The sequence below is a fragment of the Zea mays genome, chromosome 10, assembly GCF_902167145.1.
Source record: "Zea mays cultivar B73 chromosome 10, Zm-B73-REFERENCE-NAM-5.0, whole genome shotgun sequence".
Lineage (NCBI taxonomy): Eukaryota > Viridiplantae > Streptophyta > Magnoliopsida > Poales > Poaceae > Zea > Zea mays.
In genome coordinates this window covers 31,657,531-31,729,619 of record NC_050105.1, presented here as the reverse complement: position 1 = coordinate 31,729,619, position 72,089 = coordinate 31,657,531, and the positions used below count along the sequence as shown (strand labels likewise).

The following is a 72,089-nucleotide window of genomic DNA, read 5'->3' as shown; positions in this document are numbered from 1 at the left end:
GGTGGTCAAGAAGCTTGGCTTGACCACACGATAGCATCCCCACCCTTATCACATTCAATGGTTTAACAACAGCAGTAAGTTCAAGGTAACAAAAACAGCAAGGGTGTATTTTTGTATTGGCTCTTACCATGACTTTGCTGATTTCGATGTGGTGAGTATGGATGCTTGCTCTCTTTTACTGGGACGTCCTTGGGAGTTTGATACTGATGCTATTCACCATGGTAGATCTAATAAATATACTTTCATGCATAAGGGAAATAAAATTGTGATGCTTCCTATGACTCCCAATGAAATGGTCCACTTAGAACATGAGAAATACATTAATGCTAAGCAAAAAGGTGTTTTGAACTCTGAAAATCAGCAACCTATTAAGTTAAAAACTCCTACTTTGCTAGCCACTAAATCTGATCTTGATGAGTTACATGCCTCTGTTGGACTTTTCAATGCCTTAGTGTGCAAAAATGTTTTCTATTCCATTAATGATACGTCTATTGCTTTGACACCGGCTATTGCTAACCTTTTGCATGAGTATATGGATGTGTTTCCCTCTGAGATACCCCCTGGATTACCACCTGAGTTGCCTCCAGATTTTTGGGTTAGTTCCACCTTTAACATTTCAGATTTGAAGCCATATATGGGTGGCGAAGATGAGATCGAGTCGAGGACGACTCCAATTCAAGAGGAGGAGGATGATGAGGACATCACTTCTATACATACAATGAATGGACCGATAACACGATCTCGTGCACGACAGCTAAATCTCTAGGTACGTTCTACCCTAGTCAATTGTGTTTCAGAGCTTACGCTTGGGGCCATGGATGTTTTGATGATTAGGTACCTTGGAGAGGACCAGCAAGGACTTGGAAACGGTCAAGTTGTTGAGGAGGAGCAGCAAGGGCGTCCACAACAGGAAGGAGATCAAGTCCAAGTCGACTGCGACTCCATCTCGGGTTCCAGGACTAATCTGCACTAAAATGGATGCCCAAGATGCATCCGGACTCCGATTGCGACAGACTGGATATGGTTGGAAAGATAACGAGATTATCTAACCAACCAACTGGTTCCACCCTAAAATGCATCCGGAGTCAACGGGAATCGTCGAAACAAGTCAACATTCAGATTCTATTTTGGTGCTGCGACACCGTCTGTTGGGCCGTTGGGCCATGTATCGCGTCGGAGCCCATTAGGGGCGAGTCTAGGGGTCACACACGCCCTAATACTCTATTTATTCAGCAGCCGCCACCACATTTAGGTTTGGGTTTTGCTTAGAGCAATTCTGTCATCGAACAGTGTCGTCGTCATCGGTTTGTGAGACCCCACTCCATAATCAATACAACTTTGGTTGCGTTTCTTTCCTATTCTTGCTTGTGTTCTTAATTGCGCTTGCAGGGATAAGCCTTTGTGGCGAGGTCACTCGTGTGTCACGGGTGATAACCAACGGAGCCATGGTGTAGTGATTGCGAGGAATCATTCGCTCGGAGCCTTGGATCATCAACGTCGAGATCTCCACTCAATCAAATTATCATATCTCACGGAAGATCGGGCCGCGTCTTCTATCATTGTGCACATCAGGCAAGACTAAGATAGACGTTGTAGTCAACTTCTCTTTCAGCGCTTCAAAGGCCTCTTGGCACTTCTGGGTCCACTTGAACTCAACTTTGTTGGCTAGCAAAGCTGTCGTCGGTCTCGCAATCTTTGAAAATCCTTCAATGAATCGCCGATAATATCCGGCCATTCCAATGAAGCTCTTGATTCCTCGAGCATCTGTTGGCGCTTTCTAGTTAGAATGTCTGCCACTTTCTTTGGATCCACAGACAACGCATTTTTGTTTATTATGTGACCTAAGAACAGGACTTCATCAATCCAGAACTCACACTTGCTCAACTTTGCATACAACTGGTGCTCTCGCAATCTCTGCAATACCATCTTCAAATGATCCACATGCTCCTCCTCACTTTGAGAATATATGAGAATGTCATCAATAAATACCACCACAAACTTGTCGAGATAATCCATGAATACACTGTTCATCAGATTCATGAAGAAGGGTGGTGCATTCATTAGGCCAAAAGACATAACGATGAACTCATACAACCCATACTTGGTAATAAATGCTGTCTTCGAGATGTCCAAAGGTCGGATCCTGAGCTGATGATAACCTGACCTCAGATCTATCTTTGAAAACACGTTGGCTCCTCTCAGTTGGTTGAACAGATCTTCTATTCTGGGCAAGGGGTACCTGTTCTTGATTGTGACCTCGTTCAGAGCTCGGTAATCGATGCACATCCTCCTAGTGCCATCCTTCTTCTCCACGAATAGGACAGGGGCGTCCCAAGGTGTGGTACTTGGTCTGATATAGCCTTTCTCTGATAGCTCATCTATTTGCTTCTTGAGCTCAACCAACTCTGGTCTAGATACCCTGTAAGCTCTTTAGATATGGGGGTGGTGCCAGGAATAAGCTCTATGGCAAACTCAACTTTCCGCTCAGGTGACATACCTGATAAATCTTTCGGGAACACATCCAGAAATTCTGACACAACCTTGATAGTCTCGAGTGGATTTGCCTCCTTGCTATCAATAGCCATCTGGTGATAACCTCCTTTCCTTGGCTCGGGCGAGACTAGCTTAGTCACCACTTCTTCTCCTAGTGGGGACACCAACTTAATTGTCCTCTAATCACAACTGATAACTGCTTGGTACTTATATAGCCAATTTATCCCTAGGATAACATCTATTCCCTGAGTACCCATTACTATGAGGTTAGTGGGAAACTCTATCCCCTTATTTCCACACTTACATTCAAGCAAACACTATCGTCTCGAACTTTACCACAGGCTAAATCGATTTGAATTGGTGTTGACATGGTGGTTATTGGAAGATTATGAGCTTCTACCCATGATGCAGTAATAAATGAATGCGTTGCTCCAGTATCAAATAACACTTCTACAACGTGGGATTTGACTGGAAACATACCTACTATCATGCCTGGTGTTTCCTGGACTGCTTTAGCCTCCAAATGGTTCAATCTCCCATGGTTGTAACGTGTCTGGGCGCGATTGTCTCCTCCTGGCTGATACACATTCTGCTTTGCAGGGGCACTAGGGCCTGACTGCTGTTGGGCTACCTTCTTTGGACAATGCGTCACCCAATGGCCTTGCTTTCCACAATGGAAACATGCTCTGCCTCCGCCTTACACTAGGGCTGCTTGACTGCTCTGGTTAGTTGCTAGGGCAGGAAGATGAGGTGCCGGCTGGTTCTACCTCTGGGACTGACTTTCTCCTGACTGACTGTTCTAGCGATTTTGCTGCTGATGCTAAGGGTACTGCCTCTGAAACTGCTGCTGAGGCGGGCACTGATTCTGCTTGAACTGCTGAGGTGGGTTTCCTGAGAAACGGGGGCGATTGCTGCTCCCAGGCTGAGGTCCACCAATCTTGCGCTTGCGATCCTCCATCTCCTTGCGCTTCTTCTCTGTCATGATTGCTCTATCGATCAGGTGCTAAAATGTGGGGAAGGTATGGTTCATCAGCTGATAATGCAGGGGATCGACTAAGCCTCTCAAGAAACGATATTGCCTCTTGGCATCCATGTTGACATCTTCAGGAGCATAGCGGGACAACTGCAAAAACCTGTCTCGGTACTCACTGACGGACATGGGCCCTTGCTTGAGCGCCAGAAATTCCCCTTTCTTCACTGTCATCAGACCTGCTGGAACATGATACTGACGAAAATTATCTCTGAATTCCTCCCAAGTGATGGTGTCAGGATTGGCGTGGGTGGCGAGGTAGGACTCCCACGAAGACTGAGCTGCTCCCCTCAACAAATGGGGGCCATACAGAACCTTCTCTCTATCATCACACTAAGCGGTGTGCAACTCCCGCTCCATGGTACACAGCCAATCTTCAGCATCAATGGGGTCAGCAGAGTGATCGAACACTGGGGGATGACCTCTCATGAATTCAACACGCTTGTCTCTAGGCATCTGAGGCATCTACACTTGCATATGAGGTTGAGGTGGGGGCTGTTGCTGCTGCATGGCGGCTGGAGTCTGACAAATAGCTTGGACTGCCTGAGTCTGCATCAGAAACATCTGCTCTATTGTCATCGGGTGCGGTGGGGGGAAATGCTGCTAAGGTGCCTCATCTTGTGGTGCTTGCTACTCCTGCTGAGCACACCTCCCTCCTTTGCGCCTGTTGTCTGACATCTGCGGAATATAATCACACATCAGAACCGATCCTGCAAATCTTGCAGCATAAGAAAAGAGTATAGAATTCTTCCACAATGCTGAACAGAATAGCATCTTCACTGACTCCCAACACAAGCAAACACAGCTTCTCAGATTAAGAGGAAAGTAGAATAAAAGGCTTCCTAGCTAGATAACTAATTTTATTAACATTAATAGGTAAACCAAAGTGCAGGGGGTATCCACACTCTAGCGACAGTCATTACAAAGATCCAGATTCATCATAGTTCATCATGACAAACATAAAAAAAACACATGATAAGCAAATTACCCTGCCTAACTAAGGCTAACTGAGAATAAGACTAAGGCTAAGACTTCAATTTTAAACATTAATTACAAGATCCAACGCTGACAATCTATGGTCCTAAATTTATCCTGGTCCTGCACTCGGGGTTGCCTTAGGCATGGTGTCCACACTGAGGTGAGCGGTACGGGTGCTGAGTCCCGACGAGGGCGGGGGAGCCATCCTCCAGGTGACGGCGCTCCACACGCTCAGCCCGCAACTGGGCAATCTCAGCACGAGCCCTACTCAGCTCATCTAAAGCATGGTCCAGATCCGTGTTTAGCATGACTACTAGGTTGACTGTGCTGCTCAACCTAGGATTGTCCTCACCAACAGGTGAGACAATCATGCCTCTTGTGCTGCCAGGTTGCCGACGGGGGTAATACCTCAGGTCAAGACCATCGGCAACCCCACTGAACACTGAGTAGTAGTGCGAAAGCGCACGCCGTGTGGCATCTTGTATGGCTGCCTCAGCCGGGTCCCGCTTAGAGATAGGATAATGCTCTGAGCAGACCTTCGCACCCTAGAGACTACCCTTCGGACAACGAACCAAACAAGTCGCCTCCCAGCGGTCGGGGTAAGCCCCGCGACTGTGCTGGAAGACTACACAATGATACTCGATGGACCAAGTGCGCCGGTCGAGTGCCTGGCGCAGCAAGGTGTCGAGCGCATCATGGAAGTGACCCCGCAAGCGGCGTCACGAGTGATGGGTCGAGCAACCCATCCATCCGGCTCCTGCTCCTCTGAAAGGTCGGTGCTGTAGCTCGAGCTGCTGTCGTCGCCTCCGTCGTCGGGGTCTCCTCCAACAGCTACTCCAGCGGCCGGGACGCCCAGTGGTGGTGCAGGGGGCGCCTCCAGCAGGGGCACAGAAGAGCAGCGCCTCACAGACTCAACCTCCTGCTGAGGCGAGGAAGAAGAGCCCTGTTGCTCCAACTCCTGTCGCCGACGCTCCTGCTCCTCGTGCAGGAGGTGGTGCAGCCTCTCCAAATGGCTAGACTGACCAGTCACCGGACGACAAAGCGGACGCTTCGCGAGACGAGAAGGAAAGAAAGGAATGACTGACTTCCGTGCGGTGTGTCTAAGACGAGCCATCTACAAAAGACACCATAAGCATAAGAGTGAGAACGGAACTAGTATGACCAGCAAGTAGACCATAAGAAATTAGGAAATAGAATAAAACAAAATTTTCAGCAAGGTATAATATATATAATAAAACATAGAATTGGTCTATATGACCAACTTTCGAAGGGACACCAAGGTTAAGGTGAGAATAGGGGTCTATAATCCTTAGAACGACCATTCTACTCTAGGTTAGCGGTCCTACAGTCAGCACGATTTTGATACCACTTATGTCACACCCGGTTTTAGAAGGCAAACCGAATGCGAACCATGTACGTGCTAGGATCAACAATTCACGTACACAACAGTTACATAACCGGACATCATTACACAATGCTCAAATAATAACATAAAAGAGAGTAATAGTTGATTACATCATGATGTCCGAGACATCCACATAGTCATTAGCAATTATCAAAGTGCAAAAAAGAAACGTAGATAAACACGGACTTCACAGGTAGCCGACTAGGGGTTTGGTGTGTAAAGCAAGGGTGAGTACACATCAACATACTCAACAATTGTCCCGTTTGGCTGTAGTGGACTAGCTTTATGTGGGGTTAAAGTCAAGCAGTTGCTTTTAGTTGGTCAGGTTATTATTACTAGTAGAGAGCCAGGTTTTAGCATTAACCCAAGTTGTTAACCCAAAAGTACCCTTTCCAAACGGAAAGAATACTAGAAACCATAACCATAATCATAATCACAACAGAAACCAACATTATCCTCATCATCACCTGTGAACAAAGCATCTTTGATCAATGTGTCTCTAATCAATGGAGCTCCCAAGGTCGCTCATAACCGCGAGCATGACTGATATATCAGTTTCATAACACTCTGCAAAGGTTGCACACTTTACCCACAAGCCGTGATTCCCTTTTGCCTCGGGCCGATCAACCCTTAAACACTACCAAGGTGAATAGGCAGGGTTTCACTACGTAGCCTTTACAAAGATTCCCTGAGGCTGTAGCCACCTGTTAGGTTTCCTAAAAGTACCGCACTCCTCCCCAAGGGGCAAACCACCCTCAGTAGAGCGAGCCGCATACACCGAGCCCCATTAACGGCACGACGACGAAGCAAAGTACACCCTAGTTTCTCTAATTATTCAGCTAAGGGCGTCCCATACCAGTCCTTACGGAGAGGCACTCGAGAAACCGCTCAAGTCCCATTGAATGTTACAATATCATCACCATAATCAAGAAGGAAAACAACATATCATAAATAATCTCATTATGTTCATTGATTAGTGTGAAGCACTAGCATAAAGCTAAACCAAAATAACCCAACCCACATAGGTAAACAAGGGAATGATAAACAAAGGTAGTCAATCCTTAGGTATAAATAGTGTAAATGCGGGGAGTGAATTATAAAATGAGTAGGACATAGATAGGTCAAGGGACACTTGCCTTCACTAACCAGCTGCTGCTCAGGGTCTTCACCTGCAACTCCTTCGGACTCCGCCAACTGACCGTTATCTATACAAGTTCAAACATACATTCCACGATTTTAATACAAAAGAACAATACACCACACAATAGAATATAACAAATAAGCTGACGCTTGGCGCATGGCTCGCACCTACGACTAAGCGAGAAAGAGAAAACAACGGCCGAGGCTACGGTCGAAAGGCGATTATGTTAAGCAGTTATGGATTAAAGTACTTTTCTAAACATAACCATATTAATTTGACAATCACACTATGCATAAAATAAAGTTACGCTACGCGTTTAATTATTTAAACAATTCAAGGTAAAATTAAAAGGGTTGTCGCGCGGCGAAACGCACGATGGCACACACGAACTAAACTGAAAATTGGGACAAGTTGTCGCGCGATGGGGCGCGCGACAGCACACACGAACTAAGCTGAAAATAAAAGGAGTCGTCGCGCGGCGAAACGCGCGACACAACACTTAGTCTAAACTGAAATTAAACGAATCGTCATGCGACGAAGCGCGCAACGAGACACTTGAATTAAATATAAAAATAACGTAAAGCGTCGCGCGACGAAGCACTCGACGACATATGCCACTTGAACTGAATTTAAAACAAATCGTCGCACGATTAAACACACGACACAACACATTAAATAATTTGAAATTAAAATGAATTGTCGCGCGACGAAGCGTGCGACGTAGTACACTAATAAATCTGAATTTAAAATAAATCGTCGCACGGCGAAGCATGTGACGCAACACATAAATTAAACTAAATTTAAAACTAGTCAAACTGGATTTAAATGTCGCACACGCTAGGGCTGCGCGCGTACGCCGGTGGCGCGGGAAGGGAGGGAGAGAGAGAGGAGGGGGAGGGGAAGCTCACCTTGGGATCCGACGATCGGCGGCAACCGTCCAGCGGATCACACCCAGGGCAAAGGAGGTGGAAGAGAGGGAGAAGAAGTTGCTGCGCGGGAAAAGAAAACCAAAACTGCACGCACGACCAATCAATCGAGATGGTTCGGCATGATGGGAGGTGGGGGTGCCAGGGGGCGCATGGTGGGAGGTGGGGGTGCCAGGGGCCGGGCCGAAAACCCACTGCACGCACGACCACCAATCGAGATCAAATCGTGAATCAGAAACCAAAACAAGACGGACGCGCGATCAGAGACAACATCAGACAAATAAATATGGTTCGGCATGATGCAACATCCATGTCAACTTAGGTTTTTGTTTACACGCGATATGGACACCAGTGACTATACTGCTTTGAAAATTGGAAGAAGGAGCGAAACAGGAAGAGAAAAGAGAGTAACGCCTGAATTTGGTGAGTATCAGAGAAGAAAAATTATACCCCTCAAATTCAGGGCGTTACAGTGATGGCCAGGCCTCTCGGTGACGGTGACATAGTCCTCATGTGACGGCGACATCGACGGTTCCCAGCGTTGTGGTTTTGGTCGAGGCCTCTTTGTTGGCTAGAGGCTGGATCTTGTGCCTCTCTGGCCAGATCCATCTCTTCTCCCATCCGGTCGGTGGGTGACTTGATCTGTGTGATGAGAGGTCCCCTTATGATGGCCTTGCTCGCTAGCGGTCGAGCGGCGGTGGTGCCTACAGGCGCCGCCCCAGTCAGGCTATGGGGTGCTCGTGCCTGACGTCTGCTAGCTTTAATGGCCGCATTTGATGGGGTTGACGACATCTACTGGCTTCAGCTCTAGCACGTGGCAGTGTGGCGCACGTGGCAAGGTGTTGCCTGGCTCCGTGGGCCCTACCAGAGGTGGTGGCAGTCGACACAACTTTGCGGCTGTTGTGGCAGTCGACGCGTTGGTGCCCCTCTGGATGGGTTTGTGGGGGTTGTCAGGGTAGCGATGACTATGGAGGTAGCTTGCTTTGACCTAGGGTCCTGGCCCGACTGTAAGAAAAATAGACCCCGACCCATTTGCTTAAGAAATTTTGGTGTTTGTTTAACAACATAACTTGTGAACTAATGATGTCCAAGTGTTTGTGTTTTGTAGTTCACAGGATACAAATATGTTTTGGACTTAGGCTCTGAGGATGCAACACCTAGAAAGAAGACATTATGAACACCATTATTGAAGATGTACAAGTATCAAGCGAAGTCCAAAACATGGAGGAAGTACAACCACAGGCGGACGACCTGCTCTCTCTAGGCGGACAGCCCGGTAGCTCACCGGACCGTCCGGTGCCACACCCTGGACCGTCCGGTGCCACACCCTAGACCGTCTAGTGCACCAGCGACTAGTCATTGATGGATTATGGGGAGGCTATGCTAGCGCAAAAAAAATTGACCCCATAAACCAAAAACTACTATGGTTATAGGTCATAGAATTACCACTAGACGCGCAGGGCAGCGGAAGACGTCTCGATGTAGACGAACGCGTCGAGCAGTGTCGTGCAGTCGTCGGTGTCCTTCACACCTTCGCGAGGTTCGTCCTAGTGCTTCAGATGCAGCACCTCCGAGGTATCCACACATACATGGAGGAAGCGTCGCGTACCGAACTTCTAGGTTCGCGACGACGGCTAGGCGAGGGCTCGGGGCAGGCAGCTGGTCGTTTACTGGTGGCGAATTAGGGTTCTCTTAACCGTGCCCCTACTATAATACCCAATTTCTAGGCAATAAGAAAGTAGAGTTAATATGTGTAGATAGCGGGTGCTCTTCCTTTATGATCATAAGCAAAGTAAAATATATAAATGCATAGCATGCTGGTGTTCTTTTTGTAAGAGGTGCATAATAATGGGAATCTGAAGATTTAAACCCAACTTGAATTCAAAATTCAAAGGAAGAAATGGGAAGATTAAAATTTAGGATGAAAATTCTAATTAAGTTAAATGTTTCTTCTATAATGAAACAATAGGAAGGAAAATAAATATTTAGTGCCAACAATAGGAGTTATATCCACATTAGGACTGTATTGGATATTTGGAAGTCTGAAATTCAAAACAGGAAATTAAACTAGTTTGAATATTTGAATTTGGAAAATAGACCTGAAATAATAAAAGAAAAAGAAGAACTCACCTTACCTGCGTCTTGGGTCAGAACCCCCACGCGCTGGCCCAACTCGTCCTCAAATCAGCCCACCTGCGCGCTCCGCACCCGCGCCTGGCGCCCACTGACAGGCGGGGCCCACTCGTCTGTTGAATATGCCGCCCGCGTTTCCAACTCACGATGCTGGCATGTGGGTCCGAGATCGCCAGTCTCACTCCCTCGCGCGCTCTAAACCTGCTGCTGTCGTTGACCATGGGGGCCCGCGTGTTGAAGTCTTAAACCCCCACTGTATATCTTCCTTGTCGACCGCGTAACAACCCGCGCGGGAAACCTCGCTAGCTCGCCAAGATCCGAGGGGTGCGTGCACCTATAAAGCTCCAGTGATTCCACTGCCATAGCCATAAACCTATTGCAGAAATTAACAGGGAGAGAGAGTGAGGGAGGAGGGCGAATAGGGGAGACTCACCGCGCGGACTACTCTTGCGTTCGTCGTCGACCTCGCGTTGTGAACCGATCCGAGCCACATAAGGCGTGCCCAGGAGGGCTGCTTTGGGTGGTTTTAGCCCCGTGGTCGTCGTTCAACCTTCGCCAACCTGCACAAAAGTTGTGGTGTCGCCCTCGCCAAGGACAATCCCATTATGTTCTTCTCTACCTTTGGTAAGTCGCCCAAATCATCTGCCACCCCTACGGGATGGAATAGGACCGTCAGGATTAGGAATTGTGGATCGAATCGTGAACTAATTACCCATCGGAGTTTGAATTTGCCACCGAATCCTCCTCACCGTGCCTAGAGCCAAACTCAACCCCATCGGCGAAAATAACCCCTCCCTGTAGTTTGCCATTGTTCCCTTACCCTGAATCGACTTGCTGTGAAGAGAATAAGGGAGTCTGGGGTGCTGGACTGTAACTTCCGGCCATGGCGCCGCCGCAGCCGCGGGCGCTGCTGTTGGTCTTTGTTCTCAAATGCTATACATCAAGAACAAAGCAACACAATTGTTAACGATTAAATACCTTCATCCTTCGAAGAATTATCTCCCTTTGGGTATAATGATCTTCAGACGAAGGCCATGAAGGACATATCTTCATCATCTCAGTAAATAAATAGAAATAAGGGTATATGAAATACAAGAAAATATAAATAATAATTATATACTAGTAACTTCTCATTCTATAAACATAAGTTAACATCCATAATATTTATATTATATTGATACCTTCGGCTTGCCGGGAGGTAAGGATGCGAGAGTGACGTCAGAGTGATTACAATCCAGCATGAACAGTACGGGGTACTGTTCATATATTTATAGGTGCGGGACGTAGCCCAGACACAATTACATTTACATCTCTGACATTTACATGCAATTATAATGTGAGTGATCAAGGACTAAACAATCTTTTTTCCCTTGAGTCGGTGATGACCTTCGGCTTCGTCACAATACTAAGCCGAAGCTTCTTCAGTCATAGCTTCGGCTTCCATCTGTGTCATCATGTCGCATATGCCTTTGTATTATCTTGCCGAAGGTGTTTTTGCCTTAAGGACCTTCGTGGGGGAAGAAGACCCCCAACAGTAGCCCCTTCACGGTGCTGGATCGTTTTACGTAACGAGCTCGATCCGTGAAAAACACAAAGGCTTCGGATTGCTGAAGGTCCGAAAAACACCTTCCCTGAGCTCATTGGCGGGAAACGATTAAAGTATTCCGATCGTCGGTCGGTCCACCGCTTAGCCAATGTAAGCGGTGTGGCGGTTCTCCTTCTCCTGCAGCACTATATAAACAGATGGGTTGGTGAGAAGTTACCACAACATTCATTGCTATCGCGCTGTTGTGCTGTTGAATTTTTTTTAACCATAGCCGAAGCTTCCTGCGTTGCATTTTCAAACAAGCGCTTCGTCACCTAAGATCAGCTTCGGCTCGAAGAACTTAAAAACACAAATGGCCAGGGTGATATCCACTGCTAGGGTAGCTCATGAAGGAGAGGAGACCGAAACCGCCGAGACAGCACCAATTTCAGAAGTGATGAAGCGATCAGGTCTAGTTGTGTCAGAGGAAGCTGCTGCCGAAGGTGCCTCCAATACCGAAGCTGAACATGTTGTAGCTGGAGGCGAAAGTGACTATGAGAGTGAAGAATATAACAGTATTCTGAGCCCAACAAAGCCCAGCCACATCGAGTTTGGGAAATCTACTGTAACAGAGGATGACATGGTTATGATGAGGAAACTTGGTTATTTCAGGAAGGATGAAAGCAAGCTTGTCCGGTTTGCTGGAGAGGAGATTATTGTGGAACCAAAAGAGGACGAAGTGGTCATTTTCAAGAGCTTCTTCAGAGCAGGACTTCGGTTCCCCTTAAATGACATAATAGGGGAAGTTTTGAAGAACTTTGAGATATACCTTTATCAACTGACACCCAATGCTATTGTTAGGCTTAGTGTTTTTATATGGGCTCTCCGAAGCCAGGGTATGGAAGCTAATGCCGAAGCTTTTTGCCGGGTACATGAACTGCACTATTAGACGAAGGCCAGAGCAGATGGTCTTCATAAGAACTTCGGCTACTACAACTTTGCATATAGAAAAGATACAAAGGCTCCAGTAATTGGATATCGTACCAAGTGGCCAACCGGGTGGACAAATGAATGGTTTTATGTGAAAGCAGACGAGAAGAGAAGGGAGAAGCTGATGACTTTGGTCATGAAGCCTATGAAACTAAGCTTCGAGATGACCAGGGTCTTGTGCCATATGCAACTTGGCTCTCCATATCAGGTAGCCGAAGTTGAGTTTAGGGTGGTAGCTGCCGAAATTAGTACTAGGGATCTAGTACAAGAATACTTGGCGAACAAGACATTTCCAACTTCCAGCGGTTGGGGAATGCCGAAGAAGAAAGAAGGGGGCAAAAAGCATGAGCTTGTACGGCTCCCCTATTGTTTTAAATTTGAGAAACAATTCAAGAAACCTTGCAATGAATGGCTGGAGATGATTGAGACCATGTGCAATGAAATACTTGGTAATTATACCAAAAAAGAAGATCAATTGATGACTGCCACCTTCGGCACCCGACCAAAATGAAGGCCAAACCGTGTTATGGATGCCTTAAACTTCGATTATCTTGACTATGAGAAGCTCGACGGAGGAGCCGAAGGGATAAAAAAGAAAAAGAATAGTCAGCATTCTGAATAGGCAAGCTGCCCCATCGATAAAGGGAGATGAAAAAGATTTGAAGAAACCAAGAACAACTTAAGAGCCAAAGATAGCAATTTCTAAGAAGCGAAAGCTTAACATAGTGCCTTCTTCTGAGCCAGAGGCAGAGAAAGAAAGTCCTTCGACGCCCTCTACTGCCGAAGTAGCTGAAATTCTGAAGGTAATGACTGACTCCCCACCCTTCAAGTTGCTAGGTCCACTGGGATCAGAACTGACACAATTTTTATAAAAGAAAGGATGACCTTCGGCTGCAAAGGAGAAAGTGAAAGAACCAAAGAAACGACGAATAGTAAATGTGATGCAATCCATTGAATAGACACCGCCTTCAGCTTCGACAGTTAAGACCGTGACTGCTACGGGTGCCGAAGCTAAAGCTGCTGCTGCTATCGAAGCCAAGGACGCCGGTGAAGCCGAAGCTACAATGTCGGATATTGACAAAATTATATCAGAGGTAGTTAAAGATGTTACTGCGGAGGAGGATGTGGCCACAGCGCCAGATAGAGAAAGGGGAATTGATTCTAGTCCTTCGGGCGAAGAAGATTTCGACCTTCGACACCTAGGCGGTCAGGAGCTTTCAGAAGAAGAAAAATTGGAGCTAAAAGAATTTGCCATGTCGTGCGGATACCAACCGGGAGCTTTGGTGTTCGGCGGGGTTGATGAGGAGATCTTGGGATGTATCCATGACCGTGCCGGGGCAAAGATAGTCGGCACTTTATCGAAGAGTGTTGGCTTTTCGAATCTAGAGACTGATATCAGCGGCTACCGACGGCAACATATTGTTGGTAGCTTATTCTATTCCAACTTCAAGGTGAGATTTGACTAAGTTATTATTATTATCCTTGTGATGAATTGAATGTTCTGACTATAACTTGTTGTTGCAGAGCATGCTCCTCTAGAAAATGCAGCAGGATAACGAAGATAGAATAAACGAAATTATAATTGAAGGCTTAGAAAATAAGATAAAAGATCTTGAAGCTTCTCTAGAGTAGAAAGATTTCCTGCTGCAAGCAGTCGAAGGCTCCCTCGCGGAAGCACAATATCAAAACACTAAATTAAGCGAGGAACTTGACAATGTTCAAACAATTTTAAATAAAAAATCAGAGTGCTTCGAACAAGAAACAAAAGAACTTCGAGCAAAGGCTGAAGCTGAGGCTGAGAAAAATACGAAGCTGCATGAGTCTTTGAAAGACCTTCGGAACAAGTGCGCGGATTTTGCCACCCGGTGTGTAAACCGACTAAAGGGAATTTTCAACTCAGTTGGAGCTACTGCCAAAGAGATCACCCCTTCAGCCGAAGACATCCCAGGGCCTTCGAACATATTGAAAACGAAGTTGACGCCCTTGACGAAGTTATAAGCGGACATGGAGATTTCTGTGCCTTGGTAGCTTCTCGCAGGACGACTGCTGCGTTTATGAAGGTGGGATGTACTCACGCCAAGGTGGTTAACAAGCCAACTTTTAATCTTTCGGCGTCAGATATAATTAATATCCCACCGAAGCTCGAAGCATAGGGAACAGATTTATTACTCAGATTTGGGCTAAGGGCGAGTGCGAGCTGGCTAGGGATGAAGCTCGAAAGTTGCTTGATTTGGTATGAGACTTTTACCTGTCTTTTACCTTTGTTTTTCTTTATTTTTGATTACCTTATACTTTCATTTGTGTGTAGGATGGTTGCACCGAAGCTTGTTGAGCCGAAGCTTGTTCCAAAGGGCTGAAGACTCTTGTAGCTTAGCTTTTATAATTACCTATAAAAAACTTAGGATCTCTTTGCATTATTTGGCAAAAGATTGTAATTATTAGTTGAACAAAACACCGTACATTTTTGTCCATACCTTGTAATATAACTTTACCTCTTCGTCCATGTGTGAATTGCTTTGCTGTGGACGAAACCCACACTTTCAATGTTTTGAGCCGAAGGCGAAAAACACCTTCCCTTATTTTCGTTCACATCGAAGCATTTTTTCATTAAGAACGAAGTGCCTCCACACATCATGAAGTTTTATCTGAGACGAAGCATCCTGGTATTCAATGAAGCATTTTGCCACCATAGACAAACATCTTTTTCTTTTCCTGTTAACGCTTGTGCTTCATGTCATGATAATGATGATGATGATTCTACGAATGTCTAATGAGTGTTTGTATGAATGCAAAAATGATGTGATGGAATATGCAAATGTATGTCCCAAATGCATACAAAACCACACCCAGACTCTGCATCCCCTTAGGAACGACTTTGGAGTCTCTTCACCTTTTACTTAGGTGGTATTTCAGCTCTGCATTCCCTTAGGAACGACTTTGGAGCTAAGCTCTGCATCCCCTTAGAAACAACTTTGGAGCTTCTTCACCGTTTACTTAGGTGGTATTTAAGCTCTGCATCCCCTAAGGAACGACTTTGGATCTTCTTCACCTTTTATTTTGGTGGTATCTTGGCTCTGCATTCCCTAAGGAACGACTTTTGAGCTTCGGAACTTACTCTGCGCTCCCTTAGGAATGACTTTGTAGCTTCGTCACCTCTTAGGTGACATTTTAGCTCCACATCCCCTTAGGGATGACTTTTGAGCTTCTCCATATGGTGCGGTTCCTGGTGTTACATTTTACATGTGGGGGAATTTGGCCCTTGTATTACATAGGGCTAAACAAGAAAGATTGAAAATTACAACCTATGGCCCCATTAAAAACCTTTCCCCCCTCGTGAAAGGAAAAGGGTGCCATAGGAAAAATAAGAAAATTACATCAATTACACATAATATCGCCGAAGCTCATCCACATTCCAAGACCTGGGTATGTCGTTGCCGTTCATATCCTTCAGCTTGTAAGAACCGGGTTTTGACGAAGATACTACCAAGAAGGGGCCTTCCCATTTGAGCTGAAGCTTTCCTATTGTATCGGGATTAGCCACCCTTCGAAGCACTAAATGACCTGGCTTGATGTTTTTCAATCTAACTTTTCTGTCATGCCACTTTATTGTTTCAGCCAGGTATTTGTTGATGTGCTCTATGGCTTGAAGCCTGGTCCCTTCTATGGTATCTTTTGTTACTTGGCAGTCACTTTCATCTTCTGTCGAAGCTACAGTTCTTATTGAACCCGTTCTTGCTTCTTCCGGTGTTATTGCTTCGTCACCGAACAGAATCTTGAACGAAGTAAACCCTGTTGACCTTGATACAACAGTGTTGTGGCTCCAAACCACCTTTATTAATTCATTTAACCACTTTCCTTTAGGCTGATTGAAAATTGACTTCATTATTCCTGTCATTATGATTCCATTTACCCTTTCTACCAACCCATTTGACTCAGGATGCCTCACTGATGCAAAGTGCATTTTTGTGCCAATTTGGCTACAAAAAGTTTTGAAAGTTTCAGCATCGAACTAAGTTCCGTTATCAATGGTGATAGCCTTTGGCACTCCGAATCGACAATCGTTACTTTGCCAGAAGAATTTTTGTACTATAGCCGAAGTTATTGTAGCCAGAGGCTTTGCCACAATCCACTTGCAAAAGTATTCCACCGCCACCACAACATAATTTAGGTTGCCTTGTGCTGGTGGTAGCGGTCCTAACAAATCTAAACCCCATCTTTGCAGTGGCCAAGTTGGTTGTATTAGTTGAGTCAAAGGCGAAGGTTGCTTCTGATCTCTGGCGCATCTTTGGCAATTTTCACACTTCTATACTAATTCTACTGCATCCGAAGCTGCCTTCGGTCAGTAGAAGCCTTGTCTGAAAACCTTCCCCAACAGAGGTCTAGACCCTATGTGAGCCCCATATAGTCCTGCATGTATCTCTTTCATTAATTCTTGTCCTTCGGTTCTGGATAAACACTTGAGCAATGGAGAGCAAACTCCATGCTTGTATAATTCCCCTTCTATTATTACATATGGTCTTGTCCTTGCCTCCATTCTTTTATTGTAACCTTCGTCGTCCGAAAGACAGTTGCCCTAGAGGAAGGATACAATTTCAGTCCTCCAATCTTCACTATGTACTGGTGAAATTGTGAGTACTGCTTTTTCCATGAGATCAACCAAAGGTTCTTTTATTGTTTCGAAAAATACTTCCGAAAGTAAAGTGAGCCCCTGTGTCGCTAATTTAGCTAATAAGTCTGCATGCTCGTTCTCTCCCCTTGGGATATTTTTTTTATAGAAAATCCTTCAAAAGAGGCTTCCAACCTTCAGACTGCATCTAGATACTTTTCAAGCTTCGGGTCTCTTGCCTTACAACTTTTATCCACATGGCCCGAGATAACTTGTGAATCAGTCTTGAGGATTGCCCTTCCTATTCCCATTGCCTTTAGCTTCCGAAGCCCCAAGAGAAGAGCTTCGTACTCGGCAATATTATTTGTATAGCTGAAGTCCAATTTTATTGCATAACATGTTCTGACTTTGGAGGGTGCAACCAGAACAGCAGCTGCCCCTGCACCGAAGGTTACCCACTACCCATCGCAAAATATCGTCCAAGCTTCGTCATCCTTCATTGTTTCTTCATCCTGAGCCCCTGGTGTCCAATCAGCAATGAAGTCTGCTAATGCCTGAGATTGTATTGAAGATATATGAAAATAATCAATGGTGAATTCATTGAGTTCTACGGCCCATTTTCTGACCCTTCCTGTTGCTTCTCTGTTCCTCATTATGTCCTTTAAGGGTTGTGATGAAGGCACTCTTATATGATATGCTTGAAAGTAATGCCGAAGCTTCCTGGAGGCCATCAATACAGCATACAGTACCTTCTCCAATTCTATGTAATTTTTCTTTGATGGGCTGAGTACTTCAGAGACAAAGTATATCGGTGCTTGGCTTTTTATTTGGCCATCTTGTTTCTCCTGTACAAGCGCTGCACTAACCGCAGCATGGAAAGCGGCCACATATAGGAGTAACGGTGTCCCTGATGAAGGTGGGGTTAGAGTTGTTAAATCTATTAAGTACTGCTTCAGCTCCTCGAAGGTTTTCTGCTGAGTCAGGCCCCATTGTAAGACTTCGGCTGATTTTAATATTTCAAAGAAAGGTAGATTCTTTTCTGCTGATCTTGAAATGAATCTGTTTAACGATGCTAGCCTTCCTGCTAACCGTTGAGCCCCCTTTTTTGAAGTTGGCGGCTCCATCCGAAGGATAGCTTCGATTTTTCTCGGGTTAGCTTCGATGCCCTTTGTTGATACCAGGCAACCAAGAAACTTGCCCTTCTTCACTCCGAAGACATATTTTTCTAGGTTCAACTTGAGACCAGCTTGTCTGAAATTGGCAAATGTTTCTTGCAAATTAGCAACATGATTTTCTTGCTTTGTGCTTTTTACTATAATATCGTCAACATATGTCAGCACATTTCTGCCAATTTGGGAGTGGAGAACTTTAGCAGTCATTCTGCTGAAGCTTCCTCCAGCATTCTTGAGCCCCTCAGGCATCCGAAGGTAACAATAGGTACCACTAGGAGTTATGAAGCTTGTCTTCGGCTCATCCTCCTTTTTCATCTAGATTTGGTGATAGCCTGAGTAGCAATCCAATAAGCTCATGAGTTCCAAAGTAGCTGCTGCATCTACAAGGGAGTCTATTCTTGGTTGTGGGAATTCATCCTTCGGACATGCCTTGTTGAGATCTGTAAAGTAAATACACATCCTCCATTTTCCATTGGCTGTCTTTACCATGATTGTGTTAGCCAACCACTCTGGGTATGTTACCTCTCTAATAACACCGGCACTTAGAAGTCTTTTCACTTCATTTCATGCACCTTCGGCCTTGTCATCAGACATTTTCCGAAGTCTCTACTTCCTTGGTCTGAAGGACGAGTCTACATTGAGTGAGTGCTCGATAATGTCCCTATTAACACCACAAAGATCATTGGTTGTCCAAGCAAAAACATCTTTGTTGTTAAACAAGAACCTTAGCAAAGTCTTTTCCTGCTCATCAGATAACTGAGACCCCAACATCACTTTTTGCTCTGCTATGTCTTCGCACAAAAGCATAGACTTTGGCTGATCTGCCGAAGCAACTTTTTCTCTTTTATGCTTATACTGCTGATAAGCTTCGGTTTCATCTATGTTATGAATAGCCTTTGAATCTATCCAACTTCCTTTGGCTCTCCTAGCAGATTCTTGACTCCCATGCACAGCAATTGGTCCTTGTTCCGATGGTATCTTCATGCAAAGGTATGCTGGGTGGAGTATAGCTTCGAAGGAATTGAGCGTCCCTCGACCAATGATTGCATTGTATGGATACTCCATATCAACAATATCAAAGACAACTTGCTTTGTCCTTATGTTATGAATGTAGCCGAAGGTGCCTAACATTGTTATCTTGCCAAGTGCCACTATCTGTCTCCCTCCGAAGCCACATAGAGGATGCGTTGCATCATGTATCTTGTCATCTGGCTCTTGCATTTGCCTGAAAGCCTTTGCAAAGATGATATCCGCTGCACTGCCTGTGTCCACTAGGACATTGTGGACCAGAAATCCCTTGATAACACAAGATATGACCATTGCATCGTTGTGAGGATAATCCTTAAGCTGAAGGTCTTCCTGAGAGAAGGTGATTGGAATAAGAGACCATTTGGACATGATGAAGGGTCCTTGCACCCCAACATGTTGTACCCTTCTCTGTGCTTCTTTCTTCTGCCTCTTGTTATCTGGTTTAGAAGTTGAACCGCCTGTGATCGGGAGCACTAGCTTTGTAACCGAAGGTTGGTTCCTTTGCAGAGCCATCGTCACAGTTGTGGAAGTGAGTACACCGGACGTGGGCGCCAATGTTGGTCTTTGTTCTCAAATGCTATACATCAAGAACAAAGCAACACAATTGTTAATGATTAAAGACCTTCGTCATTCAAAGCATTATCTCCCTTTGGGTATAATGATCTTCAGACGAAGGTCATGAAGGACATACCTTCATCATCTCAGTAAATAAATATAAATAAGGGTATATGAAATACAAGAAAATATAAATAATAATTATATACTAGTAACTTCTCATTCTATAAACATAAGTTAGCATCCATAATATTTATATTATATTGATATCTTTGGCTTGCCGTGAGGTAAGGATGCGAGAGTGACGTCAGAGTGATTACAATCCAGCGTGAACAGTACAGAGGTACTGTTCATCTATTTATAGGCGTGGGACGCAGCCCGGACACAATTACATTTATATCCCCGACATTTACATGCAATCATAATGCGAGTGATCATGGACTAAATAGTCTTTTTCCCTTGAGTCGGTGACGACCTTTGGCTTCGTCACATTACTAAGCCAAAGCTTCTTCAGTCATAGCTTCGGCTTCCATCCATGTCATCATGTCGCGTATGCCTTTGTATTATCTTGCCGAAGGTGTTTTTGCCTTGAGAACCTTCGGCAGGGAAGAAGACCCCCAACAACCGCCGTGTTTGCGATCGGGGAGGAAGAAGTGCCTTGGCCGTCAGATTTAAAACCTATGGCTGGGATTATAAGTCGCATACCCCCTTCATCGTGCTGGGTCAATGCCAATCGATCCAAATCCAATGGGTGGAACTGAGTCCCTGGTATTTAATGCCACACCGTTGATCTCTGATCCTGTGCGCAGTATCACGTACCGGTTCAGGGAGGGTCCGATCTAATCTGCGCTTTCCACTTTTGATCAAACGGCCTGGACTGTTTACCGGGTTGGGGTGTGGCGGATCTAATCTGGGCCATCGGCCTTTGATCGGGCGGCCGAGACTTAAAGTTACCTCTTCGGTGGGGCGGTTTTCTAAAAGAGCTCCTGGACTTCAGCTGAACTAACCCCCAGTCCAGTGCGTTGTTAAGATCATTGCGTTGGGGTCCTAAAATTTACTTGTGACCCGCTGAGCTTCTGATAAATTGTGGCTGTAGCCCAGTAGGTGAATAAAAGGGATAAAATAATTCAGAAAATGTTTTCTAGTATAAAAATAATTCTAAGAACTTGTTTAAATCATATTTAATTCATTTAAACTTCTTTTTGATCTATTCCAGTTGCATTAGGTTCATATTAATATTGTTTATCATCTGGTAACCTTAGTTTGTTATGAAACCTAGGTTAAAAATTATGCACTTAGTTTCTACTGGTCACTTGTCCTCGAACGCTTTGAGTTAAGGACAATGCAACATAATTGTTAATTATTACAGACCTTCGTCTTCCGAAGCATTATCCCCTCATGGGTATAATGCTCATCGAACGAAGGACAAGAAGGACGTACCTTCATCATTTAATATATGAATAATAATGCATAAGATTGAAGACAATAACTACATCTTGTTGACTCATTCATATTGCATTCTATAAAACACGTATGAATATTAACATAATTTGTATTACATTGATACCTTCGGTTTGGTCGAAGGTGGGGACACGAGAGAGTGATTACAAGTCAGCGTGAACAGTACAGTGCTAATGTTCATCTATTTATAGGCACGGAACATAGCCCAAGTAAAAGTACATTTATGCCCCTAACATTCATCTATAATCATAACACGAATCATTAAGGACTGAGTAGTCTTTGTCCCTTTTCGGTCATCACCATACTTGGTCTTCGTCATCACATCAAGCCGACGCTCTTCAGCTATAGCTTCGTCGTCCATTCTTATCACCTTCGGGCTACATCTTCACCGTGTCATGAGAGAAGACCTTCATCCTAAAGCCGAAGCCCTCTGTAATAATCCATGTCATACTAAAAACATATGGTCAGTCACGTTTTTGAGGACCTTTGGAAGAAGAAGGCCCCCAACAGTTTCTTTTATATCCAATACTTAAATCTTCGGAAAATCATAACTCTTTAACCGTAAATCCGATTTTAGTGATTCTCGAACCCACGACCTCGTAACAGCGCGTAGAATATCTTACATTGTTGGTCCTCATGTTTGGTGTATTGTTATTTTTATGTGATCCTTGTCTATTTGTATGTATTGCTATGAATAGTGGTGAGGTCACGTGAACTTGACGACCAAGTTGGTGCCTGTGAATCTCAAGTCTAAGGCAAGTTGTGCCCTTGATCACTTTTCTTTACCTAATAATGTTCCTGTTAATCACTGTGACATGCTTAGGTTAATTTGATGGGACCTAATAGGTTTCCCTTGTATTGTTTATCCCCCACCTTGCAAATAGATGAACTATTGGGTAGATTTGCTATTGCTCTACCTGGTTTTGGGATTAATGTTACATTATGATCATGTTCCAATTATGTTGTTGCTGTAATTATTATTCATGACAAGATCATCGTGTTAATTGGAACATGGAGCTTAACTTGAGTAAACAGTGCTACCACAAGGGTGGAATGGGACGCCCTTGGCTAAGTAATTAGGAAAGCTAGGGAGAGATTACCTTACCCGGGTAGGGGCAAGCGGGGAGGTGTTGCTGCTAGAATATAGGGAGGTCCTCAGGTCGAACTGTCTGTAAAGCTTTTCAGATGAGGGATTCCTATTCTTCCTTTGTCCTAAATCTGTAGCGGGTTTTCTCGAACTAGTGGAACTTTGGAAAGGCCTCATAGTGCTACCCTACCTCGCTTCCTCGGTAGAGGTGTATGGGGTCCATACAACCCTGTAGCAAATGGGTAACACGACTTGTGGGTAAAGATGCGCAACCTCTGCAGAGTGTAAAACTGGTATATCAGCCGTGCTCATGGTCAAGAGCGACTGAGGACTCTCACATGATTAATTTATGGAACTAAACTTAATCTGTCATATGCATTGCATCACAGGTGTTATTATTAATTGTGATCGCTTACTTAATTAGGTTGGTATCTACTTATACTTAGTAACTGCTAATAAAGATTTGACCAACTTTAAAAAGCAATGCTCAGCTTTAACCATCTCCTTTGGTAAGCCTTACACTTCACATGAGCTCCCACCTTTGGTGAGTTCATGCACATTATTCTCACCATCTCCTTTCACCAACTTGTTGAGCGATGAATGTATGTGAGCTAATCCTAGTTGTGCTCACATCCCCCTAGGTCAAGAATAGGTACCACAAGATGAGGCACATGAAGGATGATGTGATGAGTTCGTGAGTGGTCTAGGTCGTCGTCTCCTAGTCAACTTTGGTTGCTAGACCATTGAATTCGTATGATGTAATTATTTAATTATTTTGTACAGAACTCCTATTATATAGTAAATATGTGACATTTGTTTCTATACCATGAGTCATCATATGTGTGAGACTTGATCCTAGCACACTTGGTGATTATTTCGCGCCCGGGTTTTGGACCCCTAAAATCCGGGTGTGATAGAAGTGGTATCAGAGGAATGTTGACTATAGGTGAAAGGGAATTAGGCTTACACCTAGTTCCTATATAATTTTGGTGGTTGAATTGCCCAACACAAATCTTTCGACTAACTAGCTTATTCTAGTGTATAAGTTATACAGGTGCAAAAGGTTCACACTTAGCCAATAAAAAGACCAAGTATTGAGTTCAAGAAAAGAGCAAAGGAGCAACCGAAGGCTCCTCTGGTCTGGCGCACCGGACTGTCCGGTGCACCACCAGACAGTGTCCGGTGCACCAGAGGACTCCAACTCCAACTCGTCACCTTCGGGAAAATCCAGAACCGGCGCGCTATAATTCACCGGACTGTCCGGTGTACACCGGACAGTGTCCGGTGCTCCAACGAAGACGCTGCTCCGGAACTCGCCAGCCTCGGGATTTCACGAAGGCTGCTCCGCTATAATTCACCGGACATGTCCGGTGTGCACCGGACTGTCCGGTGCATCCTCGGAGCAACGGCTACTTCGCGCCAACGGCTACCTGCAACGCATTAAATGCGCCCGCAGCGCGCGCAGAAGGCAGGCGCGCCCATACCGGCGCACCGGACACTAAACAGTTCATGTCCGGTGCGCCACCGGACATCGAGGCGGGCCCAGAAGTCAGAACTCCAACGGTCAGATTCCAACGGCACTGGGGACGTGGCTGGGGCACCGGACATGTCCGGTGTGCACCGGACTGTCCGGTGCGCCATCGAACAGACAGCCTCCACCAACGGTCAAGTTTGGTGGTTGGGACTATAAATACCCCAACCACCCCACCATTCATTTTATCCAAGTTTTCCACTTCTCAACCACTTACAAGAGCTAGGCATTCAATTCTAGACACACCCAAATTGATCAAATCCTCTCCAACTCCACACAAAGCCTTAGTGACTAGTGAGAGTGATTTGTCGTGTTCATTTGAGCTCTTGCGCTTGGATTGCTTTCTCTCTTTCATTCTTTCTTGTGTTCAATACTCACTTGTAACCGAGGCAAGAGACACCAATTGTGTGGTGGTCCTTGCGGGGAGGTTTTGCTCCCGGTTGATTTGAGAAGAGAAAGCTCACTCGGTCCGAGGGACCGTTTGAGAGAGGGAAGGGATGAAAGAGACCCAGCCTTTGTGGCCTCCTCAACGGGGAGTAGGTTTGAGAGAACCAAACCTCAGTAAAACAAATCCGCGTGTCTCGCTTCATTATTCTCTTGCGATTTGTTTTGCGCCCTCTCTCGCGGACTCTATTATATTTCTAACGCTAACCCGGCTTGTAGTTGTGATTATTTTTGAGAATTTCAGTTTTGCCCTATTCACCCCCCCTCTAGGCGACTTTCAATTGGTATCAGAGCTCGGTGCTTCATTAGAGCCTAACCGCTCGAAGTGATGTCGGGAGATCACGCCAAGAAGGAGATGGAGACCGGCGAAAAGCCCACTACAAGCCACGGGAGCACTTCATCGGAAGAGTCCCGCACCAAGAGGAAGGAGAAGAAGAAGAGCTCCTCCAACAAAGGGAAGGAGAAGAAATCTTCTTCTCACCACAAAGAGAAGAAGGAGAGATCTTCCTCTCACAAGCCACATCGGAGTGGGGACAAGCACAAGAGGATGAGGAAAGTGGTCTACTACGAGACCGACACTTCATCAACATCGACCTCCGGCTCCGATGCGCCCTCCGTAACTTCTAAACGCCATGAGCGTAAGAAGTTTAGTAAGATCCCCTTACACTATCCTCGTACATCTAGACATACTCCATTACTTTCCGTTCCATTAGGCAAACTGCCAACCTTTGACGGTGAAGATTATGCTAGGTGGAGTGATTTAATGAAATTTCATCTAACCTCACTCCACAAAAGTATATGGAATGTTGTTGAGTTTGGAGCACAGGTACCATCCGTAGGGGATGAGGATTATGATGAGGACGAGGTGGCCCAAATCGAGCACTTCAACTCCCAAGCCACAACCATACTCTTGGCCTCTCTAAATAGAGAGGAATACAACAAGGTGCAAGGGTTGAAGAATGCAAAGGAAATTTGGGACCTCCTCAAGACCGCGCACGAGGGTGATGAACTAACAAAGATCACCAAGCGGGAAACGATCGAGGGGGAGCTCGGTCGCTTTCGACTTCACCAAGGGGAAGAGCCACAAGACATGTACAACCGGCTCAAGACTTTGGTGAACCAAGTGCGCAACCTCGGGAGCAAGAAGTGGGATGACCACGAGGTGGTTAAGGTCATTCTTAGATCACTCATTTTCCTTAACCCCACTCAAGTTCAATTAATTCGTGGTAATCCTAGATATACTCAAATGACCCCCGAGGAAGTTATCGGGAATTTTGTTAGCTTTGAATGTATGATCAAAGGCTCCAAGAAGATCAACGAGCTTGATGAACCCTCCACGTCCGAAGCACAACCGGTGGCATTTAAGGCAACGAAGGAGAAGAAGGAGGAGTCTACACCGAGTAGACAACCAATTGACGCCTCCAAGCTCGACAATGAGGAGATGGCTTTAATCATCAAAAGCTTTCGCCAAATCCTCAAGCAACGGAAGGGGAAGGATTACAAATCCCGTTCCAAGAAGGTTTGCTACAAGTGTGGTAAGCCCGGTCACTTTATCGCTAAATGTCCATTATCAAGTGACAGTGACAGGGATAACGACAAGAAGGGCAAGAGGAGAGAAAAGAAGAGGTACCACAAGAAGAAGGGCGGCGATGTCCACGTGTGCCGCGAGTGGAACTCCGACGAGAGCTCCACCGACTCCTCCTCCGACGACGAGGACGCCGCCAACATCGCCGTCACCAAGGGACTTCTCTTCCCCAACATCGGCCACAAGTGCCTCATGGCAAAGGACGGCAAAAGGAAGAAGGTAAAATCAAGATCCTCCACTAAATATGAAACCTCTAGTGATGAGGATGATGTTAGCAATGAGGAGGATAACTTGCGCGTTCTTTTTGCCAACCTTAACATGGAACAAAAGGAAAAACTAAATGAGCTAATCAGTGCCATCCATGAAAAGGATGACCTCTTGGACTCCCAAGAGGACTTCCTAATCAAGGAAAATAAAAAACATGTTAAGGTTAAAAATGCTTATGCTCTAGAGGTAGAAAAATGTGAGAAATTATCTAGTGAGCTAAGTACTTGCCATGACACTATTACCAACCTTAGAAATAAAAATGCTAGCTTAAATGCTAAGGTTGATTCACATGTTTGTAATGTTTCAATTCCCAATCTTAGAAATGATAATGATGATTTGCTTGCTAAGATTGAAGAATTGAACATTTCTCTTACTAGCCTTAGAGTAGAAAATGAAAATTTAATTGCTAAGGCTAAAGAAATAGATGTTTGCAATATTACAATTTCCGATCTTAGAGATAATAATGATATCTTGCGTGCTAAGATCGTTGAACTTAATTCATGCAAACCCTCCACATCTAGTGTTGAGCATGTTTCCATTTGTACTAGATGTAGAGATGATGATATTAATGCTATTCATGATAACATGACTTTAATTAAACAACAAAATGATCATATAGCAATATTAGATGCAAAAATTGCCGAGCATAACTTAGAAAATGAAAAGTTTAAATTTGCTAGAAGTATGCTCTATAATGGGAGACACCCTGGCATTAAGGATGGCATTGGCTACCAAAGGGGAGACAGTGTCAAACTTAGTGCCCCTCCTAAAAGATTGTCCAATTTTGTTAAGGGCAAGGCTCCCATGCCTCAGGATAACGAGGGTTACATTTTATACCCTGCCGGTTATCCTGAGAGCAAAATTAGGAAAATTCATTCTAGGAAGTCTCACTCTGGCCCTAATCATGCATTTATGTATAAGGGTGAGACATCTAGCTCTAGGCAACCAACCCGTGCTAAGTTGCCTAAGAAGAAAACCCCTAGTGCATCAAGTGAACATAGCATTTCATTCAAGACTTTTGATGCATCTTATGTTTTGACTAACAAATCCGGCAAGATCGTTGCCAAGTTTGTTGGGGGCAAACACAAGGGGTCAAAGACTTGTGTTTGGGTACCCAAAGTTCTTGTTTCTAATGCCAAAGGACCCAAAACCGTTTGGGTACCTAAAGTCAAGAACTAAAATTGTTTTGTAGGTTTATGCATCCGGGGGCTCAAGTTGGATACTCGACAGCGGGTGCACAAACCACCTGACAGGGGAGAAAAAGATGTTCTCCTCATATGAGAAAAACCAAGATCCCCAACGAGCTATCACATTCGGGGATGGAAATCAAGGTTTGGTCAAAGGATTGGGTAAAATTGCTATATCACCTGACCATACTATTTCCAATGTTTTTCTTATAGATTCTCTAGATTACAATTTGCTTTCCGTATCCCAATTATGTCAAATGGGCTACAACTGTCTATTTACTGATGTAGGTGTTACTGTCTTTAGAAGAAGTGATGATTCAATAGCATTTAAAGGAGTGTTAGAGGGTCAGCTATACTTGGTAGATTTTGATAGAGCTGAACTCGACACTTGCTTGGTTGCTAAGACTAACTTGGGTTGGCTCTGGCACCGCCGACTAGCCCATGTTGGAATGAAGAATCTTCACAAGCTTCTAAAGAGAGAACACATTTTAGGACTAACAAATGTTCATTTTGAGAAAGACAGGATTTGTAGCGCATGTCAAGCCGGGAAGCAAGTTGGCACTCATCATCCACACAAGAACATTATGACTAGTGACAGGCCACTGGAGCTCCTACACATGGACCTATTCGGCCCGATCGCTTACATAAGCATCGGCGGGAGTAAGTACTGTCTAGTTATTGTGGATGATTATTCTCGCTTCACTTGGGTGTTCTTTTTGCAGGAAAAATCTCAAACCCAAGAGACCTTAAAAGGATTCTTGAGACGGGCTCAAAATGAGTTCGGCTTAAGGATCAAGAAAATTAGAAGCGACAACGGAACGGAGTTCAAGAACTCTCAAATTGAAGGCTTCCTTGAGGAGGAGGGCATCAAGCATGAGTTCTCTTCTCCCTACACTCCACAACAAAATGGTGTGGTGGAGAGGAAGAATCGAACTCTATTGGACATGGCAATAACCATGCTTGATGAGTACAAGACACCGGATCGGTTTTGGGCCGAAGCGGTCAACACCGCTTGCTACGCCATCAACCGGTTATATCTACACCAAATCCTCATGAAGACATCCTATGAACTCCTAACCGGTAAAAAGCCCAACATTTCATATTTTAGAGTTTTTGGTAGCAAATGTTTTATACTTGTTAAAAGAGGTAGAAAATCTAAATTTGCTCCTAAAACTGTAGAAGGCTTTTTACTAGGATATGACTCAAACACAAGGGCATATAGAGTCTTTAACAAGTCCTCAGGACTTGTTGAAGTTTCTTGTGACGTTGTGTTTGATGAGACTAACGGCTCTCAAGTAGAGCAAGTTGATCTTGATGAGATAGGTGAAGAACAGGCTCCATGCATAGCGCTAAGGAACATGTCCATTGGGGATGTGTGTCCTAAGGAATCCGAAGAGCCTCCACGTGCACAAGATCAACCATCCTCCTCCAGCAAGCATCTCCACCAACTCAAATTGAGGATGAGGCTCAAGATGTTGAACAAGAAGATCAAGAAGATGAGCCACCTCAAAATGACGACAACGATCAAGGGGGAGATGCGAATGATCAAGAAAAGGAGGATGAGCAACAACCAAGGCCGCCACACCCAAGAGTCCACCAAGCAATCCAACGAGATCACCCCGTCGACACCATCCTCGGCGACATTCATAAGGGGGTAACTACTCGATCTCGGGTTGCACATTTTTGTGAGCATTACTCTTTTGTTTCCTCTATTGAGCCACACAGGGTAGAGGAAGCACTTCAAGATTCGGATTGGGTGATGGCGATGCAAGAGGAGCTCAACAATTTCACAAGGAACGAGGTATGGCACTTAGTTCCACGTCCTAACCAAAATGTTGTAGGAACCAAGTGGGTCTTCCGCAACAAGCAAGACGAGCATGGTGTGGTGACTAGGAACAAAGCTCGACTCGTGGCCAAGGGGTATTCACAAGTCGAAGGTTTGGATTTTGGTGAAACCTATGCACCCGTAGCTAGGCTTGAATCAATTCGCATATTATTAGCCTATGCTACTTACCATGGCTTCAAGCTTTATCAAATGGACGTGAAGAGTGCCTTCCTCAATGGACCAATCAAGGAGGAGGTCTACGTTGAGCAACCTCCCGGCTTTGAAGATAGTGAGTACCCTAACCATGTCTATAGGCTCTCTAAGGCGCTTTATGGGCTCAAGCAAGCCCCAAGAGCATGGTATGAATGCCTTAGAGATTTCCTTATTGCTAATGGCTTCAAAGTCGGCAAAGCCGATCCTACTTTATTCACCAAAACTCTTGACAATGATTTGTTTGTATGCCAAATTTATGTTGATGATATTATATTTGGGTCTACTAACAAATCTACATGTGAAGAATTTAGTAGGATCATGACACAGAAATTCGAGATGTCTATGATGGGGGAGTTGAAGTATTTTCTAGGATTCCAAGTCAAGCAACTCCAAGAGGGCACCTTCATTAGCCAAACCAAGTATACTCAAGACATTCTAAGCAAGTTTGGAATGAAGGATGCCAAGCCCATCAAGACTCCCATGGGAACAAATGGGCATCTCGACCTCGACACGGGAGGTAAGTCCGTGGATCAAAAGGTATATCGGTCGATGATTGGTTCATTGCTTTATTTATGTGCATCTCGACCGGACATTATGCTTTCCGTATGCATGTGTGCAAGATTCCAAGCCGACCCTAAGGAATCACACCTTACGGCCGTAAAACGAATCTTGAGATATTTGGCTTATACTCCTAAGTTTGGGCTTTGGTACCCTCGGGGATCCACTTTTGATTTGATTGGTTATTCGGATGCCGATTGGGCGGGGTGTAAGATTAATAGGAAGAGCACATCGGGGACTTGCCAGTTCTTGGGAAGATCCTTGGTGTCTTGGGCTTCAAAGAAGCAAAATTCGGTCGCTCTTTCTACCGCCGAAGCCGAGTATATTGCCGCAGGCCATTGTTGCGCGCAATTGCTTTGGATGAGGCAAACCCTGCGGGACTACGGTTACAAACTAACCAAAGTTCCTCTTCTATGTGATAATGAGAGTGCAATCCGCATGGCGGATAATCCCGTTGAGCATAGCCGCACTAAACACATAGCCATTCGGTATCATTTTCTTCGGGATCACCAACAAAAGGGGGATATCGAGATTTCTTACATCAACACTAAAGATCAATTAGCCGATATTTTTACCAAGCCACTTGATGAACAATCTTTTACCAGACTTAGGCATGAGCTAAATATTCTTGATTCTAGGAATTTCTTTTGCTAATTTGCACACATAGCACACAAATATACCTTTGATCATGTCTCTTTTATATATGCTATGACTAATGTGTTTTCAAGTATATTTGAAACCAAGTCATAGGTATATTGAAAGGAAATTGGAGTCTTCAGCGAAGACAAAGGCTTCCACTCCACTCTACTACTCATCCTTCGCCTTCACTCCGAGCATTTCAAAGGGCTCTAATGATTCCGTTTTTGGCGATTCATGCCAAAGGGGGAGAAAATATGAGCCCAAAGCAAAAGGACCGCACCACCACCTAATTTTAAAAATTTGGAGGTTTTCAATTAGATGAAAAATTCAAAATTGGTATCTCTTTATATTCTAAAAGGGGGAGCAAGTAGTATTTTCAAAACTTGATATCTTAAAACCCTCTTGAACACTAAGAGGAGAATTTATTTGAGGGGGAGTTTTGTTTAGTCAAAGGAAAAGCATTTGAAACAAGGGGGAGAAAACTTCAAATCTTGAAAATGCTTTGAAAACTCTCATTCATTTACCTTTGACTATTTATAAAAGAATTTGCAAAAACAAAACATGTGGTGCAAGCATGGTCCAAAATGTTAAAGATGAAGAAACAATCCATGCATATCTTGTAAGTATTTATATTGGCTCAATTCCAAGCAACCTTTGCACTTATATTATGCAAACTAGTTCAATTATGCACTTCTATATTTGCTTTGGTTTGAGTTGGCATCAATCACCAAAAAGGGGGAGATTGAAAGGGAATTAGGCTTACACCTAGTTCCTATATAATTTTGGTGGTTGAATTGCCCAACACAAATCTTTCGACTAACTAGCTTATTCTAGTGTATAAGTTATACAGGTGCAAAAGGTTCACACTTAGCCAATAAAAAGACCAAGTATTGAGTTCAACAAAAGAGCAAAGGAGCAACCGAAGGCTCCTCTGGTCTGGCGCACCGGACTGTCCGGTGTGCCACCGGACAGTGTCCGGTGCACCAGAGGACTCCAACTCCAACTCGTCACCTTCGGGAAAATCCAGAACCGGCGCACTATAATTCACCGGACTGTCCGGTGTACACCGGACAGTGTCCGGTGCTCCAACGAAGACGCTGCTCCGGAACTCGCCAGCCTCGGGATTTCACGAAGGCTGCTCCACTATAATTCACCGGACATGTCTGGTGTGCACCGGACTGTCCGGTGCATCCTCGGAGCAACGGCTACTTCGTGCCAACGGCTACCTGCAACGCATTAAATGCGCGCGCAGCGCGCGCAGAAGGCAGGCGCGCCCATACCGGCGCACCGGACACTAAACAGTTCATGTCCGGTGCGCCACCGGACATCGAGGCGGGCCCAGAAGTCAGAACTCCAACGGTCAGATTCCAACGGCACTGGTGACGTGGCTGGGGCACCGGACATGTCCGGTGTGCACCGGACTGTCCGGTGCGCCATCGAACAGACAGCCTCCACCAACGGTCAAGTTTGGTGGTTGGGACTATAAATACCCCAACCACCCCACCATTCATTTTATCCAAGTTTTCCACTTCTCAACCACTTACAAGAGCTAGGAATTCAATTCTAGACACACCCAAATTGATCAAATCCTCTCCAACTCCACACAAAGCCTTAGTGACTAGTGAGAGTGATTTGCCGTGTTCATTTGAGCTCTTGCGCTTGGATTGCTTTCTCTCTTTCATTCTTTCTTGTGTTCAATACTCACTTGTAACCGAGGCAAGAGACACCAATTGTGTGGTGGTCCTTGCGGGGAGGTTTTGCTCCCGGTTGATTTGAGAAGAGAAAGCTCACTCGGTCCGAGGGACCGTTTGAGAGAGGGAAGGGTTGAAAGAGACCCGGCCTTTGTGGCCTCCTCAACGGGGAGTAGGTTTGAGAGAACCGAACCTCGGTAAAACAAATCCGCGTGTCTCGCTTCATTATTCTCTTGCGATTTGTTTTGCGCCCTCTCTCGCGGACTCTATTATATTTCTAACGCTAACCCGGCTTGTAGTTGTGATTATTTTTGAGAATTTCAGTTTCGCCCTATTCACCCCCCCTCTAGGCGACTTTCAATAGGACATAACCTAGATAGAACTGGACAAACCCATTACCTATTTACCTTTGCTACTCTGATTCTTTCTAAACTTACCTTAATCTTTTCTCATCTATTGCTGCTTACTCTAATTACTCTTACCTTTCCTCTTCTACAAACAAAAGTGGATTCCACACTTTGAAATCCTGTACCTAAAGTGACATTTAGGAATAGGAAACCTAATCTTAAGAACCAAATCAAAACTATTTTTTAGTATGTATATTTATATGTCATCATCATAATGTTAATTTATGGAATTAAAATGATATGGAAAATGTCTATTCCATATCATTTTAATTCCATAAATTAACATTATGATGATGACATATAAAAGATAATTAACCATAGAAATCGTGATCTCAAATATATCCATAACAATATGGATCATGAGAACATAAAGCATATGAATCATATAAATATAATAAGCATATAAACATGGTACATGTATTATGATGGAACAACTGAAAATAAACAGATAGCAACATAAACAACAGGACTTTAAAATTAAAACAAACAGATATAACATATTATAATATGACAGAACAGATAAAATAAATTCATGGCTACATATGAAACAACATATATGAATATATGAAACATATATAATCTGCAGAATGCAAAACAGTAAGGAGATAAATTGATCATACCCTCCCATGCGCTCTAAGGATCCAGATCCTTGTCCAGCTTCTCTTGTCATGTCGCCAGGAAGAAGAAGATGTTTTGGGCAGTCGCGTAGATGCTCCCCAAAAACCTAATTGCCAATCCCCCGTGCAAGGTCTCGAACGACAAGGGCTTCGGAGGCACCTGCCCTCTCGCTACTCTTTGCGCGCAGAGTCACGAGATGGGAATACCCTCACATACGGCTGGGCTGTGACTCTGAAATGGTTCTGTTCTCGTGTACCATGTGCTAGGGGTTCTCCTCTACTTAACCTCTCGCAGAGGGAAGCTGAAGGAGAAGGGTCGCATGCGGCACGCCAGGAGACTGGCAGCTGAAGGACAAAGGTCTCGCATGCAGCTGATGAAGAGACATGCAACTGAAAGGTTTAACCCGGAGTTGAAACTCCCACGGTTAATGAGTGCAAAAAATTAACACAACCACACCACGCCCGCTCGCCTGCCTACCTGCCTCGCCACGCCACGCCCGGCCCGAGCCCGGCCCGGCCGGCGGCGGCGGCGGCGCGCGCGCGCGTGTGGCACACCCTTGTTTGTTTCTTGACTTCTCAAGTTAGGTGGAATAATTCCCACCATATAAGTTAAGCCAAAAGACCCTTGGACTTCCAATATGGTACTATTGGTATTCTCCACCATTACACACCATAGAGTTTATTCAATAAATGGGCCAAGCCCATAAAAGATCCAACAATCCCCACCAAACTCTAGGGTTTGTAATGATGAAGTATCAGAATCACAATCCTTTGATATACCAGTGTTTTGATGGAGACTGTTAAGTTGAACATCCATCTAGAATAAGAGTTTCACCCATTCACAACTGAACAATGGACTAAGCCTTGAATTGACAGTTTTGTGCGAAGTGAGATTCACTCAAATCCTTTGCTGATACTAGGCTGCAAAAGGGTATTCTCGCTGTTTAGAAGCATATAAGTCACACTTCAGTGCCTTTCATGAGTATTTAGGGATTACCCAAGTCCCATAGACTGTGACCAGCAGTCTGACTCATATAGGTGTATTCCTCAAAAGATGTTCTGTAGGACAACATCTCACTTTTATAAGACTCTTGGAATACATTAAGGTAAATACCATCCTGCCTTACAGATAGGAAAGATGTGCATCAGAAATGAGTTAAAGAAGGGATCTTTCCTCACAATCTACTCCTAGCTTGTTTCTCCACTCTACTTCACGGGATCTCCGATCACATAGAGCAGGTTACCACTAGAGTAGATTTCACATGGGTCTCATACCCATTTCCCTCGATGCACTTTCTATCACATTGCATGATAGACCCTTAGTGAATTGATCTGCCAGATTATTCGATGTGTGGACATAATCCACCGTTATAACTCCGGAGTTTTTTAGCTTTCTGACAGGTTTCAATCTCCTCTTAACATGCCTTGTAGACTTCATGTTATTCCTAGAACTGTTAACCTTTGTAATCACCGTTTGGTTGTCACAGTTCATGGAAATAGCCGGTATCGGTTTTTCAACTACCGGTAAATCCAATAGGAAATCACGAAGCCACTCGGCCTCAGCCCCAGCAGTGTCTAATGCTGCAAGTTCTGCTTCCATTGTAGACTTCGTTAAGATAGTCTGCTTGCAAGACTTCCAGGAAACAGCACCACCTCCAAACAGAATCACATATCCGCTTGTGGCATAAAGCTCATCAGCATCAGAAATCCAGTTGGCATCACAATAGCCTTCCAGCACTTTTGGGTTTCCAGTATAATGAATACCATATGTCATAGTACCTTTCAAATACCGCAACACTCTCTCAAGAGCACGCCAGTGATCATCTCCTGGTTTCAACACAAACCAACTCAGCTTACTCACATCATAAGAGATATCTGGCCTTGTTGCACTTGCAAGGTACATGAGCGAGCCAATGATCTGGGAGTATGTCAATTGATCCCTTGCTATTCTCCGATTCATTCTCAATAGCATGCTAGGGTCATAAGGTGTTGGAGCAGGATCACAGTCACTAAAACCAAAGCGACTCAATACCTTTTCCACATAGTGAGATTGTAACAGAGTTACCCCACCATCACCTTCTCTAACAAGCTTGATGTTTAGAATGACATCAGCTTCTCCCAAATCTTTCATTTCGAAATTGATTGATAGAAGATTTTTAACTTCCTCAATCACATTGAGATTTGATCCATAGATCAGGATGTCATCAACATAAAGGCACAGCATAACAGACTCACCCCCACCATACCGATAATATACACATGTGTCAGATTCATTTACAGCAAAACCAGCAGCTCTTAGAGTATTATCAAACTTTTCATGCCATTGTTTAGGTGCCTGTTTTAGGCCATACAATGATTTTATCAACCTGCACACCTTGTTCTCTTGACCATCCACAATGAACCCTTCTAGCTGATCCATGTAGATCTCCTCATCCAACTCTCCATTTAGAAAAGTTGTCTTAACATCCATCTGATGAATGATAAGACCATAAGAGGCTGTCACAGCTATTAATGTGCGAATCATAGTCAATCGAGACACTGGTGAGTAGGTATCAAAGAAATATTCACCCTCTTTTTGGGTATATCCTTTGGCCACAAGCCTTGCCTTGTACCTCTCGATTGTACCATCAGGCCTAAGCTTTTTCTTGAAGATCCATTTGCAGCCTATAGGTTGACAACCATAGGGACGGTCAACAACCTCCCAAGTTCCATTAGACATAATAGATTCCATCTCACTCCTTACTGCTTCCTTCCATAAGTCAGAATCAGGAGAGGAATATGCCTCACTAATGGTAGTTGGTGTGTCTTCCACAAGGTACACTATAAAGTCATTACCAAAGAATTTTGCAACCCTCTGTCTCTTGCTCTTTCGAGTGACTATAGTGTCATCCTCCTCAGGGATGTGCACGTGAAAATCCTCAGCATGATCTATAGGAATAGACAGTTCGTGCTCATGGGGAATTATAGTCTCATGACTTATATCACTAGGTGTATTCTTCATGGGAAACTCATTCTCAAAGAATTTTGCGTCTCTTGATTCCATGATAGTATCAACATACATATCAGGCACATCCGATTTTATAATTAAGAACCTATACCCAGTGCTGTGAATAGAGTACCCAAGGAATATACAATCAACAGTTTTAGGCCCAAGTTTACGCTTTTTGTTGATTGGCACAATCACTTTAGCCAAGCAACCCCAAGTGCGCAAATATGAGAGATTTAATCTTCTCTTTTCACATTCCTCAAATGGTGTGATCTCTTTGTTCTTTGTTGGAACTCTATTCAGGACATGACATGCCGTCAAAATCGCCTCACCCCACCATGCCTTGGATAATCACGCTGTACTCAACATGGCATTCACCAAATCTGTTAGGGTGCGGTTTTTTCCTTTCAGCAATCCCATTGGATTGTGGTGAGAATGGCGGTGTCCTCTCATGAATAATACCATGTTCCACGCAGAACTCATCGAACACATTAGAGAAATATTCTCCACCTCGATCGGACTTTAACCGTTTTATTTTCCTCCACTACACGATGGTTGATCTTTAGCGACCCTTATTAGGGACCGACAGTTGGTCGCTAAAAGTTATGGACCGACGGTTGGTCGCTAAATGCGTTTATAGCGACGGTCTGTGGGTCGCTAAAAGTCTAAAAATTTAACGACTTATGGTCGGTCGCTATAGAGGTAAAGGTGTGACTGATGGTGAGTCGCTATAGGGGTACGTGATTTTTGTGTTTCTTATTTACTCACCAAAGCCCATCTAAAGGCCTACTAAACAAACGAAATCCTATTCCAGCCCACACTACGCCGATAACCCTAGGCCAACCGGCCATGCCCAGGCCCCCACCCGCCAGGCCGCCAGGCGGCGAGGCGCAGCGCCCATCTCCATCTCTCCCTACTCAGCCTCTCCTGCACGCCGCCGCCCATGGTACCAAACTCAACCGCCAAAGCCCCTGGCCGAGCTCCCCCATGGCGTCTCCCCCAACCATGGTGCTCTCTGCTCCTCCACGGCGCTGAGCTCCACCAGCCGCTGCTCTTGAACGCTGGCGCCAACCTCATCTTTGCTCCTCTCTCCCGCATCTCTGCAGGTCGCCCAGGTCGTGGCCTCGCCGGATCCCGCACGCTCCTGTGTCGTGGCGCTGTCCCCATGTTTTCTCCGCGCCAGCGCGCCACCGGCTCTGCTTGAGCTCCTCCCTCGTCGTAGCTCACAGGTCGCCACCCCATGGCTGCTGCTCCTCTCTCCCTCATCTCTGCAACTCCGCGCCTCCTCTGCTCCTCCACCTGCAGTTCGCCCCATGTTCTGGACGCCAACCCTCCATCCCCCTACCCTCCAGCCATGGATGCCCCAGCTCCCTTTTGTTGCTCGCTAGGGACCAGCTCGGTGCCCTCTCCTCATTTGAAGCCGGCAACAGCGCCTTGGTAGTGGTCGAGCAGCACGTCGTCGGCTCCGTGGGTTTTTTGGGCAGCCCGGTTGCGGTGTCGTCAAACCCCGGTGAGACCTCACTGTCCCTGCATGCCTTGTGTTTGATGTAATGTCAAACCGCTTAATTTTATAGATAAGTTTAACATTGGATTGTTCTGACTTCTTGCACTGATCTGCCATGAATCCTGAAATGTAGTCCCATGTGTGCCATATTTCCTCCATGCATGATTATTAAGTCTGTGTTCTTGAAGTTTCCAATCTCACACGCATGATTAATGTGTAGTTGAGGTTTAATCTGTTACAAAATTAAATTTTAGTTTTCAATAATGGTTGCTCACGCAAGTAGTAGTTTTGTGAGATATAGCCTGCCCGAGAGAGGGAGTTTTTAAAAGCGGTATGAAAATCTGAACTTTGCTGCAACCTGCAGTGTATATATTTGTAGATTTTCGTAATCAATGCTTTTCCGATGGTGTACTACTCTATTTTCTAGGTTTTGGATCGTATGTGCTTAATATTATTTGGGCACACAACACAGTTCACTAAGTGTATCTATATTTTTTATTCCTGATGTTTTTGTCCAAGAAGATGCACTCTGACTGTATTAAACCAATCTTCTGAAGTGTACACAGTTGATTTTACTTCCAAAGCATAACTGAGTATATGTTTCCTCTAGGTACATAAATGTGTTTCTGGTGGAGGTAAAGTTCTAATTCCAACGTTTGCTCTGGGAAGAGCTCAGGTATTGTAGTTCTCTTAATTCTACTTTATGGGACAAAGTGATGGTTAAGTGTGATAACTATATATGACTTAAATGAGCAAGTTTCCCTGAGAAGTACCATTCTGAGGGCACACTGTTCAAAGGTTTCATAATTTGTGATGACTTGTTCCACTTTTTAAAAAAATCAGTAGAGTTGTCTGGACAGCTAACCTCTTGACTGCTTATGTTTGATTTGTATTTGATATGTGCTTTTAATTATTTATTAACTAGCAGTAGACTCCTAATTCCATGCTTGGTTAATTACTCTGAACTTAAACTAGCTAAATATAGCTTAGCTAAATATAGCTTATGCAAGTTCTTAGACTGGCACATATCACTTGCATCCACTGCCTGTAGCCCTGTACATGCAAAAATTCGTGTTAGTAGTATGTAATGGCCCTAGCTACAACTGCAAATAGTACAAGGGACAACAGTAGAGAAAACAAATGCGGTGAGAATGAGAATCAAGGTAAGTTGGCTTGCAAGCTTCTATGCAAGTGTTTCCTGTATCCATAACTCTGCAAAAGTTTTGGCTAGGATAGGAATCAAAGGGAGAGCTAATTCTTCCATTGACTTGCTAGTTCGGTGGTACTCCCAACAGAAACTAAATTGCAAGGTAATGAACTTAACTTTATATATTCCGTTTTGTGGTACTCCCAATAGAATCTAAAATTGCAAGGTAATTGCAAGTGTTCTTTGCTAATCCTCTTGACTGGTGGGATAACAGGACAAATAAGGTTAGACTGGGATTGTTCAAAGTTATAACCACTTGTCATTTACATGGTAACAGTTTACCTCGCATCTGAATAAATTAAACCTTCCTTTTGAGCGCATTCTAATTAGCAAACATAAAAAAACAGAGAACACATGAGAACTCAAGAACTTAATAAAAAAAGTTCAAATATTTATTGAGGGAGAGGGATATATGGTCAGTAGAGTGGGTGAATATTGAGACGAAAATAATAAACAGCCAAATGAGTTATGAAATGTATTATTGTTTTTCTAGTGATTTAATGCAGACGGAAATAATAAACAACCAAATGAGTTATGAAAGGTATTATTGTTTTTCTAGTGATTTAATGCATATTTTGTGTGTCTTTTTATCATGATCCATATGACGTTTAATCTGAGTAACATGTTACTTGCATGATTTTTTCTGATGATTGATACTTATATGACTGACTATTCACCCTTTAAAATTATTGCAGTTTACCAGGATACATATTTTTGTAATTGTTTGTGACATGTTAGTCTTTTGTTTAACCTATGTTCATCCATAGGGTTCTGCTAAAAACCTTTTAGAGTCTGTCAGTGCCCTTTCTTTTCTTTTCAATGCAGTAGTCTTGAGGTTGAGGATATATCCATTGTGATACGTGTACTTTAATTTCTGCAGGATTGTTTGATTTCTCTTGTGGGATTTTGGTGGTGTCGATGGTAAGGTTTAGGCAATTATTGAAACTGTGTTGGAGAATGATCAATAACTTGGCAATCATTCAATGATATATTCTTTTTTTTTTATTTTCACCACTGTGTGGTCCTTTTCCTAATAGTTAACGTTGCATATTCAGGAGCTGCTAATAATAGTGTTTTGGCAGTAGTTTGTTCAATAGTATAGAGCATATTTATGACTAAATACTTATAACTAACATTCTAACGGGCGTACATTTGTACAGCTGGAGAGTGAATTCGAGGAACGATGGGCCAATGGAGAAATACCTGGATGGGGAAATAAAGGCGCAGAAAAAAGGTCTAAAATAGATCTTGATTACTACAGCACAGTTGAAGAACTTGTTGAGCTTGGCCTAGAAAAATTAAAACAGGTTTGATCTTAAAACATTATGTTGTTACCAAGCATTATTTTCTTGTCACTTATCATTGACTGTACATCGGTTTCTTGTCTGATGAGTTCTGTTGATGCATTTACATCGTTTTAGGCTTTATCTGCTCAAGGTTTGAAGAGTGGTGGTACTGTTCAACAGCGTGCGTATCGGCTTTTCTTGCTAAAGGTGATATTAAAGACGCCAATGCTACTGTAGATTCATTTACATTCACTTGTTTCGTGTTGCAGTCTTTAAGATTATGTATGCTTAGAATATACTAGTAAATTTACATTCACTTGTTTCCTTTGCAGGTACTTGAATGCTATACAGACAAATGCACACCATCTTATTAGGTATCTAGCTACTGCAGTTGTTGTCAACAAAAGGAGAAGGAATATGCTTAAAGAGTTGATTAAGGTCATTCAACAGGAGCACCATAGCTACAAGGATCCCGTAACTGAATTTCTGGAATGCTTATATGTTAACTATGATTTTGATGGTGCTCAACAGAAACTCATAGAGTGTGAGCAGGTAACTTTGAGTTTGTTTTTCCTGCAATTTTCAAGGCCTCAATTTTGTTATTCACGTGTGTGCTTCTTGAATTATGGAAAAAGCCTGAAAGACAACACATCCTTTTTTGTGTGTGCAAAACATCCTTCTGTGAAATGATCCTCAACCGTCAATTCTTTTAAATGTTCCCTAGTAAAATGATTTATTCTTGATGGTTCAAAAGTTTCCCTATTCCTTGGATGTATCATATGCATCGGGGATGTCATATTGAAGAATCAGTATAATAATATGGACTATTTGGAGGGGTCTTTAAATGAGCTTGGAAGTTGGTGCATAAGGCTGCAACACCGTCTAGTGGAGGTAGATAAGGCATCAAAACTGTATTTTTATTTGCAAATGTAGCAACAATATACTAATTTGATGTACTTTTTTCTAGGGTGTTTTGGACAAAGAAAGCTTGTACCTTAAAACAGGAGGATACAAGAAGCTGGAGTGGTTGTCTGAAGGCTTTTGAACTGCTTGAAGCATTAGTGTAGCTTTGGTGCTTTTGTGACTGATCAACTCTGGAGCAGCTAGAGTGATGTAGTTGTGGGCTTTTGAACAATAGCTGGAGTGATATGAAATATTAGTGATGTAGTTGTGGGCTTTTGAACTGCTTCAAGCTGGAGTGATGTCGTTGTGGTGCTTTTGTGACTGATCATCTCTGGAGCTTTTGTGAATGATCTAGCTAGCTATCTGTAAATGATCTAGTCGTGAATGATATTATAATTGTGATGCTTTTGTGAATATATAATTGTGGTGCTTTTGTGTTTATGTGATGGATCTATGGCTGTGGTATACTGATTAACTGTGTATATCTTTATGATTTGTGTATAAAAATCAGTGATTTGTGCTGCTTAATTAAATGTATATTATTATTAATAACAACTGTAAAAGGGCGACTTTCTGTTAGTTGCTAAATGTATAGTATGACGACTTACGGTTGGTTGCTAAATCTATAGTACAGCAACCCACGATTGGTCGCTAAATGTACAATATTAGCAACAGACGGTCGGTCGCTAAAGCCTTTAGCGACGGCACTTACAGCGACCATCCTTATGGGTCGCTAAAAGTTTTTAGCGACCAACCGTAGGTCGCTGAAGGCCGTTTTAGCAACCAACCGTAGGTCGCTGTAAGTGAACCGTCGTGTAGTGCTCTCAAGTTGGTTCTCAACTTCAGCTTTATAGGTCTTAAAATAATTGAACGCTTCATATTTTGTTTTTAAGAGATACACATAGCAAAATCTGGTGGAGTCATCTATAGAAGTGAGAAAGTATCTTTTACCACCTTTTGTCAAAATTCCATTCATCTCGCACAGATCAGAATGAACAAGTTCTAGAGGTGCCAAATTCCTCGCCTCAGCAGCCTTGTGAGGCTTGCGAGGTTGTTTTGATTCAACACACACATGGCACTTAGACTTTTTGACCAAGTTAAATTTAGGAATTAGATTTAGATTTGCTAACCGCATAAGACAGCCAAAACTTGCATGACAAAAACATGAATGCCATAAATCTGACTCATTAAAAAATTAACAGAATTCACCATTTTATTACACACATCATGTAGTGATAAGCGGAACAAACCTCCGCAGTCATATCCTTTACCAACAAAAATACCATGTTTCGACACAACACATTTATTTGACTCAAGAACACTTTGTATCCATCTCGGCATAGCATAGAAGCACTAACGAGATTCTTCTTGATAGAGGGCACATGCTGCACGCTCTTCAATGGCACCGTATTTCCTGAAGTAAACTTCAGAATGACCGTACCAACACCAAGAACATGAGCACGCGATCCATTTCCCATTAACAAGGCGCCAGACCTCCCGACCTGGTAGGAAGTGAACATAGAGGCATCAACACACACATGAATGTTTGCACCACTATCCATCCACCACTCAGGTGAATTACAAACTGAAACAACAAATGGTAATGAATTACCATACCCAGATGTTCCATCTCCAGTTTCAATGGTTACAATATTAGATGATTTCTTGTCCTGTGTGAACTTGCGATCAGGGCACTCTCTTGCCCAATGTTGATCACTGCCACAGACAAAGCATCCTCCCTTTCCCTTGTTGTTGTTCTTCTTTTTAAATGGTGCTGTTTGAACAGGTTTATTTGCGCTCTCTTGTTTGTTCTAGTTTTTCTTCTTGTTGAACTTGCGGAAGTTTCTCTTCTGCACCACATTAGCAGTAGAGGTCTCCACACCTTTTCTGCTATCCTTTGTTCTAGCCCTTTCCTCAACATCAAGAGTACCAATGAGCTCTTCCACATTGAACTCTTGTCTCTTATGTTTGAGAGAGGTAGCAAAGTCCTTCCAAGAAGGTGGCAACTTGGCGATTATACTGTCAGCCACAAACTTGTCAGGCAAAGTACAAGGAAAAAGTTTGAGTTCCTTAGCTAGTGCCTGGAACTCATGAGCCTGTTCCACTACAGATCGGTTCTCAACCATCTTGTAGTCATACAGCTGCTCCATGAGATACAGCTCGCTACCAGCGTCGGTAACTCCAAATTTTCCAACAAGTGCATCCCACAGCTCTTTCCCTGTAGGAAGGATAATATAGTTTTTCTGGAATTTTGTATCAAGTGTGCTAATTACTGCTCCTCGAAAGAGGTTGTCTTCAGCCTTAAACTTAGCCTCATCCTCAGGAGGTAAGTTGACAGGCTTGCCCTTGGCGGCATGAAAACAAGACATTGCAGTAAGCCACAATTCCATCTTAGCTTTCCATATCAAGAAGTTTTTACCATCAAAAGGATCAGGCTTTAGCACAACAGCAAAACCTCTGACAGAAAAATGTCTAACATTAGGTTTTTGGATTGTTAGAAATATAAGCATTTTCCATATCATTTTAATTCCATAAATTAACATTATGATGATGACATATAAAAGATAATTAACCATAGAAATCGTGATCTCAAATATATCCATAACAATATGGATCATGAGAACATAAAGCATATGAATCATATAAATATAATAAGCATATAAACATGGTACATGTATTATGATGGAACAACTGAAAATAAACAGATAGCAACATAAACAACATGACTGTAAAATTAAAACAAACAGATATAACATATTATAATATGACAGAACATATAAGATGAATTCATGGCTACATATGAACCAACAGATATGAATATATGAAACATATATAATCTGCAGAATGCAAAACAGTAAGGAGATAAATTGATCATACCCTCCCATGCGCTCTGAGCATCCAGATCCTTGTCCAGCTTCTCTTGTCATGTCGCCAGGAAGAAGAAGATGTTTTGGGCAGTCACATAGACGCTTCCTAAAAACCGAATTGTCGATCCCCCGTGCAAGGTCTCGAACGGCAAGGGCTTCAGAGGCACCTGCCCTCTCGCTGTTGTGTGCGCGCAGAGTCACGAGATGGGAATACCCTCACTTACGGTTGGGTTGTGACTCTGAAATGGTTCTGTTCTCGTGTACCAAGTGACAGGGGTTCTCCTCTACTTAACCTCTCGCAGAGGGAAGCTGAAGGAGAAGGGTCGCATGCAGCACGCCAGGAGACTGGCAGCTGAAGGACAAAGGTCTCGCATGCAGCTGACGAAGAGACAGGCAACTGAAAGGTTTAACCCGGAGTTGAAACTCCCACGGTTAATGAGTGCTAAAAATTAACACAACCACACCACGCCCGCTCTCCTGCCTGCCTCGCCTCGCCTCGCCTCGCCACGCCACTCCCGCGGTTAATGAGTGCTAAAAATTAACACAACCACACCACGCCCGCGCTCTCCTGCCTGCCTCGCCTTGCCACACCTCGCCACGCCCGGCTAGAGCCCGGCCGGCGGAGGTGGCGGCGCGCGCGCGTGTGGCACACCCTTGTCTGTTTCTTGACTTCTCAAGTTAGGTGGAATAATTCTCACCATATAAGTCAAGCCAAAAGATCCTTGGACTTCCAATATGGTACTATTAGTATTCTCCACCATTACACACCATAGAGTTTCTTCAATAAATGGGCCAAGCCCATAAAAGATCCAACAGTATAGGCTTGAATGTTTGTTCTTATGATAATTGCTTGATTCGGTTCTTTGATTGAGTGTGATGGGTTGTGGAGTAATGTCCACAATTGCATCTGCATATACATATAGGCTTAAAAATGTGTTTATAAGATAATTAGCCAACCTAGATTATCCCCATTCAAGAAAATCTAGTATCACATATCTATCTTATCTTGGCAGATTCTATCTTACCTTTGGAGATTCACCTTATAAGCCTAGTTATCCCAATATAGACATAAAACAACAGATCAAAGCTCTTCCCAAGATCCTTCAGTTTATGACCAGCTACTAGTCTATCTATTCTGCTTGCTAAATTATTCCCCTTGCAAAATCGTCTTACCATATATCTCTAACCCAGATGGTTAATACCAGGAGGAGAGGCGGTATCGATCTACCTGCCAACAACCATCGCAGGAGGATTGTTAACCAACTACAACTAGAGATGAATCCTCCACCGAACCCTCCACCGACTGGAACAGATCCCGTTGTTACCGGTCAGATGTAGCTGCTGCAGCAAATGGCAAACACCATGACAGAAATGCAAGTGCAAATTCGACAAGAACGATAGGTGATGCGCCTGGAGCGGCAGGAAATACGACAGGAAATGTGGCAAGAACGCCAAGAAATGCGCCAAGTACGACAGGAACGACAAGAACTATCACCTCCACCACCATCAGCTCCACCTAGGGATAAGCACCGGGAGATTATCAACATTCTCTAACTCTTCGGATCCACTACAAGCTGATGACTGGTTGAAATCCGTGAACAAGATGCTCAACATAGCCCAATGTACTGATAGGGAGAAAGTACTCTATGCATCGGGTTGCCTTACCGACCCCTCTGCACATTGGTGGGATACATATTGCACTGCTCACGCTGCTGCCAACACCATTGCCTGGGCAGAATTCTCCACTCAATTTAGGAATTACCATATTCCTACTGGCCTTATGAAGATTAAAAGAAGGAGTTCCTATCCCTTAAATAGGGAGGCATGTTCGTAAGTGAATACAGAGACAAGTTCGTCTAGCTATCCTGATATGCTCCTAGGGAGGTCAATGACGATGAGAAAAAGCAGGAGCTATTTCTGGAAGGTTTGATCGGGCGTCTGATACCGTTGATGGATTATGTGGAGGATACACTAGCGCAAAACAAAATTTTCGACCCCATAAACCAAGAACTACTACAATTATAGGTCATGGAATTATCACTAGACGCGCAGGGCAGCGGTAGACGTCTCGATGTAGACGAACACGTCGAGCAGTGTCGTGCAGTCGTGGAGTCCTTCGTCCTCGTGCGGTTCGTCCTAGTTCTCCAGATACAGCACCTCCAAGGTATCCACACGTAAAGGCACTACAACACATGTGACCTACATTTAGATTGTGTCACAAACAATGGTATTTTTGTCATAGCATAAGTGTTTGTGATGACTTTATGACAAAAACACTGTTGTCACAGAAGTGCCGTGTTAAAGCAACTTCTGTGACGAACGAGTAAGAAACGTCACAGGTTGAATGACGATCATCGTTTTTGTCATTAAATCTATGACGCTCCAAATCATCATAAATAAGGCGAAAACGTCATTAAGTGTAGTAATCAGTCGGTTGCCACGTGGCTAATGACGTGGAGATATGACATGGAAAGTGACGTGGCAAAGTTTTATGACAGATATATCCATCGTAAATACGTTTACATGGATGCTAATGTGGCCATAACTTCGTGACAATAAATTTCGTCATAAAATGGATGACGTGGCAGATGACATGTCAAATAAACTATGACGAAATTTATTGTCACAAAAACACTTGTGTGGCAGATGGCGTGGCAATCATATTATGATATTTTGATTCATCACTAAATATATTGAGGCCCACAACCATCCAAAACATAATGCATATATTTCAAACATAATACGTCCAACACATAAAAGACCATGATTCATAATCCTTTAACCTAACAAGTACTAAGAGAACACATAATATCCAGAAGTTGCAATTCCATACAGCAAGCATAAGGATAAAAACAGCTGCAAAGTTCTGTGAGATGGATCTTCGAGATGGTTGATACCAACACCTTGGCAAGCATACTTAAGGAGCCATCTAACTATGATTGATGCTTATTATTTGTCGAAGGAGATTGGTATTTTCTGCTAAGGACTTCTTCAAATCCGCAATTTCAGTTGATTGATTAGCAATGGTTGCCTCGGATGCTTGTGACTTGGCCTTAAGTGTTTCCATTTCTTCGTGAAGTCCATCTTTTTCTTGTCTCTCAGTGTCCAATTGAGACTGAATCTCTTGCATCCTTGCTGAAACTGTCCCAGTGTTGCTTCTCTTAGAGGACGCAAGACCAGCATTGCAAAGAAATTTACTTGAATCCGACAGCACATTGGAAACAACTTCTATAGAAGACTTTGCGCACTCTCCATCTTCAACTGGTGCTGCCACCATTGCTTCCATAACACCCTAGCATAAAGATTAAAACTTAATATAGTGTAATGCATGTTCAGGAGTCATAACAAACAGAAAAACTACTCACTATAGCTTTCTGAACGGCTTCACTAAATCCTTTCTTCTTGCTGCAATGCATCTCCTTAAAAAGATCAATTGCACTAGGTTCAACATCTTTATATTTTTCTTGCCTCTGAAATGATGTCAAATAAATTGTGTCAGTATGGAGATCAAAACATAAGCTAATAATTCATCACTTGAAAAAGCATGTCACCTTTCTACTTGCCCCAGAACAAGGAAAAATCAATTGAGGGCATTCAACAAGGTTTTATCATGGGTTATTAAATGATATAAACAATATACATCAGCTAATACAAATATCTTACAGGTATTTGGCTGCAGAACAAATAATACACATATCATATAGCTACTACAAATGACTACAGTAGTTGTGTTGGTCTGCTATAGCTACATTGCTCGTATTTGGCATGTTTTAGCAGCAGCAACTAATACAAATATCTTATAGCTAACACAAATGGCTGCAGCATGAAGAACTGGCCTATTGTTGCTGCAATGCTGGTTAGTATGTTGACTACAACAGGTAATACAAATGACTGCATGAACCAAATTTGATGCATACATAACATAATTAGTTTCTTACCACTACATAAGCTTTTGCAATGTATGATTGAGATCCTGTGCACTGTGCAAACTGCACTTTCTCACGATTAAGTTTGTTCTTGACACAATTGTTCTGTATGGAAAACACAACCGTTAGGTAGAGAAATAGAGATAACTAGAAGCAAAGCGCGACACCGCTCCCATGTGGCTGCGTATAGGGCATAAGACATCAGCAGCAGGCATAACAATTTATGTATCAAAATATGCAGGCTCATGTTACAAGATTGTTTAGTTTGAAATATTAAATGCAGAAACCAAGTTAAAAAACATTTGATAGTGAAAACATAAAATTCTCAACAAATCAAGTGCAAAGGAAAATGGTTAAGTCATCCATTTATTTAAAGCACAAATGCTTTACTACATTGTCATCACAAAGGCTGAAAGGGAATGGCATCTTTTTCCTATGTCCTTCAACTTATCGATATTTTTTTCATAGTTTAGCACATGAGATTATTAGTGAACAAAAAGCATTTTCCCCTCAAATTCATGAAACACAACGCCTATCACATGATTGGATTTACTGCCTACACAATATCATGGATATGGCATTTACTCCCAAAAGATAGTACATGGATACATTTTTACTAATTTTCTAGAAAGTAATAATACACATCAATTGTAATAGCAGGAACAATATATTAGCTTGAGATTATGTTATTTTGCTCTATCCTAAGGACTAAGGTGCCATTCCTATGAGCCAAGTGAAGCAGCATTTCAGATGCTCCACAGTGCCATTTTTCTGGCCAGCACTAGCACTATCAAAGAAGTGCTTGCTATTAATCAGAAGATTGAGATTTCCTTAAGTTATAGTCGTTTTGCCATGACATATGTTCAGATCTTAGGAAATGGTAAAAAAGATGGGTCTAATCTGGAAGAATTATTGTGACACCCCAGGTGTCAGTTTCGTGTCATGTCGGGAGATTTGTCCCTAACGCGAATGCTCAGTGAAAATTTCTATTTCTCGATCGTGTCTATCTCTGTCTATCAGGCTTTCTCTTGGAAGTTCACCGAATTCGGAGTTAATCGATCGCGAGAAACAACCAATTTTGGAGCGTGTTAAAACTTTTAATCCTCAGAACTCATGCAGACTCGAAGATCATTCTCGAATTATAAATCTCATCTGAAGCTCTTTAAATCAAACTCTCGACGACTGTTATCTGATCTGAGCCCGAATCTAATTCCTGAACTTCGATCTATGTTCGACTATTTTAATCTGAGTCCGTACTCTCAAACGGAATGCTCAATATGTCGTCCTCTAATCAATTTTATCTGACTCAGCCAAATATCTCATGTCCGAACCGAACTCAAAACCCCATATCGACAACGATTTTAAAATATCACGATTCGCCTTCTCCGACTAAAAATCCAAAACCGATCAAATCTCAGGACGATTTATTTTCGAATCACGAGTAGGGAATTATTTCCAAGCAAATTCAAATCAAACTCTCGACCGAGTTTTTTTCGCCCGATCTTCCAAAATCTATTTCGCTCTGTTCTCCGTAGAGACGAATTTCGCAGGAGCATTTGTATTCCGGGAAATAATTAGCGATCCGATAATCCGTGTTTAATCAAAACACCATAAAATAAAATGGAAATAAATTAGCGCGGTCCGGTTTTGCGTTTTGGGCCAAGCCCATTTGGCCCATTTGAAACCCTAACCCTAGGGTTTCTCTATAAATATGGACCCCTTCCCTTGCCCTTGGCAATTTTGCACTCTCACCCCTCCATTTTTTCCCATCCGCCACCTTCTTTCTTCCCTGCCTCTTCTTCTTCACGGCAGCAACAGCCACCAGCGACACCCTCCCTGCTCCATGGGCGCGGGTCTCTCTGCTCCAACCATGGCCACCCAGCAACAGCGCCATTCTTCCCCCTCGGCTCCCTGGGATGCAGCAGCACGCCATCGCAGGAGCAGGGCCCCCAGGGGAGCGCCCCCTTATCCACGGCATCGGCGGCAGGGAGCTTTTTCTTCCCCGCGCGTGGGAGCTCCATGGCCGAGCTCGCCCAAGCCTCCATCGCTGTCGGCCTCTAGGCACCCGAGATCCACTGCATCTCCACCCATTCCCTCTCCCACGCCATCCCTCTCCCTCCTCAAAAACTCGGCGCTCAGGCACCTCCCAGCCATGGCGCAGCGCCTCTGCTTTCCTCCGTGACGCCCAGATTTTTCCAGTAGAGAGCTTCTTCACCATGGCCGGACCTCTGCCTTCTACCTCTAGCTCATCGCCTCTCTGTTGCAGACTAGCGCCCCTTTCTTCTACCTCTTGCCGGCGCCCAGCAGCAACATCTCCCTCCCCCCAAACTGCTCTCGCCATGGCCGGATCCCCCTGTAATGGACGCCCCCTGTTTTCTCCCTGCGCAGCTCCATTTCCCCCATAGCCGTGAGCTCCCCATCTGGCCGCCATCCACCCGTGTGCTCGGCCTTCCCAGTGCGGCGTCTACCGATCCGCGCAGCAGTGCCGGTCCGCAGCAGGGAGCCCCCTCCTCGCTGTCCTCCGTGGTGCCCGCCGGCTGTTCGACAAAATGCGCAGCAAGTCGCGCGATGCAGCAGGCCATCTGCGATGTCGTCAAAACCCTTGGTGAGAAACCCCCGCTGTTCTCGATGTTTATTTTCCGATGTGTGTGATGTTCGATGAACTGCCGCCAACAAATTTGTGTGTTTTCGCAGCTAGTGGTCGACGTCGCGCTTTGCCCGTTCGACGAAATACCGAGCCATGTGGACAATCATGCGTCTAGTCACGACTCGTTCAGGTTGATTGATTTATAGTTTATAATACATATGCTTTGGTTGATGTCGGGCAATGCATGTATATATGTGGATGTGTGTAATATGTTTCGGCTATACACGTTAGTAGGATCGCATTTGCGGTTAAAGAACAAGCGGTTGTTGATATGTGCGATTTGTAGTTGTATAATTATATTTTGGTCGATGTGGTGTACATTGGTGTTGGAATGTGTGTGGGTATAAAAATGTTTTGGTTATATGCCGAAGCAAGGTTGCCTTAACATTTAGGTAAGCAAACGTGTTGTGTTGTTTAATATGATGAGTAAATTGGAAATACATGGGATGCGAAGATTTAATTAGTACACGTATGTGCGTGTGTGCCGTGGTGTATTATAGGGATGGTGGCGTAAGATATTTGATTGAGGTGTGCGGGTATATGCCGTGATATGGTTATACTCGCAACGGGGAAAGATGTATGTATTGTGACACGACGCTTAGGTCGCTATTATATAATCGTGTGAAGGATGTTCGTGATGGTTGTGTGATTAAGGAATGATGTAGTGGCAAGCGAGAAGTAAGTTTAATTTTTCAAACGATTAGTGGATAGTATCTATCGGTGTTGTCATGACTTTTGTTGTATGGCAATGTGATGCTTCGCTTTGTCAATCATCACATTCCATGCCCCTTTGGATAAATAAATGTCTTGTTGATCGGTTAGAGGTCTTATACGAGTGTTATCGCAGTCCAATAATTATTGGAGGCAAGTAGCGTTCACAAGTCGGTCCTTGTTAAAATTGAAGAACAATCCGCTAAGACATACACATAAGTGCTTTAGGTCCCTCAGTAGCCAATGTAAGTCTTACGGGGTTTTATGCCAGGTGTTAATGCCTCTATGTTAGACTTCCTAGAATATGGTGTTTTAAGTGACTTGTGTGTTGTCCAGTTTAAGTTGAGAAAAGGTTAAGAAACATTAATTAACCTGCTCCCACCCATGTTTTGAGTTGAAATGTCTGAATGGGTTGCTAAGTCTTATGCTTTGATTAGCCAACTAATGTTACATAGGAGTCAATTGCGTAAGTGATTGTGATATATATGTGGTGTCTTGGACTGCGATAATAATAGGCAAGTCGACGTGTATGTCGTATGGCGGGCTATGCCATTCCTTTGGTTAATCAACTTGTTAGATGGCTTTGGTTAAGCTCGTAGTTACGATGAATTACTTGTTGTGGTCTAAAAGCGTATGGTTATGATCGCGGGTAAAAAGTAGTAGTGCTCATGTGATGTCTAATTTAGAACACAAATTGTTGAGTGATTATCGTGAAGAATGCATTGTTAATTGGTTGTAGTAATTTTAGTGCACTAAATGACTTGAATAAAATTGGCAAGTCGACTTGTTGGTTCTAATTGATTGTCTTAACTCGAATAAATAGTAAAGCGTTAGAGCAATTCAAGTTTCTCGAAAGCGGCGATTCTTGAATTATATAGGAGCTGAAATTTATAGATTGCTGTTTTGGACTGCACGCACTATTTTAGTTGTGCTGTATGTTTGATGAAATAAATTGTGTTTTCTGTAGATATGTGCTATAGAAAAGTGGTAGATAACTTTATTATCTTGCTGGTGTTAAAATTTGACAGCCATAGGTCTGACAGTTTAGGAGTTATGCTTTTTTCAAATTCAGTAACTGAATCTGTCCACTTTCTGTATAGATTTCAGAAACTGCACTGTTTGCATGAGTTAATGTTACAATCTGTTTATGGTCATTATAAGAAAGTTGTAGGTGCTTTTCTTATCTTTCTTGTGTCAAAATTTCATAACCACAGGCCTCATAGTTTAAGAGTTATGAATTTTACAAACTGCTTGCTGTGTTCTGTCCACCGTCAGAACAGATTTCGAAAACTGTGTTGTTTGACTTAGTTAAACATTGAGTCACTTCTTGGTGATTATAAAAGTTATGAGGTGCTTTTGCTGAGCTTTCCAAAAAGTCTTGGATCACTCTTTTTGGTGGTCTGAAAATTTAGTTATGGATGTTTAAATTCTGAAGACTGAATCTGTCCAATTCTGGACAGCAAAGCCTTCTAGTGTCTTTTGTCCTTAGTTAAATATTGAATCACCCTGAGATGTTTATAAATGATATGTAGACAGTTTTATTACCTTTCCAGAAAGTCTAAGATCACTTTGTTTGGATGCCTGAATCTTCAGTTATGAATTTTTAAAGTCACAAGTCTGAATCTGTCCAAATCTGGACAGTGCTGTTGTGTTAACACCTTTTGACCTTGCTAAGTGTTTAATCATGCTATGATGACAATACCAAAGTTGTAAGCACTTTTCAAGCTTTCTAGAAAGTCCTAGTTTACTATTTTTGGTTAAATATCTTGTGAGTTATGACTGAAACAAGTGACTGCTGTATTGCTGTCCAAAAATTCTGTTAGTGCGCTTTTGATTGTTTAGTTCATCATTCTCACTAAAAATGTTTGGTTTGCTCTTAAGTAATGTAGACTAGCCATGGTTAAGCTAGAGATGACATGTGTGTCTTGTTTTATATGTTTCTTGCTCTAGTTGATTGCGATATAGGAGTTCCATAGATATTGACGCTTATATCCTCTAGTGAATTTGTGTTGTCGGGGATGCTTTCGTATGATCACTAGAAAAACTAATGAAAAGCCATACCCAAACACATAAAATGCGCATACTTGTGATGTCTTAGTTGCGTTGTGTAAATAAATAAAATGTTGTTGTCCTTTTAATGGTGTTAATGTTGATCGCCGATAACGTATAGATAACTAATGCTAGTGTGTGGTTGTTTACGGTGTCTTACGATTTAATGTTTAGTTCGCTATCGTCTATTTTGGGATTGTCTTGTGATATATTTCATTATATTCATACATGTGCATCCTGCATCTCATTTAGGACCAAGAGATGATGATCGTGCAAGTGATGTGGTGCCAACCCCAAGATGCAATTGGTGGACGACCCAAGGAAGGATGGACATAACCAGTGGATGCTCGCCAAGCGAGTACCTCCCCCAGCAAACACTATCTAAGTGTTAAGTTAAACGCAAGCCCCGGTTTTATGCATAACCGTTTATATATGCTATTTTACTACACTTAATGTTTGTAGGCTTGTACTGTGCACTTAAGTGTAGGAGTTGCCTGAAACCCTAGTTGCATGAACTCAGGATTCCTTTGAGATGGATACTAGTATGCTAGGTCGAGTAGCTACTTTAATAATTAGGGATCTCGGTAGAAGTCGAGTGATTTTTCTAGCACTCGCGCGAGGTCAGGAATTGATTGTATCCACTTTGATAACAGAATGATGATGGTCTGTGGACACGGATCCATGGGGATGCGTGGTCTACGAGATGAAATTGGAATAAGGATTAACGTGCGGATACCAGTGTCAAGCGTTTCAACGTACTAAACATATGCCGAGAAATATGGTAAATCGGTAAGCCTAGTACCTGATTGAACCTGGCAGCAGATTGCCCTCCTCACGCGATCTGAGACGTGATCTCCCATTCCGGTTATGGTGGGTACAAGTGCGGTCACTGCACGACGGCGGTCGGGGTCAGTGAGGCATTGTACGCCAAGGCGGTGAGCCCCTCTCTGCTGACGGGGAATCGATGGGGACGGTTGATGTGTGTGGGGATGGAGTGCCTCGCCACGTCGTGTGTTTAGGTTTACCTTGCAAGGATAAAAACTCGATTCGAATCGTCTGCTTCTCGCAGCTAATGAGACTGCTTGATCCATTGTACTGCATTGAGTAATAAGTGGAAATGAGTTGACTGGCAAAGGATGTTGATTTGTAAAAATGTTTGATACCATGTATGACTAGCTAGGTACACATCTAGTTAAAAAGGAGCATACTAAAACTTGAAAAAGCTAAAATATGATTTTAGACTCAGCTAGTGCTTTTGGCAAACCAAACCCCTCAGCCAAATAGCTGCATGTCTAGAGGTAGAGGAGTAGACTCCTCACACTGGGTAAGTCTAGCTGAGTATTAGTATACTCAGCCTTGCTTGTGGCATAATTTTTGCAGGTACATCCTAGATTTGGTTGATGGTGTGACTTAGCCTTCATCCCTGCCACCGGGATAGACGGTCGAGTGGGTTATTGCTTCCGCAGGAGAGGACCAGGAGGAGTAGCGTGGCCAGGCTTCGCCATGTTACTCGGTTTTCTCCGTTAGTTATTTCCGCTGCATTAACATTCATAGTATTATTTCTGAAACTCCGATAATGTAATCACTAATGATACTTTCTTAATTTATGGTATTATGCTTTATTGTATTTCTCTGTGCCTCACCTTCGAGTGAGCTAGTGGTATTCGATCCTGGTTAAGTGGCTTTATCGGACTAGATCCGAGGGACTGACGGGTTATTCATGTTTAAGTGTGTTGCTGCCCTTAAGGGTGCGACTTGGGCACTTAAGCTGGAATAATTCGGGCGGTTCCGCCACAGCTGGTATCAGTGCGAATACCATTACAGAGAAGTCAATTAGTCGTAATTGCCAACCTTTTCTAAAGTAAAACTTGCTTAGAAACCAATGTTGGATAGATGTCAGGACGGTAAGGCTAGGCCTAGGACGTGAAGCCTTAGGAAATAGATGGGTAGCTAGGTGGCTATTTATATAGGCCATAAAGGCTACTACTATTAATAAGGATGCTGTAGAAGCATCCGAGAAAAGTTAGATAGGTCTGAGAAGACGACTAGAATGAGCATGCATCATGATTGTCGCATCATTATCTTTTGTGCATCAACATGCTTCTCTCACCATTATTCTAATAATAACTTGTGAATAATGTGATGTACTGCTATGTTAGGAACTATAAGAAATGCTTTACCTTGTGTCAGATTGGTAAGTCTTGACTAGGTTGTGTTAGGTGCTTCTCTTGTCTTGCTAGCTACGTGGTATTGTAATTATTCAACCCTTTTTGCCCCCAACCAGCAAAAAAATAAAAAATAAAAAGTTGTTTGTTTTGCTCATGAAAAGACAACCCCACTTTAAGCAACCTAGTGGTTAGCAAGTGAAACCCTTTAAAAAAAATCAAATCACGTGCTTGTTTTGGTGTTTCTAGCCCTTGTGTGTTTTACACTTGAAATTGCACATGCACAACTTATAGACACCCCACAGCTTGACCGCTAGACCAATCCAAGTCTCCTTGTGCACTTGTGTCAAAAAAATATATATTTGTTGTTGGTATCTAGTTGCGCAAACCCTATCAAAAACATGTTTCTTTCCATAAATCCTTGCCCCTAAAACTTCGTAGCATTTCTGTTGGTCATCCTAGCTGATCCTGTTTGCCTACCTCTCTTTCCACCTAGATCTGGTAATCTTTTCCTTGTGAATCATGTTGTGACCTTATCATCCAAACCTCCGGATCCTTTAATAAATCTGTTTGTTATCTGGTTATCTGCTATAACCTGTTCTCGAGTATCAGATGTTGATCTGCCTAAATCTCTCATTTCTGGTCAGTCTCGTACCCCTCCTCCGAGGATCGTGAAGTTGTTTTATCGATTTTATCTTTAAGCAGTGTATCCATTTGGTTCAATGGATTATGCTGGTATCTTTGGATCTCTCATGTCTATAAAAGCTCATCAATCTTGATCTCATGGTTGGTACCTTCTCATATCAAATCTCGTACTAATCTCTGGCCTGATAATCTCCGTGATGATCATAAAAGAGTGTATAGAGTTGAATAAGATTCCCATGCGTTGCTCTTTTGCCAAAAACCTATGTTCCAACTCCTGTCATGATCTTATTTTTTTCTGAGCCATACTCTCATGGGCTCCATCTATTTATGCCATGTGAATTTTCATTGGTTACGTTTGGTAATGGCATCATGACTAACGACTGATGGTGCCGCGACGAAATCGAGAGCCTACTATGGTGCACACATGGTGGAGCTGCTCGGCACGCGCTAGTATCACGGTTAATAGTCGTGATCCATTGTGAGACTATACCGATGTGCTGTCTTTCGTGAACATTCTTTCAGAGTGATCGCTGCATTTTGTCTCAACATGCCGCGATATTCTATCCAATTCTATCTTCATTATCTTGTCAGATCCCATCTCATACATTTGCATCTATCTCCAGCCTGGGAGTTACATGCTTCTCCACCCTTAAAGCTCCTCATTCGAATCTCGGGACGAGATTCTTTTAAGGGGGGAAGGCTGTGACACCCCAGGTGTCAGTTTCGTGTTATGTCGGGAGATTTGTCCCTAACGCGAATGCTCAGTGAAAATTTCTATTTCTCGATCGTGTTTATCTCTGTCTATCAGGCTTTCTCTTGGAAGTTCACCGAATTCGGAGTTAATCGATCGCGAGAAACAGCCAATTTTGGAGCGTGTTAAAACTTTTAATCCTCGGAACTCATGTAGACTCGAAGATCATTCTCGAATTATAAATCTCATCTGAAGCTCTTTAAATCAAACTCTCGACGACTGTTATCTGATCTGAGCCCGAATCTAATTCCTGAACTTCGATCTATGTTCGACTATTTTAATCTGAGTCCGTACTCTCAAACGGAATGCTCAATATGTCGTCCTCTAATCAATTTTATCTGACTCAACCAAATATCTCATGTCCGAACCGAACTCAAAACCCCATATCGACAATGATTTTAAAATATCACGATTCGCCTTCTCCGACTAAAAATCCAAAACCGATCAAATCTCAGGACGATTTATTTTCGAATCACGCGTAGGGAATTATTTCCGAGCAAATTCAAATCAAACTCTCGACCGAGTTTTTTTCGCCCGATCTTCCAAAATCTATTTCGCTCTGTTCTCCGTAGAGACGAATTTCGCAGGAGCATTTGTATTCCAGGAAATAATTAGCGATCCGATAATCCATGTTTAATCAAAACACCATAAAATAAAATGGAAATAAATTAGCGCGGCCCGGTTTTGCGTTTTGGGCCAAGCCCATTTGGCCCATTTGAAACCCTAACCCTAGGGTTTCTCTATAAATATGGACCCCTTCCCTTGCCCTTGGCAATTTTGCACTCCCACCCCTCCATTTTTTCCCAGCCACCACCTTCTTTCTTCCCTGCCTCTTCTTCTTCACGGCAGCAACAGCCACCAGCGACGCCCTCCCTGCTCCATGGGCGCGGGTCTCTCTGCTCCAACCATGGCCACCCATCAACAGCGCCATTCTTCCCCCTCGGCTCCCTGGGATGCAGCAGCACGCTATCGCAGGAGCAGGGCCCCCATGGGAGCGCCCCCTTATCCACGGTGTCGGCAGCAGGGAGCTTTTTCTTCCCTACGCGCGGGAGCTCCATGGCCGAGCTCGCCCAAGCCTCCATCGCTGTCGGCCTCTAGGCACCCGAGATCCACTGCATCTCCACCCATTCCCTCTCCCACGCCATCCCTCTCCCTCCTCAAAAACTCAGCGCTCAGGCACCTCCCAGCCATGGCGCGGCGCCTCTGCTTTCCTCCGTGACGCCCAGATTTTTCCAATAGAGAGCTTCTTCACCATGGCCGGACCTCTGCCTTCTACCTCTAGCTCATCGCCTCTCTGTTGCAGACCAGCGCCCCCTTTCTTCTACCTCTTGCCGGCGCCCAGCAGCAACATCTCCCTCCCCCCAAACCGCTCTCGCCATGTCTGGATCCCCCTGTAATGGACGCCCCCTGTTTTCTCCCTGCGCAGCTCCATTTCCCCCATAGCCGTGAGCTCCCCATCTGGCCGCCATCCACCCGTGTGCTCGGCCCTCCCAGTGCGGCGTCTACCGATCCGCGTAGCAGTGCCGGTCCGCAGCAGGGAGCCCCCTCGCTGTCCTCCATGGTGCCCGCCGGCTGTTCGACAAAATGCGCAGCAAGCCGCGCGATGCAGCAGCCCATCCGCGACGTCGTCAAAACCCTTGGTGAGAAACCCCCGCTGTTCTCGATGTTTATTTTCCGATGTGTGTGATGTTCGATGAACTGCCGCCAACAAATTTATGTGTTTTCGCAGCTAGTGGTCGACGTCGCACTTTGCCCGTTCGACGAAATACCGAGCCATGTGGACAGCCATGCGTCTAGTCACGACTCGTTCAGGTTGATTGATTTATAGTTTATAATACATATGCTTTGGTTGATGTCGGGCAATGCATGTATATATGTGGATGTGTGTAATATGTTTCGGCTATACACGTTAGTAGGATCGCATTTGCGGTTAAAGAACAAGCGGTTGTTGATATGTGCGATTTGTAGTTGTATAATTATATTTTGGTCGATGTGGTGTACATTGGTGTTGGAATGTGTGTGGGTATAAAAATGTTTTGGTTATATGCCGAAGCAAGGTTGCCTTAACGTTTAGGTAAGCAAACGTGTTGTGTTGTTTAATATGATGAGTAAATTGGAAATACATGGGATGTGAGGATTTAATTAGTACACATATGTGCGTGTGTGTCGTGGTGTATTATAGGGATGGTGGCGTAAGATATTTGATTGAGGTGTGCGGGTATATGCCGTGATATGGTTATACTCGCAATGGGGAAAGATGTATGTATTGTGACACGACGCTTAGGTCGCTATTATATAATCGTGTGAAGGATGCTCGTGATGGTTGTGTGATTAAGGAATGATGTAGTGGCAAGCGAGAAGTAAGTTTAATTTTTCAAACGATTAGTGGATAGTATCTATCGGTGTTGTCATGATTTTTGTTGTATGGCAATGTGATGCTTCGCTTTGTCAATCATCACATTCCATGCCCCTTTGGATAAATAAATGTCTTGTTGATCGGTTAGAGGTCTTATACGAGTGTTATCGCAGTCCAATAATTATTGGAGGCAAGTAGCGTTCACAAGTCGGTCCTTGTTAAAATTGAAGAATAATCCGCTAAGACATACACATAAGTGCTTTAGGTCCCTCAGTAGCCAATGTAAGTCTTACGGGGTTTTATGCCAGGTGTTAATGCCTCTATGTTAGACCTCCTAGAATATGGTGTTTTAAGTGACTTGTGTGTTGTCCAGTTTAAGTTGAGAAAAGGTTAAGAAACATTAATTAACCTGCTCCCACCCATGTTTTGAGTTGAAATGTCTGAATGGGTTGCTAAGTCTTATGCTTTGATTAGCCAACTAATGTTACGTAGGAGTCAATTGCATAAGTGATTGTGATATATATGTGGTGTCTCGGACTGCGATAATAATAGGCAAGCCGACGTGTATGTCGTATGGCGGGCTATGCCATTCCTTTCATTAATCAACTTGTTAGATGGCTTTGGTTAAGCTCGTAGTTACGATGAATTACTTGTTGTGGTCTAAAAGCGTATGGTTATGATCGCGGGTAAAAAGTAGTAGTGCTCATGTGATGTCTAATTTAGAACACAAATTGTTGAGTGATTATCGTGAAGAATGCATTGTTAATTGGTTGTAGTAATTTTAGTGCACTAAATGACTTGAATAAAATTGGCAAGTCGACTTGTTGGTTCTAATTGATTGTCTTAACTCGAATAAATAGTAAAGCGTTAGAGTAATTCAAGTCTCTCGAAAGCGACGATTCTTGAATTATATAGGAGCTGAAATTTATTGATTGCTGTTTTGGACTGCACGCACTGTTTTAGTTGTGCTGTATGTTTGATGAACTAAATTGTGTTTTCTGTAGATATGTGCTGTAGAAAAGTGGTAGATAACTTTATTATCTTGCTGGTGTTAAAATTTGACAGCCATAGGTCTGACAGTTTAGGAGTTATGCTTTTTTCAAATTCAGTAACTGAATCTGTCCACTTTCTGTACAGATTTCAAAAACTGCACTGTTTGCATAAGTTAATGTTACAATCTATTCATGGTCATTATAAGAAAGTTGTAGGTGCTTTTCTTATCTTTCTTGTGTCAAAATTTCATAACCACAGGCCTGATAGTTTAAGAGTTATGAATTTTACAAACTGCTTGCTGTGTTCTGTCCACCGTCAGAACAGATTTCGAAAACTGTGTTGTTTGACTTAGTTAAACATTGAATCACTTCTTGGTGATTATAAAAGTTATGAGGTGCTTTTGCTGAGCTTTCCAAAAAGTCTTGGATCACTCTTTTTGGTGGTCTGAAAATTTAGTTATGGATGTTTAAAGTCTGAAGACTGAATCTGTCCAATTCTGGACAGCAAAGCCTTCTAGTGTCTTTTGTCCTTAGTTAAATATTGAATCACCTTGAGATGTTTATAAATGATATGTAGACAATTTTATTACCTTTCCAGAAAGTTTAAGATCACTTTGTTTGGATGCCTGAATCTTCAGTTATGATTTTTTAAAGTCACAAGTCTGAATCTGTCCAAATCTGGACAGTGCTGTTGTGTTAACACCTTTTGACCTTGCTAAGTGTTTAATCATGCGATGATGACAATACCAAAGTTGTAAAGAACTTTTCAAGCTTTCTAGAAAGTCCTAGTTTACTATTTTTGGTTAAATATCTTGTGAGTTATGACTGAAACAAGTGACTGCTGTATTGCTGTCCAAAAATTCTGTTAGTGCGCTTTTGATTGTTTAGTTCATCCTTCTCGCTAAAAATATTTGGTTTGCTCTTAAGTAATGTAGACTAGCCATGGTTAAGCTAGAGATGACATGTGTGTCTTGTTTTATATGTTTCTTGCTCTAGTTGATTGCGATATAGGAGTTCCATAGATATTGACGCTTATATCCTCTAGTGAATTTGTGTTGTCGGGGTTGCTTTCGTATGATCACTAGAAAAACTAATGAAAAGCCGTATCCAAACAAATAAAATGCGCATACTTGTGATGTCGTAGTTGCGTTGCGTAAATAAATAAAATGTTGTTGTCCTTTTAATGGTGTTAATGTTGATCGCCGATAACGTATAGATAACTAATGCTAGTGTGTGGTTGTTTACGGTGTCTTACGATTTAATGTTTAGTTCGCTATCGTCTATTTTGGGATTGTCTTGTGATATATTTCATTATATTCATACATGTGCATCCTGCATCTCATTTAGGACCGAGAGATGATGATCGTGCAAGTGATGTGGTGCCAACCCCAAGATGCAATTGGTGGACGACCCAAGGAAGGATGGTCATAACCAGTGGATGCTCGCCAAGCGAGTACCTCCCCCAGCAAACACTATCTAAATGTTAAGTTAAAGGCAAGCCCCGGTTTTATGCATAACCGTTTATATATGCTATTTTACTACACTTAATGTTTGTAGGCTTGTACTGTGCACTTAAGTGTAGGAGTTGCCTGAAACCCTAGTTGCATGAACTCAGAATTCCTTTGAGATGGATACTAGTATGCTAGGTCGAGTAGCTGCTTTAATAATTAGGGATCTCGGTAGAAGTCGAGTGATTTTTCTAGCACTCGCGCGAGGTCAGGAATTGATTGTATCCACTTTGATAACAGAATGATGATGGTCTGTGGACACGGATCCATGGGGATGCGTTGTCTACGAGATGAAATTGGAATAAGGATTAACGTGCGGATACCTGTGTCAAGCGTTTGAACGTACTAAACATATGCCGAGAAATATGGTAAATCGATAAGCCTAGTACCTGATGGAACCTGGCAGCAGATTGCCCTCCTCACGCGACCTGAGACGTGGTCTCCCATTCCGGTTATGGTGGGTACAAGTGCGGTCACTGCACGACGGCGGTCGGGGTCAGTGAGGCATTGTACGCCAAGGCGGTGAGCCCCTCTCTGCTGACGGGGAATCGATGGGGATGGTTGATGTGTGTGGGGATGGAGTGCCTCGCCACGTCGTGTGTTTAGGTTTACCTTGCAAGGATAAAAACTCAATTCGAATCGTCTGCTTCTCGCAGCTAATGAGACTGCTTGATCCATTGTACTGCATTGAGTAATAAGTGGAAATGAGTTGACTGGCAAAAGATGTTGATTTGTAAAAATGTTTGATACCATGTATGACTAGCTAGGTACACATCTAGTTAAAAAGGAGCATACTAAAACTTGGAAAGCTAAAATATGTTTTTAGACTTAGCTAGTGCTTTTGGCAAACCAAACCCCTCAGCCAAACAGCTGCATGTCTAGAGGTAGAGGAGTAGACTCCTCACACCGGGTAAGTCTAGCTGAGTATTAGTATACTCAGCCTTGCTTGTGGCATAATTTTTGCAGGTACATCCTAGATTTGGTTGATGGTGTGACTTGGCCTTCATCCCTGCCACCGGGATAGACGGTTGAGTGGGTTATTGCTTCCGCAGGAGAGGACCAGGAGGAGTAGCGTGGCCAGGCTTCGCCATGTTACTCGGTTTCTCCGTTAGTTATTTCCGCTGCATTAACATTCATAGTATTATTTCTGAAACTCCGATAATGTAATCACTAATGATACTTTCTTAATTTATGGTATTATGCTTTATTGTATTTCTCTGTGCCTCACCTTCGAGTGAGCTAGTGGTATTCGATCCTGGTTAAGTGGCTTTATCGGACTAGATCCGAGGGACTAACGGGTTATTCCTGTTTAAGTGTGTTGCTGCCCTTAAGGGTGCGACTTGGGCACTTATTCCAAATATTGGAAGAATTATAATGAAGGTCTAATCTGGTTTATTCAAAATATACATGTGTCCTGACTTAAATAGTATTTGCTAGGTAATATTACCATGGCTAGAAATACTAATCTTATAAGTGAGAAGGATCAAATAAATAATATTTATGAAGTTATTGACTTAGATTTTTAAGAAATATATTGAACGGAAATACGGTGAACATATTATCACCAGATATGTATGTAGCTTATATGATCGTGATATCATCAAAAATATATTTATGCCTATTGTGTAGGGGAAATCCAAATTTAGCACAACTATTGATCTGATGGGAAAGATGGAATGGCATATGGTAGTAGAAGAATTAATAAGTATTACCAAAGAATGTTACAATTTATGGGAATCTGAATATAAAGATATGAAGTGGAGCTCGATCTCAAATACCTTGTGGTTTGGGGTAGACCACAATTGTTCCAACTCCCTCCATTGATCATCAGTCATATATGAAATGGGCGATGTAGTCCTCACTTGATTTGCAGGAACTCCAGTGAAGTACTTTTTTCAGCCTATACCTCCATTGGCGTTGTCCACCTTTTAGCATATCAACACACGCATCTTTGACTGCCCTAATGTTAACATCCATGGTGAATTGACCCTAGCAAAGAAGTGGTGTCTTTAGGATACTTGATTGAAAACGACAATGAACAAATGAAGGAAAATTTGACTTACAACAAGCTTGCCAATGTAGTCTATAATTTTACCCTCGTTCTCTTTCTTCTTGTACTCCTTCTAGTGCGGAAATATTGGAATATGTTGCCTCAGTACGATCCCACCCTATGATGCAAACTTTGCAGCTTGAATAGGTGCCTCTGGCCTTCGCTTCCCATCAGAGATTTGGATTGGAATCTTAAAGCCTAACCCTCTGCTCAAGGATTCAAGTTGTTTGCCCCTACTTCTTTGCCTTAGTACCAATTATGGTGATTAACATCATAATAGGCAAAAAGATATTAAATTACGAAACTAGCAAAAAAATCTTGTGAATGACAAAGATCGGATGTGTTCTGAAGCATGTGTGCATTTTCCTAAGACAGAGCGGAACATATAATAATTTCTAGACAAATATACAACTTCATTACTCTAGCTTTATTCTATGTTTAACAACTCAATAATCAAAAACCAAGTATTAGTTGCATCTATTACCTACATAGGCATTCTAGAATTGAAAAGCTGCATATACAGGACCTATTACCTACATAGGCACTCTATTACATGAAGATCTTTGTACTTAGGCTTTTTAACAATATTATAGATAACTACTACAGATCATGAGATTTATAGGATAATTTATTTGAGAAATTGTAGATTATTTGATACACTAATAAATGCATTGAATAACAATCAAATAGAAACTATATATAAAAAAATCACTTGCCTTCATCTGTGATGTGGTCATTGATCTCATCTTGTATAGGAGAGCTAGGTTGTGCAACAACAGTCATGACTTGGGTGTAATCTTGCTCAGTGGCAACACTTGAAGTAAACTGTGTTGGATTAGTCAAGTTTTGGAGGGATTCTTGGTTTGTGGTGGCTCTTGAACCGTTATGTGTAGTAGTAGTTAGGCTTAGAGAAGATTGTTGGTTTATGGCAGCACTCCTTTGCCTAGTGAATCTAATTTGTTGCCCATGAACATCAGGGGCCACAACCCTTTTAGATCCTTGTGTTCCTTGTGTAGGTTTGTCAGCAACATCAGTGGAGTTATGGCTACATACACCTTTTGCAACATGGGAATCTTGTAGGAATAACACAATAATCATGTGCATATCAATTTGTTTGCAAATGCAAGTGTAATGATATATTTATATATAACATGAGGAAACAAATAGATGAATTACAAACTTGCTTACCTCCTCTTTCTCGGAGTCGTTGCTCTCCTCACCGTCAAACAAAGACCCTGATTCCTCTGGACCACCATTTTTGCTCCTTACTCTTGTACCAGTCATCAGCGTGCGTAACTGATTAATCCCAAGCCTTTGGAACATCTGATTATTCCTCATCACATTTGCTGCCCTCTGTTTCTCATATTCGGTAGGAGTGATTTCTGTATATTGATGACATGATTTCATAAATAATAAATCACTGAAAAACCAGAAAAGAGATATGTGTGTACTAACCCATAAAAGCACAGTAGCAAAAAATAAAAACTCTAAAAACATTACAGAAGAAGTAATGAAATCCAAATTTGAAAATGGATGGAATAAGCCCTACATATTTTATTAGTAACGTATACTATACAAAAATATCGTTGGTCTGTTATTATTACTAGTGGCAAGGCAACAACTATTTGTTGACAACTTGACATTTGAAGCGTTTACAAAAAAACTGGCATGAATGGAAAATTTATGGCTGCTGGTACGTACAATACAAAACAAAGAAACCACATTTAAACTAGGTAAAAAATCTTGAAGGGATGCACTCAATAACATTAGGTCTCTTGCTGGTTTTTCATTAAAAAAATCTTTGGCAGTGTAATAATTGGGTTTGCAGTGTAATAAGTGGGTTTGCAAACCTTGCTAGCCGATCAAGTATAATAGAATCTCAACTAGACTTACAAACATTTTGTGCTAAATTGAAATCAATAAATACATGTCATTTTAGACCCAACGATCCCATCATACCAAATAGATCATAAAAACTACAAATGTTGAAGGAGTAAAGGATGATAAAAAGTGAGGCTCTGATGAATAATCAAATGTTGTAATGTACATAGAAATACTGCAAACATAAAGCATGCCATCAGGTGCACTTTTATGGCTGCAAATCTGTAAGGGAGACTTTGCCACAATTGACATATTGCATCACACAAACAAGGAGCAAAGCTTGCTGGGACTGTGATCAGATGCCGGTTAAAGAATTGACCAAATAGTCATTATTTTTTTTGGAGAGTTGGAGGAGGTGCTAGAGTTGACAGACATGGCTGAATTTCAGATGTGCACGGTTCACTTATTCCAGAAGATTGCTAGTTGCCTGAATAGCTCTTATTTTCAAGTGAGATTCACTCTTTATTTTTGGGCTTAAGTTTAGTTGGTGGTCACTTTCCTATATGAGGCTTTAGGCCATGCGACATTCATTTTTACCATAGAATTGAAAATGCCCTACGATCTGCCTCATATCAGTGTTATTATGTCGCAGACGCAGTCAAAAGTATGTTTCTCTGGTAAGTTGTAAACTAATCTGCTACAGACGCAACCATAAATAATAAATCTGATACAAACACATCTAAAAACAGAAATCTGCTACAGATGCAGCCATAAATCAAAAATATGCAACAGACACATCCAAAAATCTGCTACAGACGTAGTTTTGGTCGATGAGATTGAAAAGGGAGGAGACTTACTGAGTTGAGTTGTCGAATCCGAGATTGTAATATACCTGCTGGCGATTCCCTTGTGCATCATAGTCCCTTCCTCCCTAGAGGCATCTTCGTTTTCGGATGAAGAAGCTGAAGGATTGGGAGGCTACGAAGCCTCCTGTGCCAAGGATGAGGAGGTAATTAGTTAGGGAAGTTGGGAGGAAATAAGCCAACTGATTTGCTGCAGGTGATGGGGAGCAAACGCCACCGGCCGCGCGCGTGGGGGTGGGGCTGCGCCCAGGCCGCCGCCGCCGCCTGGACGTGAATGCCGTCGCCACCTGGACGACTCGGGTCAGGGGTTCGGCTGCTCTGGATCGGGAGTCAGGGCTGTCGGGTGGTAGCTGGGATGGGGATTGGGTGATTGGTGAGCAGGTGATGGGGAGCCAACGCCGCCGGCCGCACGCGTGGGGGTGGGGCTGCGGCCAGGCCGCCGCCGCCGCCTGGATGACTTGGGTTAGGGGTTCGGCTGTTCTGTATCGGGAGTCAGGGCTGTCAGGTGGTAGCTGGGATGGGGATTGGGTGATTGGTGAAGGGATTATGAATTAGACAATAGGTGGTTACCGAATCTGGTGCGGCGGGAAAGTGAAAAAAATGCCGCCAAATCCCACGGATAAGACCAAAATTAACAAAATGACATGATTATAGAACTCACTATTGGAGTAAAACAAATTTGTTGGATCCTAAATAAATTAAACCAGGTCCTATTTTGCCTTTCAGGACCTATTTTTAGGACTCTTTCTTGGCAATGCTCTAATGTAATAAAAAACCAATTGAACAACTTCACATAATTGACGGATACCCATGGGCGAGAGGTAAATCTCATACCTAACTTATTTTATCATGGGTCAGGTATGCGTGAGACTCGTGGGTTAAATTTTGTGCCCAAATCCAACATGTCGGATATCCGGCGGATACGTGAACCCGCGTGTAAAAGTGTCATCCCTAGTCACGCTCGCACTCGATGACGACCTTCTCGTAGGCACGTGCATTAGTGCCAGGAAGAGACGCATGGCGTGCAAGTGGGCCAACTCGATGGCACGAGATCGACAATGCTTTAGGCCACGCGGAGCCCGATGTTGAAGCGTGCGGACTAAGATGTCATCGAGGACAGAGGGCTTGCGTCGGTGGTGGCGAGCCTATCGTTTTCTTGAACTCTGAAGGACAAGATATTGTATTTACCTATATAGTACCTTACACATGCCTTCACAAGAGCTGTGGCGAAGCTTATCACCGCCCACATTGACGCGGTGTATGGGGGGCTTCCACGACGAGGCCTGAGGTCGTGCTCGCACTTAACGTCGACCTTCTCGTAGGCATGGGCATTGCTGCCATCTTCGAAGAGCAGCATGTGTGCAAGTGGGACAACTCGATGGCACGAGATGGCAACACTTTAGACCATGCGCAGCGATGTCCGATGGTTAGGCGAGCGGACTATGAGGTCGTTGAGGACGGAGGGGCTTGTGTCGGTGGTGGCGAGCATATCGTTTACTGGAAATGTACAGGACAAGACACTGTATTTACCTATAGTAGTACCATATGCACGCCTTCACACGAGCTGTGGGCCAACTCGCTGGCACGAGATTGACAATGCTTTAAGCCACGCGGAGCGATGCTCGATGGTGACGCGCGTTGACTGTGAGGTCGTCGATGACGGAGGGGCTTGCATCGGTGGCGGCGAGCTTATCGTTTACCTAAACTCTACAAGACATGGCATTATATTTACCTATAGTAGTACTTTACACATGCCTTCACGCTGGTGTAGACCATGCGCATCTACGAGCAAATCTGTCCACATCGTCGTTCCCCATCTGGATGCTGCTAGCTTGTCCCTCGGCCGCCAGTTGGTGAGTACTGCCGGTTGAATGCTACGCTTATTCAGTTAACCACTTTTACAGGAACTATCTTCCTCTTCCAAAGTTTAGCTAAAAATAGTACTCCGTTTAGTCAAGAACATTTATAATTATGTACTCTTTTAACATGTGCTAATCATAGTCACTATAATTTCCATTGTCCAATGCCACTTTAATGTTGTCTAGCAAAGTATGTATTTTTACAGAAAGGCGTTTACCTTCATGCACTATTTTATTTGTAGAGATATGTTTTGGTTAACAAACAAAAAAGTACTCAAATTTGTTATATCTCTTTACATCAGCCATTTCCATAGAGCTATGTTGTACGTAAAAAACATACGCATATTAAAAATATGCAGTTCACATGTCGATAACTATGATGTACGTGCAAAAAAACATACACAAAAGAGTGCGGCATCCACTAGTTTTTTCTAAGATGGCGGGAGCGGAGGCGGTAAATAGCCCGTCGTCCGTAGGTGGCCCACACGTAAGTGAGTCTGGAAACTTTAGGAACTTTCTTCTTCCCTGGGTTCGGCATGAGTTCCTCCCCCAAATCGCTGGTGCGCACCGTTTACCTTGATATAGTAGTCACCGTCTTACAGCCACCACCCACCAGGAAGGCCTTCCATTCCCCCTCGGTGCTCAATCACCGCACGCACCGGCTCCACTCCTTCTCCCCTGCCTCTCCCTACCCAGGCTCGACCTCCCAGTGCTAACATCGCTATTCTCCATTGGCAACCACATCACAGTCCAATCCACAGCGCAGTCCAATCCGCGTCGGGGTGTGGGCGCTGCGGTGGAGGAGGGGTCAGACGAGGCGGCGAAGCTGGTGCGCTCGCTGCTGTGGAGGACAACCGACGACAAGGAGCGGTTGGTGTCGGTGCTGGACAGCCTCCATGAACCCGCTTGAAGATAGTTGCTCCAATCGGTCACATCGCTCCTTTCCCCTTCCTCCCGACAAGAATAGGGTAATGACACCCGGTCAGCCGACGATGAGCTTGCTGTCCTGAGGTGCCCCGCCCATCAAAAGGATCCAAAGATGAATCTAATAGGTGTTACACGTTGAGCTCAAGCATAGGTTACTTACTAATGATGAGAATGTGGAGGATGCTGGCCACGGTGTGCTGCGGTTTGGCGGCACCACCCAAATCCGGTGAGAAATTCCCATGCTCCCAGCCACCTATATGGCCATTTGAGGTCTCGAACGTGTTTGGTGTGCTCTAGAGACTTTACTCAACCGTCAACCAAGCCCAAAGCGGTGCTCCTGGCGAGATGCTCAAGCGGCGGACCCCTTTTCCTCATATTGCGTACCCAGGGGAAGATGTCTCGGATGATGAAAAGCTTAAGTTTTATGGTGCGGGCGAAGTTCGGATTTGATCCAACATGTTGAATCGCACGCGCGGATATCATAGCGGAGATCGCGGCGCTTGTTGCGGAGAGGTAAGCTAGCCCTGGTGCATGCGCTAGGGCAAGGGAGGGGATAGATCCGACATGCGGGTCCCACCGAACCGAGGACCCTGAGAGCGCGTGGTACATGATGTGTGGGAGGAAATCAAATGATGGGCTGCGATTTAGGTGAGAAGGGAAATCAGAGAGGTGGGCCGAGCAGGGGCTATTAGCCCAAACGAGGTAAGGCCGTTTTCATTTTTTTCTTTTTCGTTCCTTCTCCAAATTTGACACTCCAATTCAAATTTAAATCCTGTTTGAACTTCAACTTTACAAACATCCAATAAAAATCCCAATATAAAGTGTGAAACCAAGAACAAGGTATGTTTCTAGACTTAGTGAATTGATTTTGTACACTAACATGGTTATCTAAGTGCTAGAAACCGTGCCAAGAAAAGAAGATTCAAATTGGAGAAAAGTTGGCAAAGGTCAGCCAACACCAGCTCGGGCCTGGCAAACCGGACTGTTCGGTGGTGCATCCGACAGTGTCCGGTGCCCCAGGCTGGCTCGGCGTCAATTGGGCGCTCTCGGGAAAAGAGAATGCGACATGGCTATAAATCACCGGACTGTCCAGTGGTGCACCGGACTGTCCGGTGAGCCAAAGGCGCTCGCGGCCAACGGTCGGCTGCGCAATCCGCGGCAACGCGTGGCCCGCAGCAACGGTCGGTTGGGCACCCCGGATTGTCCGGTGTGCACCGGATAGTGTCCGATGCGCCAACCAATCCCGAGGATCAACGATCGGCTGTGTCCTATATGGAAGGAGATCGCGCACCGGACCACTACAGTGGCTGCCGGTGGTGCACCGGACTGTCCAGTGCACCACTCGATAGAAGGCAAGAAATGCCTTCCAAATTGATCTCCAACGGCTCCTAGCTGCCTTGGGGCTATAAAAGGGACCCCTTGGCGCATGGAGCAGAACACCAAGCATTCTCTAAGCATTCTAAGACTCCCAGACTCTGCCTCCACACATTTGATCGATTGTGTTAGTGATTCGAGCTCCGTTTGAGTTGTGAACTCATTGTGCTACGTTTCGAGCTCAAGTCTTGACTTGTGTGCGTGTGTGTGCTGCGGATTTGGGTCTTGCGTGTGTTTCTCTCCCATACTTACTCTTGTGCTTTCTTTTGTGATCAATATTGTAAGGGCGAGAGTGATGAGGACATCACTTCTATACATACAATGAATGGACCGTTAACTCGATCGCGTGCACGACAACTAAATCTCCAGGTACGTTCTACCCTAGTCAATTGTGTTTCAGAGCTTACGCTTGGGCCATGGATGTTTTGATGATTAGGTACCTTGGAGAGGACCAGCAAGGACTTGGGAAAGGCCTAGGTGTTGAGGAGGAGGAGCAAGGGCGCCCACAACAGGAAGGAGATCATGTCCGACTCGGCTGCGACTCGATCTCGGGTTCCAGGACCAGTCAGCACTAAAATGGATGCCCAAGATGCATCCGGACTCCGATTGTGACGGACTTGATATGGTTGGACAGATAAGGAGATTATCTAACCAACCCAACTGGTTCCACTCTTAAATCGTCCGGAGTCAACGGGAATCGTCGAAACAAGTCAGCGCTTAGATTCTGTTTTGGTGCTGCGACACCGTCCGTTGGGCCGTGTATCGCGTCGGAGCCCATTAGGGGCGAGTCTAGGGGTCACGCACGCCCTAATTCTTTATTTATTCAGTAGCCACCGCCACATTAGGTTTGGGTTTTGCTTAGATCAATTCTGTCATCGAACAGTGTCGCTGTCATCGATTTGTGAGACCCCATCCCATGATCAATACAATTTTGGTTGCGTTTCTTTCCTGTTCTTGCTTGTGTTCTTGATTGCGCTTGCAGGGATAAGCCTTTGTGGTGAGGTCATTCGTGTGTCACGGGTGATAACCAACGGAGCCGTGGTGTAGTGATTGCGAGGAACCGTTCGCTCGGAGCCTTGGATCATCAACATCGAGATCTCCATTCAATCAAATTATCGCATCTCACGGAAAATTGGGCCGCGTCTACTATCAATTGGTATCAGATTTCCAGGTTGCCCATGAGGTATAATCTTACCT

General features: G+C 43.6%; 1 long non-coding RNA gene and 1 pseudogene across 1 annotated transcript; one reads left to right on the top strand and one right to left on the bottom strand.

Moving 5' to 3' along the window:
• The first annotated feature begins 38,271 nt into the window (after nucleotides 1-38,271).
• Nucleotides 38,272-38,941, top strand: LOC103640997 (uncharacterized). The gene is made up of 2 exons (XR_002265608.1): nucleotides 38,272-38,316; nucleotides 38,596-38,941. It is a non-coding gene; the product is annotated as an uncharacterized lncRNA (long non-coding RNA).
• Nucleotides 38,942-47,177: 8,236 nt separating this feature from the next.
• On the bottom strand, nucleotides 47,178-66,810 carry LOC103642360 (uncharacterized; annotated as a pseudogene).
• Nucleotides 66,811-72,089: the final 5,279 nt, after the last annotated feature.